The sequence below is a fragment of the Hyperoodon ampullatus genome (assembly GCF_949752795.1).
Source record: "Hyperoodon ampullatus genome assembly, chromosome: X".
Taxonomy (NCBI): Eukaryota; Metazoa; Chordata; class Mammalia; order Artiodactyla; family Ziphiidae; genus Hyperoodon; species Hyperoodon ampullatus.
The window spans coordinates 41,389,298-41,461,386 of NC_136913.1; the positions used below are offsets into that span (position 1 = coordinate 41,389,298).

General features: G+C 44.0%; 1 protein-coding gene across 1 annotated transcript; it reads right to left on the reverse strand.

The window, feature by feature from the left end:
- Nucleotides 1–1,510: 1,510 nt before the first annotated feature.
- On the reverse strand, nucleotides 1,511–49,286 carry DIPK2B (divergent protein kinase domain 2B; the record flags this gene model as incomplete). The annotated part of the gene is made up of 5 exons (XM_079728311.1): nucleotides 1,511–1,851; nucleotides 3,067–3,355; nucleotides 6,818–6,991; nucleotides 40,575–40,839; nucleotides 49,051–49,286. The coding sequence occupies 5 exons, from the start codon at nucleotides 49,284–49,286 to the stop codon at nucleotides 1,511–1,513; spliced, it is 1,305 nt and encodes a 434-aa protein (XP_079584437.1).
- Between the last annotated feature and the right edge of the window lie 22,803 nt (nucleotides 49,287–72,089).

Below are 72,089 nucleotides of genomic sequence, written 5' to 3' on the forward strand. Positions count from 1 at the left end.
GGCAAGAGGAGCCTGGACTGGTAGCAGGAGTTCTGGAACCAACCCAGCAAGTCACTCTTCCTCCCTGGGCCTCAGTTTCCCCATCTGCAGCGTGAAGCCTCTTAAGCCAGGCACTCTGACCTTAAAGGTGGTGATTCAGAGGTAGAAAAGAGGAAGCCGACTGAGAGGTCCCTGGGGGGTGGAGGGCTGGCAGGGAGGCTGGGCAAAGGTCCAAGGAAGCCCCACTAATGTTTGAGGGGCCCGGGCAGGAGTATACACGGAGACCCACATACCACGTGGCTAAACATTTTAAAGATATAAAGCAAACCGCTGAATAACATCTATTCCGTTGGCTGACCTTGAAAAACTATTTTTAGAACGACCTGTAAGGCCAAGTTTGAATGAAAATTCTCAGACTACTTAGAGTCCTGCCCTGGAGGCCACGGTGTGGAGAGAGCTGGCCCTGGTCCCCGGCTGTGGCTACAATGAGAATCTTCTAACTCACAGACCTTGTGCTCCAGGGAGCGGAACTGGCTAAGTGCCCTGCGCTGTGCTTTGAAATCCATCTCTGCGGTTGGGCTGAGGCCACGCTTCCCACGGGCTGTTCCCTGCCACAGGAATATAAGGGCTCTCCATTCTTGCGAAGCTCCTCTGACGGCTGGCTTTGCCTCGAGGACACCCTGACGGTCTCGCTGAAGCTTCTTTCGGTTGCGCAGATGGCAGTCCGGGATGCCCCAACCTGATCTTCTTGCCCTCACTTGGGGGAGGGAGGGGTCAACCTACAGCCTGGCCTGATGGCTCTCCTCTTTTCCTCCCCCCGAGGCATCTTCCTTAATATTGATCCAATTCTTGCCCATTTAATCCTGTCTTGACACCTGGTTCTCCCAGGACCTGGACAAACACATTGGCCCCCAGCCCAGCCCTCTTCTCTTCTTACCCCTGGCTCCTTCCCACACCATGAAGTGCCTTCTGTCCATGTGTCCCCTTGTCCTGCAGTCTCCTCACCCTGTGGCCGTGCGGGGAGCATAGCAGGAGGGCTAGGGCAGGGATACAGTCTTCCCTCTGTGCCAGCCTTTTGACCTCCCCGGCTCTGTCACATTTGCCCTGGCCGTGCATGCTTCTGGAACATTCTTTGTAACCAGCTGGGCTGGGGGGAGGGAGCACGTGTCCCTGGCCCTTCATATCTCTGTGTTTTTGCACTAACTCAAGAGTCTGGTGGAGAAGAGAGAAAAACGAGTCTCAAAGAGGTCGAGTGAGTGTCCACACCTGGTTCTTCCAATGCCCACCCTTAGGCTCTTCCACGATGACCCAGCCAGCGGGGGCAATCATGCCACCCGATGGCATGACTGCCCTCTGATGGTTGGCATGTTCCTTTCTCCCTGGGAAACAAAGGTTCCTTTCTCCCTGGGAAACAAAGGTACCTTTCTCCCAGTGTCTAAAAGGGAGCAGCTGCTTTCAACCGTGCAGCAAGCGAGCGGGCAGCGGAAGTTCCAAGGATGTGGTCCCCGGAGGCCAGCAAGGCTCCAGCCCCTCAGAACTTATCATTATACTTGCAGTCTGGGTAGCGGTAGGCAAATCTGGGGTCACAGGTTCTCAGGGGCCTCAAGATGTCCTTCAGCCGGCTGGCGGCTTGGAGGACCTCGGGGTCTGGCCGGGTTCCCTCCCCACAGCGAGCGAGCTCAGCGTCTATCTCCTCCTGCACCGGGGACGGGAACTTGGCCTGGAGAAGTGGGGGCAGCACCTGGCCACACACCAGCACCAGGCTCTGCTTCTCAGGGATGGTGTCGCAGGAGGGCAGCTCGGTCTGGCAGCCAGAGACCAGGCAGCTGAAGATGTCTTTATTCTCTCCTGCCCTGGAGGCCGCTTGGCTGCCTAAAAGAGACAAGGAAGACATCACACACCCTACAACCAGTTCTCCTTGCGGGGAGGCGTCACTAAGGAGAATTGCTGGGCAAAGTGGTTCAGACTCCTAGCATCTCCTGTCACCAGGATATTTAGGGCTCAGGGACACGATGGCACCCATTGAGACCCTGGGGGGAACTCTCTCGGCTACAATAAGGTGAGGCCTGGGACTTCTCTGGTGGTCCAGTGGTTAAGACTCTGCACTTCTACTGCAGGGGGCATGGATTTGATCCCTCATGGGGGAACTAAGAGCGTACATGCCACGTGGCGTGCTCAAAAAATTAAAAAAAAAAAAAAGATGAGGCCTGGGGATGGAAAATGCACTTCTTCCTACCAGAACTTGGGCTTCTAATTGTAAGGCTCTCATGCATATCGTGATTCTCCCATTATTATGACTGAATTAGGGAACTCAGGAAATTCCTAGGGCCAGTTTCATGTGCCCTCTTTAAATACAAAGTCGGGAGAAAGAACAGGTAATCCAGAATATGTCTTCAACGGGTTGTAGTGGGACTGATATTCAGAGGTTCACATATCCCGAATATTCTGGAATCAGCCCCACTTCTTCTCATTTGATTCTTCTTAATAAAGGCAAATCAGGAAATGAGTAAGCGTGGTTTAATTGGTCTATCTTTGTAGGCCTTCTCATATAAACAAAATCATCAAAAACACTATTCACTCATATACCTCATTCGGTGCCATGCTTTTCAATTTGAAAACTTTATAAAAAGCAAAGGTGTCGAAATGGATTGTGAAATGTACCACTGAATCAGCCAGATAGTTCAGATAAAGCATCTGATGAGAAAGGCTCTGAGGGGGAGATGGATCCAGGGGCTTGCATGTGTGTGAGCAGGGGCAGGGCAGGTCCCCGCGCCACACAGACCCAATGGGACAACGGCAGTGCCCTCAGAGGGTGAAGCTGGGGCCATAGCACAGTGCAAATTTCCTCCACCTGCACTGACAAGGTCAAGTCCGGTTCCCCTTTGGAGCTGGAGCAGAGACTTAAAATGGGGATAGGGACTCTCTCCCGTCCCAAACTTGGGCTGCTCTCACAGTGACACAAGGAGACTGGCGAGGCCCGGTAGTGTGAGCCACACCCCATCCCCGGGCCCCGTCGTTACCCCTCCCTAGCGCCTGTCACCCTGGCTTCCCCTCTGACAGCTGCTCAGCCAGGCCCATGCTGGGTACCTTCCTGCCTGTCGATGACGCCCAGTGCGCTGGCATCCCGGATGAACAGATGCCCGTTGTTGAAGATGCCAAACATGTCCACATCCACGTGGGTGAAGTAGAAGAAGTAGTTCAAATCGTTGCTCCTCAGAGACTCCAGGACACCCAGGAGCTGGTAGGCCAGGTCGGCTGACTGGTCTGCGGGTGCACCATAGAATTCCTGCAGCGGGCTGGTGCTGGTGCTGACCAGAAATCTGCCACAGGAGCCCAGGTACTTGGGCAGTGGCCATCCCTCAGCGCCCGGGAAGATCTGCCAAGCGAGAGGAGGAGGCATTAGAGGATTAGAGAGAAAAACCTCCTGAGACAGTTCCCTCCCTCTCTCTCTCTCCCCCTCCCTCCCTCCCTCCCTCCCTCTTTCTCTCTCATTCTCTCTCTCTCTCTCCCCAAGAGCAGACAGAAAGATCAGCCTTACTCAGGTACCCAACGTCTCAAGACACGTCAGCAAAGCATCCTTTAACCTTGTTTATACCTCTTGGAACATGGCAATACCTTGCTCCCCCCGTCCCTCCCCTCCCCACTTTTTTATTCCATTGTTGATGGAGGGATTCAGAAAAGGGAGATCTTCTTTCCATATTGTAGATTGCATTTCAACAAAGTTGCCCCAAGCGAGGTAAGAGAATGCCGATGTCCTTGCTACAATTTTAGAGGGTATTCAGGCTTCAGGGGAATGTGTTTATTTGAAGAGTTGTATAGTTGAAAAAATATGACTAGCATTTCAGATTTCACAGATATCACGGCTTAGGAAGAGGCTATGGGGGAAAAAAAAGAGGGTCAACTTAAGGCTGATTTAAAGAAAATATTAAAAAAAAATAACAGTGCAGGCAGTAGGTTCTGGGATAGGGCAAAAATTATGAAGGTGACCCTTGGGTGACTCAAGTTTTGGGAACTGCTGCACTAGCCCTGGGTGTGGCCCTGGGCGAATCTGCCTGGTTGGGGTAATTACACACTCACAGAGACTCCCCAACTGACTGGAACGTTCTAACAGCCTAACACTGGTCTAGGGAAGCACACAGCTCTTCCCAGTTTCCTCTGTCTCCTTGTAAGAGCTCCAGGAGTTTTGGATTAACATAGATACACTACTATATATAAAATAGATAACCAACAAGGACCTACTGTATAGCACAGGGAACTCTACTCAATATTTTGTAATAACCTATAAGGGAAAAGGATCTGAAAAGAATATATATATATATATATATATATATATATATATATATATATATAAAACTGAATCACTTTGCTGTATACTTGAAACTAACACAATGTTGTAAATTAACTATATCTCAATTAAAAAAAAAAGAGTGGAGGGAATATCCTAGTTTTTTTTTTTGACTATTTATTGAGGCAGCTATATCCAGAATGGTGTTTCTTTATGGGAGAAATGACAGAAACTATAAATATTAACACTTTTTTTCCCCTCATTTTCCTTCTTAAAAAAACAAAGTCATCCCCCTTTCTGATGATTTTCTGTGGCCTTCTGCCATTTTAACCCACTCGCCATGTTGTGAAGAACCTTTTCTTGTTCCCACCCCCCCGCCCCGCCCACTGGGGCCTCTCCACTGTGTGCCATGGAGAAAGGCCCCCGGCCCCCTGGCGATATCTAAATGTGCGGCCACGAGTCATCCCTGGGTTGGGGGCAGATCGACGCCATGCTCTTCCTGGGCGAAGCTCAAGGTGGATGGAGACTCCCAGCCCAGACCTCTCAGGAGCCAGGGCTGGAAGTAGCCAGGTCACCTGCCTTGGCCACTAAGTGTAGGACAATCGGAGAAGAAGGCCTCTGAGCGTGCAGGACAACCAGCAATTCCTTCTTCTCCTCTAGGATTTCAAATGCCAACGTTAGTAGCAGCTTTTAGCAGGAAGAGTGTGGACCCTGAAGTCAGACAGCTCTGGGTTTGGGTTCCATTGCTGACACTGACTAAGGGACTGTGGCCAAGTCACTTCACAGCTCTGAGCTCCACTTACCTCATCTGGAAGAGGGGACAATAATAATATTCCTGTGGGGTTGTCGAGTTGTGAGCATTAAATGAGATAATGATGTAAAACATTTAACACAGTGCCTGGCACATAGCTAGTGCTCAAGAAATGAGTTGTTATTATGTACTTAGCCATCATGCCTTTGGCCAATAATATATAGTTAATATATTATATATAAAAATAATATGGGGCTTCCCTGGTGGTGCAGTGGTTGAGAGTCCGCCTGCCGATGCAGGGGACATGGGTTCGTGCCCCGGTCCGGGAGGATCCCACATGCCACGGAGCGGCTGGGCCCGTGAGCCATGGCCGCTGAGCCTGCGCGTCCGGAGCCTGTGCTCCGCAACGCGAGAGGCCACAACAGTGAGAGGCCCGCATACCCCCCCAAAAAAGTAATTATATATTATATAATATCCCATAAATAATTTCAATAATATAAATAATTAGAATTAAATATATTATAAATAATTAGAACAAAATAATACAGTATAAATAATATTAAAATAATAATTATATTATAAATAATTATATTATAAATAAACATCATATAATAACTAATATAATTATCAATTAGAATTATTAAGATTAACACAATACTATAAATAATTAAAATATAATCTCGATATAATTATTATAGCTATTAAAGTAGATACAATATTATAAATAATTATAATATAATATAATTAATAACAATACGAATTATTATTAACTGTTGTGGGGCTTCCTCCTCCTCCACCCCCTCCTCTTCCTGCACCTTCTCCTCCGCCTCTTTCTCCTCCCTCTCTTCCTCTCCCGCCCCCTCTTATTTCTCTTCCTCCTTCTTCTCCTCCTCTCTCTTCCACCCTCCTTTTTCTGTTCCTCCCCCTCACTTCCTAGCTTCCTTTGTGCCCATTAAGTAAGCGTCCTGACTCTTGGGATTCAGGAGAAATGGGTGCGATGGGGCTCCGCAAGTTAGCTGACTTGTTAAGGGGCTGTCTCTACCACTGGACTGGAAGCTGCATGAAGACAGGGGCCAGCGCGCCTGCCTCGTGGACCAGTGTTCCAGAGCATCCTTACCTATTTGACCATTCCCTTTTTGATGGACATTTAGGTTACTTCCATTTTTTTCTCCTTTCCAAGCACAGCGGCAGAGCACCTCTCCGGGTGGGTCATTCTTTGGTTATCTCCCCACCTCCTGAGCTTGCTCAACTCATATCGTACTGACCTTTTTTTTTTTTTTTTGCGGTACGCGGGCCTCTCACTGTTGTGGCCTCTCCCGTTGCAGAGCACAGGCTCCGGACACGCAGGCTCAGCGGCCATGGCGCACGGGCCCAGCCGCTCCGTGGCATGTGGGATCCTCCCAGACCGGGGCACGAACACACGTCCCCTGCGTCGGCAGGCGGACTCTCAACCACTACGCCACCAGGGAAGCCCCGGAAGCCCCTCGTACTGATCTTTGAGACACCTGGTCAAAGTCACCCTCCTCCACAAAGCCCTTCCGGGCTGCCTCTGGCCGTGAAAGTGGCCATTCCCCGCCGCCCCTCCTCCCCAGCTCCCACACCTCTTTCCTCTGCAGCAACCACAGCACTTCCCCACTGCAGAAGCCAACACATATTTACTAAATGCCACAAAGGTACTAACGTGGGCTGGTGGCCCCAAGGTATGCAGTGATGGCAGAGACAGCTCAACCCAGGGCCTCCTCCCTCGGAGCCGGAAGTGAACCCGCTCCCTGGACGGGCTTTCCGGGGGGGTCCCTGCATACCTGTAGGAGGATGGGATGGGCGTTGACAGCTAGCGTGTAGAGGAGACGCAGCTTGTCGCGGTCCGTGAAGTGGTCCATGAAGATGCTGCCAGCGTCAGCCACCTCCGCATAGCGCCGGACCACGCGATCCAGGAGTCGCTGTGACGGGCAGCGCAAGAGGGGGCTGGGCAGGCCCTGCAGCAGGTGGGAGAGATTCCGGGAGGAGGAAAGTGTGCTGAGTGCTCGTGGGCGCCTGCAGCACCGGCACGGGCAGGCCCTGCTATTGGGGGAGATCGTGGGGTTGCGGGGGACCAAGTAGGCCCTGAGGGGGTCGGGGGGGTTATGGAGCAAGTACCCCTGGGGGGCGTGGTGGGAGGGGCCTGAGCAGGCTATGTGAGGGGGGTCGGGAGTCGAGAAGGGACCCAGCAGTCCTGGGGTCAGTGTAGGCGGGCACTGGGCAGGCAGTGCATCCCTAGCAAGCAGCTGGAGCCTTGGAGACCCTGTGTGTCTCCACCCGCATTTTGCAGCTGAGGAACTGGAAGTCTGCAGAGTGTAGGTAAGTGTTGGAAGGGCTGGATTCAGGATTTGAACCAGATATGAACTGCATGTTTGCCCTCCCCCCACCCCACCACATTCATATGTTGAAACCCTACTCTCCAATGTTATAGTATTAGGAGGTGGGGCCTTTGGGAGGTCACTTGGTCATGAGAGATTAAGTGAGTTCCCCAAGTCACACATACCTAGTGTTTGTACTAAAACAGTACACCAGGTGAGAAGTAGGTAGGTGGAGCCAGGCAGGATCTGCATCCTTATCTTTACTGGGGTTGTAACCCTGTAGCTGGGTGAGCTCAGAGCACTCATTCATTCATTCACCCACCAACGTTTGCAGGGAGTCTACCAAGGACCAGACTGTATTTGAGGCACTGCAGATGCAAAGGGGACCACAATCGACACTGCCCTCCTAGGCCTGTCAGGCAGGGGGGACCATCAAATGCCCAGCAGTTACGACATGGTGCAGAGGGAGCTATGACTGGTGTGAGATCAGGGAGATATGGGAGCCCACAGGAGCAGGCACCTCCAAAATCTTTTGCCTTCATGGGCCCCTTCCTCCATAAAAAATATTAAAAATGATATTTTACAACTGCATTGGTACAAAGACAAATACCTTAATATTATATATTCAAACATGTTCTTGGATGTAAAAGATCGATTTTTTCTTCTGATTTTAAAAGAAATCAAAACATATTTGTGGGCCCCTCAAAGGCTTCTTGGAAGACAGTGCAGTCTAAGCGGAGGCCTGAAGCAAGGGTAAAGTTAGCGTGCAAAGAGGGTGGGAGGGTATCTGTGCAGAGGGAACAAGCTGTACAAAAACCTTAGTGACGCATATGACTGCCCAGAATAAAGATTCCATTCTCAGCTCCCTTTGCAGCTAGGTGTGGTAATGTGACTAAGTGCTGGTCAATGAGATATAAGTACAAATTTCTGAGAAAGGTCCTTAAAGGGAGCGGGTGTATCCTTCTTTACTCCTTCTTCCTTCCTGACTGGAATGTGGAAGTGATGGCTGGTGCTTGGGCAGCCATCTTGGACCAGGGCATGCTAAGTGTTGTGGAGCAGAAAAATGAAAGTGGCCTGGATCCCTGACAATCACAGAGCTACTATATCAGCCCTGGACAGCTATGTATCAGGTTTTTTTATGTAAAAGAAAAGTATATTTTGATCTTGTTTAAGCCACTGTTACTTGGATTTTTGGCACATGCAGCTGAACCTAACCCTAAATATCACAGAAGAAAAGAATGGAGGCAGGAAGATCAGTTAAGAAGATGCAATGGTCCAGGTGTGAGATGAGAGAATGAAAAGATTTCAGGGTAGTAGAATCTATAAGTCTTGGTGATCGGCTGAATGGGGGAGGGGGGCCAAGGAGAAAGGAGGTGTCAGAGCTAATACCCAACATGAGGGTGGACACCAGAGGTATCATTTGTGGAGGTGATTTTAAAACATGTTCACAAACTCTTTGACACTCCTCCCATTGAGGGTGGAGTCTAATTCCCCTCCCCTAGAGTATGGACTGGCTTTGGTGACTCTAGTGACTGGAATGCTTATGGGAGTGATGCTGTATGACTTCTGAGACTTGGCCATGAAAGGAGATACAGCTTCTACTTGGCTCTCTCTTGTACCCAGCCACCATGCTGTAAAGAAACCCAGGCTACACGGAGAGAAAGCAAGAGCCTTAGCTCTCACCCAGCTGAGTGCCTAGTTGACAGTCAACCTCCAACTTGCCAGACACATGACTCAGCCATTTTGGGAATGCGTCCTCCACTGCTGTATTGAACCACCCCAGCTGATGCCAGGTGGAGCCTCGTGAGCCTTCCTACCAAGCCCTGCCCAAATTGAATATTTGTGAGCAAAACTGATGATTCCTGTTGTTTTAAGCCCCTGGTTTTGAAGTGGTTTGTTACTCAGCAATAAATAACTGGTGTATTTGCTGAGAAGGTTCTGGGCCATCTCTAGAACTATAGCCGGAAGAGGCTCTAAACCCATCTTGTACCCCAATCTCCCTTTATGGTGGAGGCAACTGCTTCCCAAGGTCCCACTCACAGAGTGGGGCTGCATCTACTCCTGTTTGGTTTGTGCTGGCCAAGTGCAAGCCCACAGTGATATTGGCCAATGGCAAACAGAATTAGGAAACCAAACATTTCCAATAAAATAATGATTCATTATTTTATTGGAAATACACACTTTCTGGGGATTGCCCATTGCTTTGGAGTTTCCAAATCACTACTCCCTTCTGTATACATAGGCAACAGGGCTAACTCACCATCTTCCAATGAAAGGCAAAAGGAAAACCAAACACTGGCCTTCTGTTGCCCCACCCCCTCTCATGCCCGGTTTCCTCATCCTTGCATTTCCTGTCTGGTGCCATCCCTAGGGAACCAGCCAGTGGGTCAAGGTGTTCACGGTGTGGTGCAAGTGACCGGGCTTTTGCTCTGCTGCACTGTCCCCTCACAGGGGTCTTCAGTGCACGGTGGTAGTGAGAGCGATTGTCACGTTTCTCCACCTCAATCTCTAATAGGTTATAAAACAGTCCATGAAATTTAATGGGTACATCATTGTGATGGTCAGTTTTATGTGTCAACTTGGCTAGGCTATGGTGCCCAGTTGTTCAATCAAACACTAATCTACGTGTTGCTGTGAAGGTATTTTGTAGAGATGGTTAACGTCTACAGTCAGTTGACTTAGTAAAGGAGATTATCTTTGATAATGTGGATGGGCCCGATCCAAGAAGTTGAAAGGCCTTAAGAGCAAAACTAAGGTTTCCCTGAGGAGGAAGAAATTCCACCTGTGGACTATAATATCAGGTCCTGCACAAGGTTCTCCAGCCTGCTGGCCTGTCCTATGGATTTTGGACTTGTCAGTCCCCCAATCTCATAAGCCAATTCCTTGAAATAAATCTGTTATCTATATCTATATCTATCTATATATATCTCTCTCTCTATATATACATATATATACACACACATATATATATACACACATATATGTATCATATAATATTATATGTTATATATAATTATATTATATTGCATATTATTATTTTATATAAAATTTATTGTATTAACATTTATACTACATGTATTAACATTGGTTAATAAATTATTAATACTGTATATTTTGTGTAATATATTATCATAATACAATATGTACATTGCATATATATAATACATACACGCACATACACTGGTGCCAAGGGAAAAGCACTTGTTCTGTGCGGAAACAATAGCAACTGAGATGGAAATCTAGATTTGCTTTCACTTTTGAAGCTTCTAGTGAAATCTGAGTACACGAGAAGTACCTTCCCCAATGAGCTGTTTGACCTTTGGTTGGCTTTTATTCACATCCTGTCATGTGTTTGCTCAAAAAAATCACCAGCCATCAGCGGTGTCCCCATTTAAAGGGCTCTTACTGGAACAGAAGCGTGAAAGTTAAATTGTCTAGACAAATGATTCTGTGACTCTGATGGAGAGAGTTGTGCTTGTTGTTCCTCCCTAGAAGCCAGAGAGAGATAAGAGGGTTCAAGAGAGCAGGAGGGGGCCTTCCTCAGAGCAGACCACAACTTAGAAGTCATGTGCATCTTCTACCCAGAATTGGCCTAGTCCTTTTCAAGTTCCATGCCATGGGTGAGGTCTACCCAGCTTGAGGGTCCCGTTGGAAGTGGAAGATGGCAGCAGGGGGACAACATCTCGGCTGGGGTTTGACCGCCTGCCATCACAGAACGTGGGGCACACGCAGCCCATTCCCAGTGGTCCTGTGTGTCAGTGAATTCCGGAGGGTGACAAGGGAGCTGCATGTGGAGGGCTGACGCAGAAGCCTCTGTGGTGATCACTATTTGAAACCATGGTTGGCAGGACACAGTTGGGGAAAGGAAGTAACATTTTCTGGAAGTTCTAAGTATCAGGCCATATGTCAGGCCTTTCACAGACATTATCCCGGCATACACAGGGACTTTTAGCTTTTAGTTTTCTCTTGCCTTGTGACTCTCCTGGAAATTTAAAGTGATTGATTTTAAAAAAGCTTAAACAGTTTGTGGAAAATGCAGTGACATTAAATTTCGCAGCTCGTGCTGGCCAATGCAAATGGTAGACTGCATTATCAAGGGATCTAGTAAAATGCTCCCATTTTCCAGATGAGAATACTAAGGTAGGGACCAGGAAAGGGAGGTGACTTGTTAAAGATCGTGCTGCTTATTGGTGCACATTATCCTCAAGTTCATTTCCCATATTAATAATCCCACTTGGTTCTGGATGACTTTTAGCTGTTTCTGCAAAGCAAATGCTACTCGAAAGGCAAACATTTATGAAGCAACCTAAATGTCCATCAACAGATGAATGGATAAAGAAGTGGTGTGTATATATATACACACACACACACACACACACACACACACACACACACTGGATTACTACTCAGCCATAAAAAAGAAAGAAATTTTGCCATTTGCAGCAACATGGATGAATCTGGAGGGCATTATGCTAAGTGAAATAAGTCAAACAGAGAAAGACAAATATTATATGATTTATCACTTATATGTGGAATTTAAAAAACACAACCAACTAGTGAATATAACAAAAAAGAAGGAGACCCACAGATATAGAGAACAAACTAGCAGTTACCAGTCGGGAGAGGGAAGGAGGGAGGGGCAATATAGGGGTAGGGGATTAAGAGGTACAAACTATTAGGTATAAAATAAGCTACAAGTGTACATTGCACACCACGGAGAATATAGCCTATATTATTTAAGAAAAGCAAAGCAAAGATTTACCACCACTGAATACACTTTTTCTGATGAAAAAAAATGTGTAGAAGAAAGGACACTAACTGCTCTTAGAAAGAGAAATCTAAGACAAGAAGTCGGCTTTCCTTTAAGATTGGAAGTCAGCAAGCTGAGGTCACAGTGCTAACTGAAGGCACGGTTTGATTCAGGAATCTGAGCTTCTTTCCAAGGACATATCCAACTAATGAAGAGCTTCATCCTGAAATGAGAATTAATTTTCACTTCTCAGATAGAATCTGTTCTTTTGTTCTAAGGCTTTAAAGAACATACAAATTAGGCAACTAAAATTTATGTTTGCAAATTATGGCACACCTCTAAAGATAGCAGATGTGCTAACTCCAGTCACTTTATTCCCCTCCTCACCCTTTCCAAGGGCTACCACCATCTTCCCCATCAATGGATCAGGACACAGGCGGTGCCCACACGGACTGTAGAGAATGGTGAGCCCGTATACTTTTTTCCATGCACCAAGAGGATAGACGTTTCCAAAGTTGGCCATCGTGGGCGTGTTCATTGGGAGATATTCAAATACTATGGAACTGTACAGTGTGAAAGTAAACAAAAAAGTTCATGTTGCTGCCCACAGAGGCCACCCTTGTTCTATGCGGGGATGTACGAATACACACATGTAGTGATGCCAGAAGAAAAAAAAAGATTGGAAGTTAGCTTTTCCACTAAGAAGGTTGCCCTGGCCAGCTCAATTTGGAAAGCTGAGGGACATCTTGAACACATGAGTTTTTACTTTTAGTGAATTTACTTTTATCAAGCTCTCCTAGCACCCAGGGAGAAGAGAAAGTTCTAGTGCTAATAAACCTGTGAGTTGTCTTTCTGGTTGCACCCCTCAACACTTTTCACATGACTTAGCTGTTAAATATGCTTGTGAAGCAGGGTTTAGGTTAATTATGTGCCCTAGTTAATCAATGGGTCCTAATTAGAACAATGACGATTCAATAACTGTATGAGTTGTGGATAATTAACCCAAAAGTTCCCAAATATTTCTTCAAGCTGCATTGTATTCAAAACCATGAAAATTCCTGTTTGGTTTATGTTATTAAGAGAAACAGCTCACGGTTCTTTTCCAACTTCAGTAGATGGATTTTTCCCCCTCTTTTTATTAAAGTTTTTTCTGATTTTTTTCTTTTTATTAATCTGAAACCCAGACTCAATGTGGTTTGTTAACTTTTCATTCTACAAATGCTGGCCACCACAGTGATTATTTTGGAGAAACCCTCTGGATGATTTTCAAAGTTCAGACATCCAAAAATGTCCTCATAAATCTCAGTCTTTTATGTTACTTTATGATGCAGCTCATCTCAGCTGCTGTTACGAGGTACCACAAGATATTGTAGCCTTATGACAGGCCCCTTGCCCCACTGGGAAGTTTCTCTCTGGTACCGTTCGCCTCGGCTGAGCAATTTAGGTGCCCTGCAACTTAGTCGCTGATGGAAAGTTAGTCACAAAGGGTAGAAGCAGGAACAGGAAGTCAGCCAAGAGTGGGTCCAGAATTTGGAGTTTGCCTTGGATCATCTCAGAGTGGATAACATACCCTGCAGCGTTGACTAGATGTTAAAACAACATAGCACAGGGAGATCAGCTCAGTGCTTTGTGACCACCTAGAGGGGTGGGATAGGGAGGGTGGGAGGGAGACGCAAGAGGGAAGAGATATGGGAACAGATGTATATGTATAACTGATTCACTTTGTTATAAAGCAGAAACTAACACACCATTGTAAAGCAATTATACTCCAATAAAGATGTAAAAAAAAAAACCAACATTAAATCAAAAACTAAACAGACTTGGTTGGGCGGGGTGAGGGATATAAAATGTTTCCCTCACACCGGAAGGCCTGTCTTTGACAGAGCTCCCATTTCCACATGAAACAGAGCCTCTAGCTCTGTGACATCCTTTCTTTGGGTGGGGTTTCTCTTTGTTTAGATTCTTAATACTCCACAGAGTTTCTGGGTTGAGCCCTGATAGAATGTTTGAGAAGTTCTGTTTAAATCGATGGGGAGGTCTCCCAGGAGAGGAGTAATGAAGATCCCCCCTGAACGGGCGGAGTTTTGTGGTTTCTCCTTTCTCCTGCCTCTACCAGTGCCTCCTGGTAGATCTTCTTCACGCCTAACCTCTCCAGGCTACTGCCTGCCTCCATTCCATCTTGGAATCCAGTGGCTTGGGGTGGGGTCTTTGCCTGGATAGGTGGGCAGCCTTCACCCCCCACTGCAAAGGTGAAAAATTGGATTCAGTACCAACTTCGAGAGGCAGTATGACAAAGTAGTTACAAGCCTGTCCTTTAGAGGCAAGCTACCTGGGTTCAAATCCCAGCTCTGTCACTTAACAACAGCCTGACCAGGGGCAAGCTCTTCAATTGATCTGTGCCTTAGTTTCCTCGTGTGTAACTGAGGGATAATAACTAAGGGGACTCTGACATTTTCTAAACCTGGATAGTTTTGAGAGTGAAAGGGATGATATTAATAATTAAATCGGGACAGCTGGCATATGCTGGAACTGTCTCAAGCAAACCTGAATGTATGGTTACCCTAATAATTGTGGTACCCACCTCATCAGGGTGTTGGGAGGGTCAAATCTGCGGGAAAAGTGTCTGGTACATTGTTGGGGAGGCTAGTAAAGTAGTCTTATTCAGGTTTCAGAGGTGGCGCTAGGCCTCCCTCTGACGGGACAATGGCGCTAAAGCTGGCTGCATGCCAAACTGCTGAGCTACACCCAGGCCAGCAGGGGTGGCGCCGGCACACACTGTAAACCATTAGATAAGACAGGGAGTAAGTCATGGGACTTCTTGCACCTTGAGGGCCTGGCCAGCCCCCAGGGATCAAGAACATTCCAAGACTTACGAGTTAAGACCAAGGCATTTATGACAACAACCAGAGCTACAAACTTGCACGTAGGCTGATTGTTATCAGCCTGCGGCCTGGTGCTAAAAGCTGGGTTCCTTCAGTGACAAACGGAAGTCTCACCCGTGGGGTGGACGCACCACTGGGGACCTTCCCAACTGTGACTCCAGATTGCTGTTCAAGGCACTTCCCAGCGCTTCTTGGATCTGGATGTAGGTGCTTCCCCAATTCGGTGATGTATAAACCTCTGTCTTTACTATTCTTTCTTAGTTAGTTATACTATTCTTTTCTTAATTAGCATACTGTAATCTTTGTTAATTCAATAAACTCTCTCTAAATTCTTGTTTAACTGAGTGTAGAGTGATTATTTTGCCAGCGAATCCTACGAACCTTGAAACCTAAAGTAAGGCTTTCGGCAAAATATACATGGGAAGGGCTCTATGAGTATTTGCTATTATTTGACCCAAAGATAGCACCTTTCCCATTTTCCCAGTTCTGTAAGTGACCTTACCATTCTCCCAGTCTTCCAGGTTAGAATACCTGGAGCTATTCTCAACTTCCTTATCTTAATGGCTGATCTCTCTCGTCTTTGATTCCCTATGTCAAGTTGTGCTGTCATCATTGTGATCTCTAGTATTGTGTTGTATCCATTTGTGTCATCAGTCACCTCTCCCCCAGCTTGTGCTCCCCCTGGGCTTAGCTGGCCTGGAGGTGTGCCTTTAGGCAAGTCCCTTTCCCTTTCTGAGGCCGTTTCCTCATCTCTCACGTGGGCATTATGGTAGATGGTTGGTTTACACCAGGTTCGTCACTCGGTTGCCTGGCTCTAGCTGGCTCTCTGGACATTGTAGGTACCTGATACTACTTTCCTGGATGCATGATAAACATCTCACTGTGCTTTACACACTGTGGAGTGCTTTGTGAACACAGGTAGTGTTGTCAGTTCCAAGGGTCAATGGGGGTCAATGGTAAAATGCCCCCTCCCCAAATTTCACAATAAAATGGATCTCTGAGTAGGAAACAAGGTTGCCTTTGGAGGGTCAAACAAATGTACTCCACATCGTGACTATGTTGACCCAGGACTGTCTTTAAATTTGGAAAAAACAGTTGGGAACCCCAGGAAACCCTAGTCAGGGAGCTCAGTAACTTCAGAGAGAAGGGTTGGGGAATGAGTGTTATCATCTTGTCCCCTATTTGGAGTGGCCAAGTAGACATAGGGGTTGGTAAGATTGAGCACCCAGACAGGAAAATCCGAGGGTCAGGAGTTGGCTTTGGGGTCTGGGGAAAAGGGCACCCAGCCCGTGGTCTCCAGCAGCCTGTGGGCAGGTGGCCAGGCCACTGAGGATCACTTGGTTGACTTCCCTTTCGGATCAGTGCTCAACCAACAGGCTTCTGACTACGACTTGTCTTCCACTGAGGAACTCTCCTTAGTGTTGGAGCCAGGATTTGAACCCAGGCCTGAGTCCCAGGCCAGACTGTACTGCTTTCTTGCATTGAAACTCAGCCTCTCCTCCCTACTTTCTTCACCAGTAGCTGTGTTTTGGGGGCCCTGTCCTACTTTTGCTGCACAGCCTCGCTGACCTCACTCCCTTACCCATCCACCCCACATACCACTTTTATTTTTTATTTTTTTAAAATTTATTTACTTATTTATTTTTGGCTGTTTTGGGTCTTTATTTCTGTGCGAGGGCTTTCTCTAGTTGTGGCGAGCGGGGGCCACTCTTCATCGCGGTGTGAGGGCCTCTCACTATCGCGGCCTCTCTTGTTGCAGAGCATAGGCTCCAGACGCGCAGGCTCAGTAGTTGTGGCTCACAGGCCTAGTGCTCCGCGGCATGTGGGATCTTCCCAGACCAGGGCTCGAACCTGTGTCCCCTGCATTGGCAGGCAGACTCTCAACCACTGCGCCACCAGGGAAGCCCCCACATACCACTTTTAGGTCTCATTTGTGGAAAGATCCACAGTCTTCAAATCACTTTTCTTTAGAAATGTAAATTCTCAGACTCTGCCTCAGACCTGCAGTCAGAAGCTCTGGGGCTGCGACTCAGCAATGCCAGTGTTAACCAGCCCTCCAGGGGATTCTGATGCCCGCTTGTGAGAACCACTGTCTTATAGAATAAAATGTAGCCCCCCACCCCCCTTCCCCAGTCCTACCATTGCAACATCTACCCACTGCTCTTGACCCATACTGTAATCAGGGGGCATGACACTTGCCGCTTCCCACAATTACATCTTATTCTCATTTTCATGGCTTTGCCCAGCACACTCTTCTTTTATTCCCTGGAAGATATGCCCTGGTCAGGGCTACCTCCCCTTGTCTACCTGTGCCCCTTACTGTCAAACCTTTAGCAGCCAGAGGCTCACTTGGTGGTGATCCTGGACCCTTCTTCCATGGGGTAGTCAACATCTTGGGTGACCCTGCTGGTGGAAGTGACGACTAACTTTCTCCTCCTATTGGAGTCTATCTCTTTCTTCCTACCTCGTCCGTCATCCATCCTCCTCCATTCAGGGGCCCCAGAGGCTTTGCCATTGAAGCATTTGTGGGCTGCTCCAAGATTTTCACTGTGGCAGATGAAATAATCATTGTGGCAGGCAATTCAGCTGATAGTTGGGACAGGCAGGCAGCTGACACAGAATAAAACACGTTATTTCATGGTCTGTCATTTTGATTCAGGTATGCCAAGGTTGGTCATAATTCTCCACTGGGCCATTTCATTTTATAGGCTGCTGGGTTTTTTTCTTTCTCTCTTTCTTTCTTTTTAAATCAAAAGACAGGAAGCCAAGTGCTTGTGACAACTCATTTGTGCATGCAAAGTTGAAGAAACTCCCAATGAAACTCAGTAGCTTCTGCAAAGGTCCTGTGGTCCAGGAGGCTCAGAACGAATTCTGGTTATCAGGAAAACCTTCAAACCAGCCTCGAGTTTGCCTGGGGGGAGGGACTACCAGGTTTCTTTTTATCCCCACCCCCTCTGTTGAGGTTGTACCACCTGTATCAGTCAGGGTTCAATCAGAGAAGCAGAATCACTAGATTTTTTTAAAAAACAGGATTTGAACTTATACAATTATACAAGCAGGTTAAGTAGTCTCTGTAAGGCTGTTGATCTCCCATATGATGCTGGAGCTTGAAGTCCATAGGCAGGCAGTTGAGAAGGGAAGACAGGTGCAAAATGGGGGAAGATCAAGGACAACATGGACCCCACAAGCACAAGATGGAGCTCATGACAATGGACTGAAACCCATGTCAGTTCTTATTGCCTCTGAGCTTGACGGTGTGGAGACCTGCAGAAGTTGGGGCCCTTTGGCATGAAGCTAACCCTAGGCTGGGAGTCGGAGAAGCTGAAGCAGGAGCCAAGGGGAAGGCAGAGCAAACATGCAGTACCGTGTGTGAGCCACAAAATGGCCACTGTTGCCCTTCCGCCCTCCCAAACTCCCAACAGAATCTCTCTAACCGGAAACATAAGGGAAGGGAAGTCTGGGAAATGTAGTTCAGCCTGGTCATGTTGACACATTCCAAACCTACGACATCACCTTTGGCTCCTTTGCTTCTCTCTTGGTGACTTTTCTGCGACCTGACTGAAGTATCTCACCGGACCCCAACCACCCTAAGTATTATTTGGGGAGTGGTGGTTTGTCGTTCTGAGGAAAGGCTGGATAGAGGCGCAGGCTCGCATAGACCACTCTGGGCCAGGGCTGTGGGTGAGGAGCTCTCTGTCAGATGGGAGCCAGTGATGGACTGTCTGGTTAGGTCCTGGCTGGCTGAGCCTCCTTTCTGTCGCCAACCCCAACCCCTATTTCCCCCACCTTTAGTGCCCTCACTCCCCTGCACCCTGGGTATCTTCACAGGGTACCATCTACCAGGTCCTTTCTGCAATGGAGGGTAGGGTTAGGAGAGAGAGAAAAGCAGCCACTTCCTAGAGAATGGGTATGAGAAAGTAGAACAAGAGGCCCTGGAGAGAGAGGCTACAAAGCCCAGAATGGCCAGAGCTGAGTGTTTATCCTGACAAGGAAGTGCTAGCCATCCAGACTAAGGTCGGTCACTGGACTCAATAGTTCTTTGGACTGCATTGCAGGGAGAACCAAAAGGAATTTGGGGAGTCTTCCCCCAGCTCAAATATACTGTCGTAACCACTCATGTGGGTTAGGAAACTTGTCAAAATTCCCCCGAGGCTGTTGCAAATCATTTATTAAACAAAAATTTATCAAGTCCCTACTTTATATAAGGCATTGTGCTAAGCACGGGAGTCACACATTTAAATAAGAGAGGGTCCTGACCTCCAAAGAACTGGTACTCTGGTGGGGCGGAGTGACATGTATACTACAAAGTTCAGCACAGGGCAGGATGAGACAAATGCTACAAGAGGTGTAAGCAAAGTGCTGTGAGAATACAGAAGAGAGGGCAGTAGGGGAATCCAGGAAGGCTTCACAGACGAGGTGGCATGAACATGGTCTTGAAGAATGAGTAGGATTTTGTCAGGTGGACCTCTAACGTCAATGCATTTCAAGCTGAAGGATCAGAATTGAGCAAAAGCAAGGAACAGACTTAAAGGCCATATCTGGCCAATGGAATCATCAGGAAAGAAAGTTGGGACCAAACTGTGAGGCTCTTGAAAACCATATTTAGGAATTTAGGTTTTATTCTACAGGTATCATACATAATCTTAGAGGCAAAGCTTATTGGTCATGAAGATGCCATGAACACCCTCAAAAACTGCTTGTGGGAGTTGAATTCAGTTTGGTAATTTAAAAAGATTAAATTAAAAAGATTTAAAAATGTTCGTAACCTTAGACCCAGTAATTCCACCACAGAAAGTAAGGAAGCAGCAAAGCATAGTACTTAAGGGTATGACTTCTGGAATCAGGAGATAGACCTTTGTTCAAATCCCAGTTCCAAAATTTTCTAGCCAGGTGATCTTGGGCCAGGTATATAAATCTCTCTAAGCCTCAGATTCCCCATCTGTACAATGGGAACAAGGATATCTCATAGGTTGTGAAGATTAACTGTGACAAATGTGTATGAAATGCACCTGGCCCATAGAAAGTAGTCAGTATGTGGTAGTTTTGAAAAGGAAATTTGCCTCAAGACCATAGCACAGGGAGATCAGCTCGGTGCTTTGTGACCACCTAGAGGGGTGGGGTAGGGAGGGTGGGAAGGAGGGAGAAGCAAGAGGGAAGAGATATGGGAGCATATGTATATGTATAACTGATTCACTTTGTTATAAAGCAGAAACTAACACACCATTGTAAAGCAATTATACTCCAATAAAGATGTTAAAAATAAAGAATATAATATAAAGTTCAGGCAAAGATGTTGCAGAAAGATGGTCATCAAAGTATTATTTATAATAATGACATCAAATGATATAAACACTAGTGAATAACATTATGGTATACCCATGTGATGAAATGGGGCTTATAAAGAATTTTCATGATATGGGGAATACTATGCGATACAACATTAAGCCATAGAGAAATATGCAACATGAAACATATAACTTATTTTTTCTTAAGTTAAATCTGACTAGAAAAAAGACTACAAGTAAAAACACCAGTGTGTTAACAGTGATTGCCTCTGGGTGGTGGCTTAGAAGCAATTTTTCCCCCTACTTCCTTATGAGTTTTTAAAAAATATACTTTATAAAGTTTTATAATAAGTATATGCTATTTAATAAGAAAAAGAAGGGAATTCCCTGGTAGTCCAGTGGTTAGGACTTGGCGCTTTCACTGCCAGGTCCCGGGTTCAATCCCTGGTTGGGGAACTAAGATCCCGCAAGCCGTGAGGCATGCCCCCCCACCCCCCCAAAAAAGTTAAACATTGAACTGGGAAGGGAAAGATCTGTTTTTTGAGAGTGTCACAGGTGGCCAGGTTGAGGATGTGTCTGAGAAAGGAAAGGTGAGGGGCAAGGAGACAATTGATGGGAAGAGTTGAGGGTGCTGTGTAGGAGAAGGACTTTGTTGGAGGTGTTCTCTGTGCACAGCCAGGAGGTCTGTGTCAAGGGAAGGAGGTCTGTCATGGGGGAACTCTTGCAGGAAAACGTGCTCAGGCAATATGATGGCCTCCTGAGCTGTGAGGCCTTGAGGTATTAAGGTGAAACAGTCAGCTAAAAGGGGAAGCCCTAGATTGTTCACCATTGGGTAATGGGCAGGAATTCAGGAGGACAGAGAGATCAGATGGACCCAAGAATGATGAATATCAAGAATGAGGTAAGCCCCATGACTGTAGCCATCTGATCCTATAAAAATCAGATAGCATCACATATAGGGTTCTTTAGACCCAGAACTGTGAGGAAAGGACTACAGTTTTAGGGTGAAAAGAAGGTGCCAATCTCAAGACGCTAGAAGGCAGTTAGATTGGTTGGTTAATTAAAGTCATTTGCAGGGAATTCTTGCGGTCCAGTGGTTAGGACTCGGTGCTTTCACTGCTGGAGCCCGGGTTCAATCCCTAGTCGGGGAAGTAATATCCCACAAGCCATGTGGAGTGGCCAAAAAAAAAAAAAAAAAGAAAAAAAGAAGAAAAAAGTCATTTATATTCTAGAGACGCCCCCCGCCCAACAATGGCATATATGCTGTCCACTGTCTTGTCCCCAGAACTGGAAAGTGCCACAGGTAAATAACCACCTACTGAATCTGAATACATGATGTTGTACAGAAAGTCTCCACCACAGCCAATGCCATTTGGGAGGCCCTAGATGCCGGGTTAGCCTGAATCACTGACCTTCCCAGAAGCCTCTTGGTAGGAGGCAGTGCTTACCTAGAGAAAGTGGAGGAAGGGCAATTGGTTCTTGCTTTTCGCCTTTCCTTTTGGTGTCTTATCTTCCCTTTGAGGTGCTGTGCTCAGAAGTGCTTGGGCCAGCTTACCAGGCAAGCCCTTGGGGGAATCACCCCTCCTCCTCCTGAGCAAGAGGCCCCCATCTATTTCTTCCTCCCCTGCCCTGGGTCAAAATGCCTCAGCCGTCTCTCTTCCAAGATAACTATGGAGAGATCAAGCCCTGGAGAAGCTAATGGATAACTGTGTCACCATCCCTCTCACCCAAATTAGGTAGACATTTCTGGTATCAAGAGTCATATTCCAAGGACTAGAAACCATGGGACTTTCAAACTTGTTAACACCTGAGTCATGCCAGTAAAGATGCTCTCTTGGGGAAAGACGGGACTTTCAGAGACTCTGAAATCTGACAGCCTCTAGAGATGACCGGGGAGTTAGCACAGGTGTGGATCAAGAGTCACCCTGAAGCCATGAATAGTGAGTGGTGAGTGATGTCTTATTCATTCACTCATTTGATCACTCCTTCATTTCCCAAAGATTTACGAAGTGTCTACGCCATGTCAGACATGTGTGCGGGAAGACATTGATGAATTAGATGCAGTGCCTCCCCTCAAGTAGTTCCCTGTCTGGTTGGAGAGTCAAAAACAGAAAGAGAGAGAGGAAGGAAGGAAGGAAGGAAAGAAAGAAGGAAGGAAGGAGGAAGGGAGGGAGGAGGGCAGGAAGGAGAGAAGGAAAGAAAGAAAAAGAAAGAAAGGAAGGAAGGAAAGAAAGAAAGAAAACAATGCCATGTACTCTATAGAAAGTGCTTTTCTGGTCTGCTGTAAGTGTGTTATTAAGTCAGATTCTCCTCTGGTTCTCATTGCAGGATTGAGTCCTTTCATATGTACTGGGCTGAAAGCCACAGGTATTCCCCACACTTTCTTCAGCCTTGAAATAGTATCCAAAATGCCAAAGCCTTTTAGAATAAGGTGAGAGCTTCAAAAGCAAGAAAGATGGCTTTCATAGCTATATTTAGGATTTGCACATAGGAATGCAATAGCACCAGTTTTTTTCTCTCCTGGATAGTGGATCATTTTGAGATTTCTAGTGCTGGCCATAACAGAGTAACTGGTATCAGGCTTACCCTTCTGATGCAAATAGCTGTAAACCCACACAAAACATATAAAACAACTGTTTGTGGGCGTTGGACCACCACCCACATAGGGCAACAATCCTTGAGAGAAAGGATGCATGAGCTGAGCCCCATATTCACACTGTCTTTTCCCCCAAGGACATTTTCCAAGCTGCAGTGCAGGGTCTTGCTGGGTAGAGGAAACAGCAATTAGGATTTGGGGCTGCCTCAGTAGCTGGGATATGGGGGGCAGGGTCCTATAAAGGAAAAGCTACAGAGAAGGAGCGCCCAAAATATATGTGAAAGTTTCCCTCAGATCTTTGGCCAACTCCTAAGCTGCATAAGAGCAGGGTGGGACTCTAGAGCCCTAGTAGAGAACCACGTTAGAAGGCTATATCACTGAGCAGAGATTTCAGAGGCCACATAGCACTGGAGAGATGGGGATCTGGGCTAGACACCTTAGTGAGCACCCTGGGCTTTTGATTGGACCTCAGAAAGTCCACATTCCAGTGGTAAGGCTCAGGTCCTACCAGCAAGGACCATGTCCTGGGAATAAGGGCAAAACTGAAAGAGACCTGCACTAACAAAGACTTAATCCCAGCCTCAACAGGATTAAGGCAGTGGTTCTAGACTGGGGGCAATTTTGCTCCACAGAGGACATTTTGGACAACATCTGGAAACAGTTTGGGTTGTCACAGTTGGGGGTTGTGATGCTACTGGCATCTAGTGGGTGAGGGCTGGGGGATGCTGCTAAGCATCTTAACAAATGCACGGGACATCCCCCATCCCAATCCCCAGCCCCAGATGTCAATAGTCACGAGACTGAGAAACCCTGGATTTAGGTGAGCAATTTCGTTGGCTGCTGGAGCAAAGCTCAACCATCTTTAGGAGAAGATAATGTAATTTCGAACCTCTACCATGTGTTATCCTTAAAATCCAGCATACAGTTAAAAATTACCAAAAAATGTGCAGAAGCAAGAAAAACTAATTGATAATCAAGAAAAAAGAGAACAACCCACAAAAGCAGAAGTAGAATCAGAGATAATCTGGATTTCAGAATTAGCAAGTACAGAATTCAAAGTAACTGTGATTAAGATTTCAAGAGAATAGAAGAAAAGACAGGCAAAATTAATGAAAGGGAGAGAATTTCAACAGAGAATTGGAATCCACAAAAAAAATTAAGTTGACATTTAGAAATACAAAATGCAATATCTGAAATTAAGAAGTTACTACTGGATTTAACACCAAACTGAGCACAGCAGAACATAAGATTAGTGAGCTATGTATGAGAGAGAATACATGAAAGCTTCTAGAAGTAAACAGGGGGATACCTTTGTGACCATGGGATAATTGAGATATTTGAAAGAAAATAATTGATAAACTGGACTTCATTGAAATTAAGAATGTCAGTTTATCAAAAGATACCATTAAGACAGTGAAAGGGCAAGCCTTGGGCTGGGAGAAGATATTTGTAATACATATATCCAACAAAGAACTCATATCCAGAATATAAATGTAACTTTTACAAATCAGTGAGACAGACAACCCAATAAAAAATGGACAAACAGATTATGCCAGCACTTTACAAGAGATGAAATCAAAACAGCCAATAAATATATGAAAAGGGCCCTTATATTGTAAGTTATGAGAAAAATACAAATTCAAACCACACAATGAGATATTGCTAGACACCCACCAAGATGACTAGAATGAAAGACTAACAATATCAAGTGTTGATGAAAATGTGGAACAACAGAACTCTCTCTTCCGTTGCTTATAGGAGGAAATCAGTACAACTACTTTGGAAAACTGTTTGGCAGTATTGACTAAATCTGTCCATAGGTACAGTTATGACCCAGAAACTTCACTTCTGTATGCTTACATTCACCAACTGACATAAATACGAATGTTTGTTCATCAATGGTAGGATGAATAAATTGTGACATCATCATACACATCAGTGGAATATTCTACTGCAATGAAAAAAGAAACTACTGATCATGAAACAACATGGTTAAGTAGCATAACATGTTGAGGATATACTGTGTGATTCCATTTAAATGCAGTTCAAAACCAAATAAAAGTAATTTATGGTGATTTAGGTCAAAATAGTGGTTACCATTGGGAGGGGGTGAGGAGATCAACTGTTCCAGTTTGCCTGGGACTGAGGGGTTTCCCAGGATGTGGGACTTTCAGTGCTAAAACAGGGTAGTCTCAAGAAATTCAGATGGTTGGTCACCCTAGAGGCAGTCTTTTTAGGGAGGGCACATGAAAGAGCCTTCTGAGGGGCTGGAAATGTTCAGTATCTTGATGTGGATGGTGGTTACGTGAATGAATACATGTATAAAAAATTATCTAGCTCTGCATGTTAGATTTGTGCATTTAAGTATGTAACTTATACTTTGAAAAACTTTGAAAAGAACTCTATTTTACAAAGAATAGAGTGAAAAGAAACTAAAGACGTTTTGAGTAGGGCCATGGGGAGAATGTTGGTGGGTAACAAAATGAAGGCCGAATTTTCATTCTTTTTTTTTTTTAAATATTGACGTATGTCGTGAATTTTTAAATTTATTTATTTATTTATTTATGGCCGTGTTGGGTCTTCGTCTCTGCCCAAGGGCTTTCTCTAGTTGCGGCGAGCAGGTGCCACTCTTCATCGCGGTGCGCGGGCGTCTCACTGTCGTGGCCTCTCTTGTGGAGCACAGGCTCCAGACGCACAGGCTCAGTAGTTGTGGCTCACGGGCCCAGTTGCTACGTGGCATGTGGGATCTTCCCAGACCAGGGCTTGAACCCATGTCCCCTGCATTGGCAGGCAGACTCTCAACCACTGCGCCACCAGGGAAGCCCCCAATTTTCATTCTTAATGTTTGCTTGTCTTCTTTGACAGGTATTGGGAGTTTGATCTGAATAGGGTGGAGCAAAACGGTGGTGAACAGGTATGGGAAGCCAGAATGCTTCTATTGTTTGGAATGAGTTGTCCCATCTGGAAGATTCACAGAGACCTTGCAGATAATATCACTGAATCTTGGGCAGTGAAAGCAGAGAACAGAAAAGGCATGAAAATCCATTTCTGATATTCAAAGGAGCAAGAGGGTAGATTTTACAAATTACTGGATCATAGGAAATATTCTAAGACAGGGTATTAATAGGATGATTTGTGCACCTCTAGAAGAGGAAGTGATGATCTTAGGTAGTTACTGAGGATTCATTTAACTGAATCATTCTAGACTTTTTTTTCTTTGACATGGTTATTTGATTTTTAACCATAGAAATGCAATAGACTTAGAATATATAGGGCTTCCCTGGTGGCGCAGTGGTTGAGAGTCTGCCTGCCGATGCAGGGGACGCGGGTTCATGCCCCGGTCCGGGAGGATCCCACATGCCGCGGAGCGGCTGGGCCCGTAAGCCATGGCCGCTGAGCCTGCGCGTCCGGAGCCTGTGCTCCACAACGGGAGAGGCCACAACAGTGAGAGGCCCGCGTACGGAAAAAAAAAAAAAAAAAAAAAATATATATATATATATATATATATATATATATATAGACTTTAGTGAGGAATTCAATGGTAAGTCTTATGATAACTCTTTTTTTGGGTCTGGATTGGGTTTTCCTTGCTGTGCGCGGGCTTTCCTCTAGTTTCAGTGAACGGGGGCTACTCTTCGTTGCGGTGCGCGTGGGCTTCTCATTGCGGTGGCTTCTCTTGTAGCGGAGCATGGGTTCTAAGTGCACGGGTTTCAGTAGTAGTGGCTCGTGGGCTCTGTAGTCGTGGCTCGCAGGCTCTAGAGCGCAGGCTCAGTAGTTGTGGTGCACGGCCTTAGTTGCTCCGTGGCATGTGTGATCTTCCTGGCCCAGGGATCGAACCGTGTCCCCTACATTGGCAGGCGGATTCTTAACCACTGGGAAGTGGTTATCAGGGAAGTCCCTCATGATAACTCTTAAAGGAGACGGTGAATTAAGATTTTGATGGCATAGAAAATTAAGATGATTAGTAATTTGTTAACTGAGTTTACCTAACAGTGAATGGATTCATCCACATAGAGTAAGAAGGCTTTCTCTTTGGCCCTGTTCTATTTAATATTTTTATTAATGACTAGGACCTAGATAAAAGTCGTGTTCATCAAAATTGAACATGATATGTAGTTGGGTTGGTAGTGACTATAAGTAACACAATCAAGGTGACAGGCTGGAGTAATGGATTTAATCTGAGAAGATCATATTTAATGGGATAAATAAAAGGTTCTGTTCTTAAAAACTAAAATCTAGCTGCAGAAGGGGTTTTGGCTGACACAACATTTCACATGTACCAGTAGGAGGGGAATGACCAAGATAGCAAAGAGAATTGGAGATGTTTAGATTGCGAAACCAGGATTTAGGAGGTGAATGTATGGGAGGGGGAAATGTTACATTTAACACCAAGGAGTAGAAATAACTTAATAGTTGAAATGAGTGAAAGCTACAAGAAGACAGATTTGAGATGCACTTCCTACTGATCCATTTGGTTCAAAGAAGGAACAGGTTGTTTTTGAAGGTAGTGAGTTTCCTGTCACTGTATGGTAGGACAAAGAATGGAAATAGCGTGAGAATTTGAATTGGTGGGCTTTCGAGTTTCTGTGAACTCCAAGAATATATGACATATGTGTGGTTCAGTGGGTAGTAATCTATTTTGATCTTTAACAAATTGACCTATTGCTCTGTGGTCTGCTGTCTCATGTTAGGACCAAATTGACATGCAGCTCCCCATTTTTATGTCTTTTTGTCTTATTCCTCCCCATTAATGACCAAATTTGTATTGATAGCTGCCTGACACAACACTGGAATGGCTTCCAGTTATCCTCTGAGCAGTGATTTGGCAAAGCAAATCATAGACTGGGGATATGTAGAGTTTTTAATCATTGTTATTTTCTTGATATGATTACTATTTCAGTTTTTTGCTCTGTGGTTCAGAAGATAAAGTTTTTAAATGCCAGGTTTGGTAGGTTTTGGGGCTTCATTGTTTCATTATTGTTTATGTCTGATTTTATTGCCTTTTAATCACAGAAAAAAATCTTCGGTATTTCTACTTTTTAAAATGTATTGAGGGGCTTCCCTGGTGGCGCAGTGGTTGAGAATCTGCCTTCCAATGCAGGTGACACGGGTTTGAGCCCTGGTCTGGGAAGATCCCACATGCCGCGGAGCAACTAGGCCCGTGAGCCACAACTACTGAGCCTGAGCGTCTGGAGCCTGTGCTCCGCAACAAGAGAGGCCGCGACAGTGAGAGGCCCGCGCACCGCGATGAAGAGTGGCCCCCCGCTTGCCGCAACTAGAGAAAGCCCTCGCACAGAAACGAAGACCCAACACAGCCAAAAATAAATAAATAAATAAAATTTATTGAATGTTTTTGTGGCCTAATAAACAGTTTTTAGAATGTGACCAATATATCAATTATTTCTATCGTTAATTTTTTCAAGTGAATATCTTTATAGATATATATACCATATAGCTTAACCTCTGCTTACTGCATATTACGTGGACACACGTAGAGGCATAGCCAAACCCCAGGACCCTGAGCCAAGTCACGCTATAGCAAGAGCATTTGACCCAGAGTACATCACGATAGGGATAGCGAGATAGCAAGGAAAGAAATCATAGAACAAAGGATGGCTTGATTTATTTAAGAAGGCGCTTGGTTGACTAACATCTAAATTCAGGGAAAGTGGAGAGCCCTGTGGAGACTAAGTCTGCTCTGGATGGTCCATCTTGGTGACTGCCCAGGCTTCAGTAATGCTTTGGCTGGGAGCTGCCTCTGTTCTGCATTTGAGACTCATTGGGAAGGAACCACTGGCAACTCATCTCCTGTATACCTTCCCTGAGTCTTCTCTTGCCTCCTTTTACTTTTCCAACTTGTCTGTGTCAAGGCTGGGGAAACCTTTCATTGTCTCTCCTTTTCACTCATGAGATCCATCAAGAATAATTTAGGAGACATTTTCGAGGACAGGCTGGGTGATCTATGAGTCATTTTTCTATGAGCCTAGGATACAGTGGAGACCTGGAGATTAATAATTTAGTCACTGTCCTTTCCAAAGAATCCCTTTGCCACAAATGCTGAGGTGATGAAGTCTCAGTGGTTTTAACTCTAAACATATCCTGTGATTCAAAGTCTTATTTGTTTCAACTCTCAACAATTATATGATGGAAAGGGGAAAGTGGACTGTGGGTTGGTGGGTTGCCTCCAGAAACTCGCATGGGCAACAAAAGAGAAGCACTGTTACTACATCCCCACGGTCGCAGAGAGCCAAGTCTCGTGATCTCATAGTCACAAAGGGGCCCTGCTTTCTGAAGACTGTTCAGCCAGAGAGTGTGCACTGATGTCCTGAGAATATTGCTCTGTGTGACGGCACTTTTAGTTGCTTAAATTTCGTCTTCCATTTCAGCTTTGATTTCCATGTCAGTTAGATAAGTATGAAAATGGTACGTCTACCCATCAGCTGTTTTCCTTTCGGCATCAATATAGCCATGTCATTTTTGTAAAAAAATGAATGCAACTTTTTGGAAGGGTCTTTGACCTGGTAGTTTGTGAAGGATTAAAATATTTATAGTCTGAAAACTAGCTGTGACTTCAATATAAAATTTCCATCTTCATTCAAACACTTTATCATAACCTGTCTTGTATCAGAACTAATCAAATCTGGTCTGTCTCCCCCATTGGGGTGTCATCTCTCAGAGTGCAGGGACCTTGTCTTGACAGCCTTATACCCTCCTAGGTCATAGCATATGTCCTGCAAATACCCCTTAAATATTTTTGAGTTAAATTCAAACCAAAGGGGAATTTTATTATTCGTTTAGCAGTTACCTCTAAAACTATATTCTGATTAAATGGTTAGCATGCATTTTGGTTACTTTGCTTATTTCCCTTATTGTATTTATGTGAATGAGACCAAGGAAGTAAAATTGCCAGGCATCCTGGTTTAAACAAAGCTCCCTGAACACTCTATACCACCATCTAGTGGGAGGAAAATCTCCATGGTCATCAAGCTGGTTCCCACTTAAGGAAGAAACAGGATCTGTGTATAGAACAATGTCAATAGCAGCTGGCAGTTGAGGGGATGGGAAGGGGACACGATGGAGGAGATGTGTTTTCCTCTGATTAGCCACGTGCTTCTGAGGGTGGTTGCCTCTTTGCGCCTGGTGTAATAGCAGAGGAAGCCTTCTTTGTGGTTTTGCGAACAAGCACGTCATGACAAACCCTGGGTGCTATTCTTGGCTGTGATTCTATTTGTGGGCTAGTAATTTAGGCTGTGAGATATTCCCATCAGAACAATACAGCTTTTAGAGGAGAAAAGTCAAGGTTTTATTAGCGTAAGTGTTACACACACACACACACACACACACACATGCACACACACTGCATTGTTTCACCCTCTTGCTGATTTCTGGTCCTGTCCCACTTCCCTGGCAGCCCTTTGCTACAGTGTATTGCCTGTGGCTCAAGAGATTGTCCTTAATACAAAGCTGCACTTGGCCCTGCAGGAGGGGAAGCCATGGGCTGGCTGGCTCAGCTTCTGATGGTGATCACTGGGGCTTCTCATCCAAGTTGACTTTCTTTATTCATGAGCAGGACCGACAGTCAATGTATACAAGTTTTTGTTTGAGCACTTGTTTTCATCTCTCTTGATTGGATGGGTGACTTTCTTTTCTCCCCACCTTTGGTGATGCTGGGTCCATTTGAAAGCACTTGATAGGTGAGTTTTGCTAAGAAGAAAAGAGCAGGAGTTTGGGTACTGCCTGGATAAGGTCTGGGAGGGAAAGGATACAGAGCACCTTGTGCTTGCTGTGGGATCCTAAGGGCAAAGGGTCTCTGGAAAGGACAGGAGAGTGAAGAGACGGTGCCATAATTGGATGGCAATGACCTTGAGCTTGGTGGATGAAAGAAGCATGGGTTTGTCCAGAGTTTATAAAGTGGCTGCTGATATTTTTCTGGTTTTTATAAGGAAAGGAAAACTCTTTGGTGGGGATGAAAAGATGGGCTAAGAGAGCCACCCCCTCAAAAAAAAGAAAAGAAAGAAAATGGTTATGACTTTGGCTGTGTCTAAACAAGGTGCTGTTAATGGATGCCTTTTTAGCAGAAAAAAGGAAAAGGAGTACCTTCAAGAGGGCAGACGAGTAAGACGTGGAGATCACCTTGCTCCCCACAAATACATCAGAAACACATCTACACATGGAACAACTCCTACAGAACACCTACTGAACGCTGGTAGAAGACCTCAGACCCCCCAAAAGGCAAGAAACTCCCCACGTACCTGGGTAGGGCAAAAGAAAAAAGAATAAACAGAGACAAAAGGATAGGGACGGGACCTGCACCAGTGGGAGGGAGCTGTGAAGGAGGAAAGGTTTCCACACACTAGGAAGCCCCTTCGCGGGCGGAGACTGCGGGTGGCGGAGGGGGAAAGCTTCAGAGTCGCGGAGGAGAGCGCAGCAACAGGGGTGTGGAGGGCAAAGCGGAGAGATGCCCGCACAGAGGATCGGTGCCGACCAGCACTCACCAGCCCCAGAGACTTGTCTGCTCACCCGCCGGGGCGGGCTGGGCTGGGAGCTGAGGCTCGGGCTTCGGGTTTTGGTCGGAGCGCAGGGAGAGGACTGGGGTTGGCTGCGTGAACACAGCCTGAAGGGGCTAGTGCGCCATGGCTAGCCGGGAGGGAGTCCGGGAAAAAGTCTGGAGCTGCCGAAGAGGCAAGAGAACATTGTTTCGGGGTGCGCGAGGAGAGGGGATTCAGAGCACCGCCTAAACCAGCTCCAGTAATGGGCATGAGTCGCGGCTATCAGCTTGGATACCAGAGACGGGCATGAAACGCTAACGCTGCTGCTGCAGCCACCAAGAATCCTGAGTGCAAGCACAGGTCACACCCCCACCCCCACCCCTGGGAGCCTGTGCAGCCCGCCATTGCCAGGGTCCCATGATCCAGGGACAAATTCCCCGGGAGAGAACACGGTGTGCCTCAGGCTGTTGCAACATCATGCTGGCCTCTGCCACAGCAGGCTCACCCTGCATTCCAATTATAACTACAATACCCCTCCCTCCCCCCGCCTGAATGAGTAAGAGCCCCCTAATCAGCTGCTGCTTTAACCCCGTCCTGTCTGGGCGGGAACAGATGCCTGAGGGCGACCTACACGCAGAGGTGGGGCCAGAACCAAAGCTGAACCCCAGGACCTGGGAAAACAAAGAAGAGAAAGGGAAACTTCTCCATACAGCCTCAGGAGCAGCAGATTAAATTCCCACAATCAACCTGATGTACCCTGCATCTGTGGAGTACCTGAATAGACAACGAATCGTCCCAAAATTGAGGCTGTGGACTTTGGGAGCAACTGTAGACTTGGGGTTTGCTGTCCGTGACTGATTTGTTTCTGATTTTTATATTTATCTTAGTTTAGTGTTTAGCGCTTGTTATCATTGGTGGATTTGTTTCTCTCTTCTTTTTTATTTAAATATTTTTTAATAAAATTTTTTTTTAAATTTATTATTATTATATTTTTCTTTCTTTTTTTCTTGCTTTTCTTCTGAGCCATGTGGCTGACAAGGTCTTGGTACTCCGGCCTTGTGTCAGGCCTGAGCCTCTGAGGTGGGAGAGCCGAGTTCAGTACATTGGACCACCAGAGACCTCCAAGCCCCATATAATATCAATCGTCAAGAGCTCTCCCAGAGATCTCGATCTCAACGCTAAGACCCAGATCCACCCAACAGCCAGCAAGCTCCAGTGCTGGATGCCCCATGCCAAACAACTGGCAAGACAGGAACACAACCCCACGCATTAGCAGAGAGGCTGCATAAAATCATACTAAGTTCACAGACACCCCAAAACACACCACTGAACATGACCCTGCCCACCAGAAAGACAAGTTCCAGTGCCACCCACCAGAACACAGGCACCAGTCCCCTCCACCAGGAAGCCTACACAAGCCACCAAATAAACCTCACCCACTGGGGGCAGACACCAAAAACAAAGGGAACTACAAAACTGCAGCCTGCGAAAAGCAGACCCCAAACACAGTAAGTTAAGCAAAATGAGAACACAGAGATATACACAGCAGATGAAGCAGCAGGTAAAAACCCACCAGACCAAACAAATGAAGAGGAAATAGGCAGCCTACCTGAAAAAGAATTCAGAGTAATGATAGTAAAGATGATCCAAAATCTTGGAAATAGAATGGAGAAAATACAAGAAACATTTAACAAGGAACTAGAAGAACTAAAGAGCAAACAAACAGTGATGAACAACACAATAAATGAAATTAAAAATTCTCTAGAAGGGATCAATAGCAGAATAACTGAAGCAGAAGAACGGATAAGTGACCTGGAAGATAAAATAGTGGAAATAACTACTGCAGAGCAGAATAAAGAAAAAAGAATTAAAAGAATTGAGGACAGTCTCAGAGATGTCTGGGACAGTATTAAATGCACCAACATTTGAATTATAGGGGTCCCAGAAGAAGAAGAGAGAAAGAAACGGTCTGAGAAAATATTTGAAGAGATTATAGTCGAAAATTTCACTAACATGAGAAAGGAAATAGTCAATCAAGTCCAGGAAGCCCAGAGAGTCCCATACAGGATAAATCCAAGGAGAAACATGCCAAGACACATATTAATCAAACTATCAAATATTAAATACAAAGAAAAAATATTAAAAGCAGCAAGGGGAAAACAACAAATAACATACAAGGGAATATCCATAAGGTTAACAGCTGATCTTTCAGCAGAAACTCTGCAAGCCAGAAGGGACTGGCAGGACATATTTAAAGTGATGAAAGGGAAAAAACTACAACCAAGATTACTCTACCCAGCAAGGATCTCATTCAGATTCGACAAAGAAATTAAAACGTTTACAGACAAGCAAAAGTTAAGAGATTTCAGTACCACCAAACCAGCTTTACAACAAATGCTAAAGGAACTTCTCTAGTCAGGAAACACAAGAGAAAGAAAAGACGTAGAAAAACAAACCCAAAACAATTAGGAAAATGGTAATAGGAACATACATATCGATAATTAGCTTAAATGTAAATGGATTAAATGCTCCAACCAAAAGACATAGACTGGGTGAACGGATACGAAAAGAAGACCTGTATATATGCTGTCTACAAGAGACCCACTTCAGACCTAGGGACACATACAGACTGAAAGTGAGGGGATGGAAAAAGATACTCCATGCAAAATGGAAATCAAAGAAAGCTGGAGTAACAATTCTCATATCACACAGAATAGACGTAAAAATAGAGACTATTACAAGAGACAAAGAAGGACACTACATAATGATCAAGGGATCAATCCAAAAAGAAGATATAACAATTGTAAATATTTATGCACCGAACATAGGAGCACCTCAACACATAAGGCAATTGCTAACAGCCATAAAAGGAGAAATCGACAGTAACACAGTCATAATAGGAGACATTAACACCCCACTTTTACCAATGGACAGATCATCCAAAATGAAAATAAATAAGGAAACACAAGCTGTAAATGATACATTAAACAAGATGGACTTAATTGATATTTATAGGACATTCCATCCAAAAACAACAGAATACTCTTTCTTCTCAAGTGCTCATGGAACATTCTCCAGAATAGATCATATCTTGGGTAACAAATCAAGCCTTGGGAAACTTAAGGAAATTGAAATCGTATCAAGAATTTATTCTGACCAGAACGCTATGAGACTAGATATCAAATACAGGAAAAAACCTGTAAGAAATACAAACACATGGAGGCTAAACATACATTACTTAATAACCAAGAGATCACTGAAGAAATCAAAGAGGAAATCAAAAAATACCTAGAAACAAATGACAATGAAAACACGACGACCCAAAACCTATGGGAAGCTACAAAAGCAGTTCTAAGAGGGAAGTTTATAGCAATACAATCCTACCTCAAGAAACAAGAAACATCTCAAATAAAAAACCTAACCTTACACCTAAAGCAATTAGAGAAAGAACAAAAAACCTCAAGGTTAGCAGAAGGAAAGAAATCATAAAGATCAGATCAGAAATAAATGAAAAAGAAATGAAGGAAACAATAGCAAAGATCAACAAAACTAAAAGCTGGTTCTTTGAGAAGATAAACAAAATTGATTAAACCATTAGCCAGACTCAGCAAGAAAAAAAAGGGAGAAGCCTCAAATCAATAGAATTAGAAATGAAAAAGGAGAAGTAACAACGACACTGCAGAAATACAAAGGATCATGAGAGATTACTACAAGCAACTCTATGCCAATAAAATGGACAACCTGGAAGAAATGGACAAATTCTTAGAAAAGCACAACCTTCTGAGACTGGACCAGGAAGAAATAGAAAATATAAACAGAGCAATCCCAAGCACTGAAATTGAAACTGTGATTAAAAATCTTCCAACAAACCAAAGCCCAGGACCAGATGGCTCCACAGGTGACTACTACAAAACGTTTAGAGAAGAGCTAACACCTATCCTTCTCAAACTCTTCCAGAATATAGCAGAGGGAGGAATACTCCCAAACTCATTCTATGAGGCCACCATCACCCTGATACCAAAACCAGACACAGATGTCACAAAAAAAGAAAACTACAGGTCAATATCACTGATGAACATAGGTGCAAAAGTCCTCAAAAAATACTAGCAAACAGAATCCAACAGCACATTAAAAGGATCATACACCATGATCAAGTGGGGTTTATCCCAGGAATGCAAGGATTCTCCAATATATGCAAATCAATCAATGTGATACACCATATTAACAAACTGAAGGAGAAAAACCATATGATAATCTCAATAGATGCAGAAAAAGCTTTTGACAAAATTCAACACCCATGTATGATAAAAACCCTCCAGAAAGTAAGCATAGAGGGAACTTACCTCAACATAATAAAGGCCATATATGAGAAACCCACAGCCAACCTCATTCTCAGTGGTGAAAAAACTGAAATCATTTCCACTAAGATCAGGAACAAGACAAGGTTGCCCACTTTCACCACTATTATTCAACATAGATTTGGAAATTTTAGCCACAGCAGTCAGAGAAGAAAAAGAAATTAAAAAGAATCTAAAACAGCAAAGAAGAAGTAAAACTGTCACCGTTTGCATATGACGTGATACTATACAGAGAGAATACTGAAGATGCTACCAGGAAACTATTAGGGTTAATCAGTGAATTTGGTAAAATAGCAGGATACAAAATTAATGCACAGAAATCTCTTGCATTCCTATTCACTAATGATGAAAAATCTAAAAGAGAAATTAGGGAAACACTCCCATTTACCATTGCAACAAAAAGAATAAAATACCTAGGAATAAACCTACGTAAGGAGACAAAAGACCTGTATGCAGAAAACTATAAGGCACTTATGAAAGAAATTAAAGATGATACAAAGATTTGGAGAGATATACCATGTTCCTAGATTGGAAGAATCAACATTGTGAAAATGACTATACTACCCAAAGAAGTCTACAGACTCAATGCAATCCCTATCAAGCTACCAATGGCATTTTTCACAGAACTAGAACAAAAAATTTCACAATTTGTATGGAAACACAAAAGACTCTGAATAACCAAAGCAATCTTGAGAAAGAAAAACAGAGCTGGGGAATCAGGCTCCCTGACTTCAGCATATACTACAAAGCTACAGTCATCAAGACAGTATGATACTGGCACAAAAATAGAAATATAGATCAACAGAACAGGATAGAAAACCCAGAGATAAACCCACGCACATATGGTCACGTTATCGTGGATAAAGGAGGCAAGAATATACAATGGAGAAAAGACAGCCTCTTCAATAAGTGGTGCTGGGAAAACTGGACAGCTACATGTAAAAGAATGAAATTAGAACACTCCCTAACACCATACACAAAAATAAACTCAAAATGGATTAGAGACCTGAGTGTAAGGCCAGACACTATAACACTCTTAGAAGGAACATAGGCAGAACACTCTATGACATACATCACAGCAAGACCCTTTCTGACCCACCTCCTAGAGAAATGGAAATAAAAACAAAAATAAGCAAATGGGACCTAATGAACCTTAAAAGTTTTTGCACAGCAAGGGAAACCATAAACAGGACGAAAAGACAACCCTCAGAATGGGAGAAAATATTTGCAAATGAAGCAACTGACAAAGGATTAATCTCCAAAATATACAAGTAGGTCATGCAGCTCAATATCAAAGAAACAAACAACCCAATTGAAAAATGGGCAGAAACCTAAATAAACATTTCTCCAAAGAAAATATACAGATTGCCAACAAACACATGAAGGGATGCTCAACATCACTAATCATTAGATAAATGCAAATCAAAACCACAATGTGGTATCACCTCACACCAGTCAGAATGGTCATCATCAAAAAATCTACAAACAATAAATGCTGGAGAGGGTGTGGAGAAAGGGGAACCCTCTTGCACTGTTGGTGGGAATATAAATTGGTACAGCCACTATGGAGAACAGTATGGAGGTTCCTTAAAAATCTAAAAATAGACCTACCATATGACCCAGCAATCCCACTACTGGGCATATATCCTGAGAAAACCATAATTCAAAAAGAGTCATGTACCACAATGTTCATTGCAGCACTATTTATAATAGCCAGGACATGGAAGCAACCTAAGTGTCCATCGACAAATGAATGGATAAAGAAGATGTGGCACATATATACAATGGAATATTACTCAGCCATAAAAAGAAATGAAATTGAGTTATTTGTAGTGAGGTGGATGAACGTAGAGACTGTCATACAGAGTGAAGTAAGTCAGAAAGAGAAAAACACATACCATATGCTAACACATATATATGGAATCTAAACAAAAAAAGGTTTTGAAGAAATTAGGGGCAGGACAGGAATAAAGAGGCAGAGATAGAGAATGGACTTGAGGATACGGGGAGGGTGAAGGGTAAGCTGGGACGAAGTGAGAGAGTAGCATGGACATATATACACTACCGAATGTAAAATAGATAGCTAGTGGGAAGCAACTGCATAGCACAGGGAGATCAGCTCGGTGCTTTGTGACCACCTAGAAGGGTGGGATAGGATGGGTGGGAGGGAAACGCAAGTGGGAGGGGATATGGGGATATATGCATACATATAGCAGATTCACTTTGTTATACAGCAGAAACTAACACAACATTGTAAAGCAATTATACTCCAATAAAGATGTTAAAAAAAGAAAAGGAAAGAAGGAAAGCTTGTTTAGCTGTATGTTAATGCACGATGACAAAATTGGTAGAGCAAGTTTTAGCACAAGAAATTTAAGAAAGGGACCCACTTATTACAACAACACTGCCATACATTTCTATGGTGATGGACTTTTTCTAAAACATCTTCATATCTATAAGCTCACTAGGATGAATGAATCCGGTAAAGCAGGCACTATATGCTGCCTTTTGAGAAACAGGGCATCAAGGCACCCAGCACAGTGTCTGGTGATAGTAGGCATTCAATTAGGATTTCTTAACTAAGTGAAGTAGAGTCATGTGAAATCAAAGAATGTCAGAACTGGGAGGGCCTTTGAGATGATCCAGACGCCTCCCCCCAGCACAGTTTTGGAGGAGGAATGTCAGGGTAGAGTGGGGAAGTCCTAGACTTAAATGCAAGGTCAACTGGTCAGTGAGTGAGGGATCCAAGTCAATAGTCTGTCCTTTGTCCCCATACAGGCTGTTATCATAACATCCACTACAACACTTTATGGTGGTTTGTGTTCTTGTCTGTCCTCACCATTGGGCCACATGATCCTGGGGGATAGAGCTTGTGTCTGATTCACCTTTGTCACATGGATGAACAGGAACCAGAAGCTCTCTGTTCTTCCTGCGTCTCTGAGCTCCTTTGTGTTCTGTCACAGCTGTTAGTGGCAGAGTCAGGACTCAACCACAGTTTCCGGACCCCAGGGATCCTTTGCCCCTACCACAATGTCTATACTCATCAAGGTAGGTGGCATTAGATGTACTGGGTGGGTTGCTTTGGACTTCCTAGGCCTCCTGGGATAATCCCCACTGTATTATGGAAGTGTCTAGAAAATGAAGGAAAGAGGGTGTCTTCCTTAGTTCAAAGCCCAAGGCCAGTTTAGCCACTTTCTGTGGAATCTCAAGTGTATCTTGTGCACCAGGATGTTCTGTCCTTTGGTACATTTGTTAGGTCCCAGGTGGAGGTAGTCCGGTGCCTTGGGGGAACCGTGCCTGTCAGCGTGGGACCAGACAGCAATGGGGGCAGGAAGAAGTGATGGGATTTTCAAGGGGTTCTGAAACAAACCCTTGCATATCTTGTTTTGCTCTTCCTGGGGCCTTCTATTTGCTCCTGAGCACGTATTTGAGGCAAAGCAGAGGAGGTCTCATATTGGTCCTTCCCATGCCTCAGTATTAGCTGTGGTCAGCCTGAGAATGGCAGGAGGTGGGTACCCAGGCCAGTGCATGGAGGCTCTGTCTGCAGGCACAGAAGGAGAGGCACAGGGGCATTACACCTAGGGTGTGTACCATGGTGTGGGCTTTGATATCTGTCCTCTGTCTTCTGGTTCTGCCCAGTGTTGAGCAGCTCCCATAAGGTTCTTCCCACCTGAGACTCCACTTCCAGTTTCCCACACCAACTCCAAGACCCTTAGGTTGGGTCCTGCCACCACCTCCCCAACCTGGCAATAGTTTGACTTCCTCTGGCTTATTTTCTCCCCACTCCATGCCAGTGAGATTCATAAAGTGCAGAGTACAAAAGGACCACATTGGAAAGCTCAATACCAGATGATGGCCATGTCACCAGCAGCTCGATTCCTCTTGATTTCAAGGCAGTTTCCACACGACTTTAGAATAAAGCCACATGGTCTTGCCACGTGGTCGAGATATGCAGGGCCCAGTGATTCTGCTTTGTTCTGGGTTGCTCATCTCAAAGAGACCAAAGGGAGGGTCTGTTAGTGCTCAGAAGTTACCCAGGCAGCCTTATGTGCCCATATGAAGGGGCTAATGGCCTGGGGAGTTCAAGAAACAGACTTGGCGTGCCCCTGAGGGATGCCAAATCCTCCAGCCTCATCATGACAGGGAGACAGGTGAGCCTCTCCTCTCCCATCTTTGCTGAAGGTGAGCGGCTCCTCAGTCCTTTGAGGTGGCATCTTCTGCCCCAAGGGGCCAGCTGGATGTGTGTGGAGTTACATGACTGTGCTGGTCCGGATGAAAAACACGATACCAGTGGCGATAGTGCAGGAGGGGACCAATGCAGGATAAGATGGCGCTGGCAACGTGCTGAAGTTCTGAAGGCAGCCTACTCGTGGGAGTGGGTGGGGGCTCTCAGATGGGAGGAGGGAGCTGTGTTATCAGAGTCTGCTTTTGCAGTGACTCAGGTTTGGTTCTTCTTTATGGTGGGAGATCAAAGAGGAAGCTGATTTTCAAAGTGGGGTCTCTGGATCATGAAACGGGATGCATATGGGAGCTTCTAAGAACGGTCACCGTTTAGGGGTTGGCAAACATTGTGGTGGTGGGGGGAAGGCTGGTGAGGGTCCTCCGTCCTTCAGACCAGAGGTGGGAGCTAGGAACTGTTTCCCAAAGAGTCGCTGAGGGTCATATCAGAGAGAATGGAGAATGACAATGGGAAGGGTCCCTATAACTAAACCTGTTTAGTTCCTGTCTTGTCACAAGCCATGCTGTTTCATGACATTGTTTTGTCCCACTTTAGACAGACTACAATTCCTTTTGCCCAGACTGAGATGTGAGCTGGGAATGGATTCTGCACCCTCTCCCCACCCCCACAGCCAGTACTCTCACCTGCACCAGGTCCGGTGTGAGGCGCTTGGCCTGCAGCCATTTCTGGAACCTCCCTGTTTTCCGCAGGACGCGCTCAATGCTGCAGGTCTTTGGGGCGGCTGCGGAGGCACAGATTCTCCTGTCTGAGATCTCGTTTTGGTGTTTGCTGACCAGCCTTGAGATCTCCACGGGGCGCCAGGTTTTGAAATCATCCGAGTAATTTACAGGGTAAGAAGGCAAGTCGTCGGGAAACAGTCCAGGGTGTGAGGCCAGCCAGTTGTCAAACCTGGAAGAATAGCCCTTTGGGGATCAGCCTGGGAGCTGGAGAGAGGGAGCAGGGACTAAGCAGGGACCAGCCACACTGCCAGAGCCAGCAGAGCCCGGGGACAGGGAGATGGGGGAGAACATCTGTTCTGATCCATTTCTTCTCCTTAGCCTGGGAAGCTCCAACCTCCTCCTGCGAGAGGACTATTTGTGTTTCCTCAAGCTTAGGGAAGTGTATATGTGATGTCAGAAAAGGCGAGGGACCTGCATTCCAAAACCAAACTTTTATCTTCTTCATCCAAATGGTGCAGAAGGACTAGCCATGGCTTTCTGAACTTCTACCCCATGTGAAGGCAGCAGCTTTACACATGCTGGTACCTTTGACTCTCCTAATAACCCATCCCCACTTTACAGATGTGGAAACTGAGGCTTGTGGAGCTTAAGTGCCTTGCAAGATCAGATAATATGTTGCTAAGCAGAGATGCAAACTCAGGGCTGTCTGTCAGAAAAACCCATGATCTTTCTGCTTCGCTACACTGGTTCTAGCAATGGCCCACTCTGTGAACAACAGCTGGGTCTTGAAACCACAGTTCTTGAAGAGGCTTCTGGTCCTGCACTGGGGAGGGCACTGCCTCTTCATATCCAACCCCAAAAAGCCCCATCAATTTTGCTTTCAGTCCACAGATAAGTTATCAGTACCAACCAAGTGTCAGGGAACAGTGGCTGCTAAAGGGTCACCAAATTCAAAGCTATGTGGGATCCAGGAGGTGTGTGATTCCACACAATGGAATCCTCCCCAGGGGAGAGGCACTGGCCTATTAGCATCTGCTGATTTTCTAGGCACCACCTTGACCCTTTTCTCCAGTCCTTCCTCCAGCTGTGTGCTGACAGTTCCATCAGGGAAGAATGTTCTATCTCCTTCTGATTAATGTATGAAAAAGTACTAAGAAAATGTGTCTCTTCATTATTATTAATAATTGAGGGTTATACTGCAAATGAAAATTAGGCTTATATGTTATATATTTAATTTCTTTTTTTTTGTTGTTTCTTGCAGTAACCGGGCCTCTCACTGCTGTGGCCTCTACCGTTGCGGAGCACAGGCTCCGGACGCGCAGGCTCAGCGGCCATGGCTCACGGGCCCAGCTGCTCCGCGGCATGTGGGATCCTCCCGGACCGGGGCATGAACCCGTGTCCCCTGCATCTGCAGGCGGACTCTCAACCACTGCGCCACCAGGGAAGCCCTTTAATTTATTTTTTAAAAAATTTATTTCATTGTAGTATAGTTGATTTACAATGTTGTGTTAATTTCTGCTGTACAGCAAAGTGATTCAGTTATACGTATATATACATTCTTTTCCATATTCTTTTCTATTATTGTTCATCACAGGATATTGAATATAGTTCCCTGTGCTATACAGTAGGACCTTGTTGTTTTTAATTTAATTTCAATAAGAATCTTTAAATTCTTATCATTGGGCATTACTGGGCAACCTCATGATAATGAGTTTTGGAGGAACTAGCTCCAAACCCTACATTGTATTGTTTTCTCACTTATATGATACAGTTACCCTCTTAGGGTAACTAAGACTCTTAGACTGAAAGCTTTTCAAAGAAGTTGCTCCAAGAAACTGTCAGTAAGTACCTTCTGCAATGCAGGACCATTCAAACTGCAGTGGAAGTAGCCACAAAGAATTCCATTCAAGGACATTGCCACAGATCTGTTTAAAAAGACCAGACACTGAAAACTTGCAAGGAATCAACTCTATTGGCATTTTTAGGACAACCATGGGAAATGATCCTCCCCACTGGGAGAATATGAAAGGGCCTAGGCCCCCGAGGCAGGCCTGTTTCCTGTAGCTACTCTTGTTCATGGGGGTTCAAACCACCCCTCCCCAAGGGCCTGTGACTAAGGATTTACAACTAGGTGGCTCTCTTAGATAACAATAACAGCGATACACATCTATGAATCACTTTAGCGGTCACTTTGCTGAACACTTTATGTGCATTAAGTCAGTTAAACCTTTCAACAAACCTATGAGGTCAGCACTACTATTACCATGCAGATGAGGAAACTGAGGCACAGAGAAGTTCAGTGATTTGCTCCAAGTCACACAGCCAGGAACTGGAGGAAGTAGCCTTCAGGGCTCCAGAGCTTGTACTCTAAACCACTATGCTGCTACTTAGTCCTCTATCATCTATTTTATGAATTTGTGCTTGGTAACAGACGGGTAACATTATTAGGAGTTATAGCTAGCAAGGTCCTTAAAGATGATTTTGTCCCTGTCCCCCTTTCATTATATATATTTAATTCTTTTCCAGATTCTTTTTCCTTATAGGTTATTAGTTCCCTGCACTATACAGTAGGTCTTTGTTGGTTATCTAATTTTTTTTAACATCTTTATTGGAGTATAATTGCTTTACAATGGTGTGTTAGTTTCTGCTTTATAACAAAGTGAATCAGTTATACATATACATATGTTCCCATATCTCTTCCCTCTTGTGTCTCCCTCCCTCCCACCCTCCCTATCCCACCCCTCCAGGCGGTCACAAAGCACCCAGCTGATCTCCCTGTGCTATGCGGTTGCTTCCCACTAGCTATCTATTTTACATTTCGTAGTGTATATATCCATGCCACTCTCTCACTTTGTCCATTATATTTTGAGGATGAGAAAATTGAAGATGACTTGTCTGAAGAATCATAGAAAATCAGTGGCAGGGGAGGACAGATCTCAGGGGGCTTTGTCTCCCAGTTTGTGGGGATGGCATGGAGACGGATGCCCTACCCTGTGGGATAACCTCATTGTCCTCTTTTTCTGTCCCCACCTTCTGAGGAGGCTCTACTGAGAGGACAGCACTGACTTGGCAGGTGACTGTAATGGATCCCGGTGCATGTCCAGCCATGGCTTGAGGTGTCCCATGAGGACCAATTGAGGACAAAGAAACAGGTTTACAGGCCACACTTCTCCCCCTTTCCAAATGGTATTAACTTTAGGATGCTGAACGGGAAAAAAACGAATATGCTTATAACTTTGATTACCTACTTTATTGAACTGAAGAATGTCAGTGAGAAAATGGGCCCTGCTGCTTATTCACTAAAATGTTAATATCCTAGAATTTGGAAACCCACAAAATAGAGGCAGAGTTCTAACCTTCCTTCTGAACTGACATCATGGGCATGTTTGTAGTGAGCCTGGCCGAGTTCCTCACTGGGTTAAAAGATGGACAAGCAAGGTCATAGTTTCCCAGAGCTGGAAGAAAGAATAAATGTCATGTGGTCCCATTCCTTGCAAGCCCCTCAACATGGAGAGCAGGCTGGGGGTGTAGGGGAGAGTGACAACATTGGAATGAGAATGTATGTTTCTTGTGCTTGCACCCAGTCAAACATTAAGTTTGTAGCCACGCCTTCCTAAATATTTCGTGGCTCTCTTCCCTCTTCTCCACCCCTCAGGACACTTAAAACATCCAGCATCTTTCCAAAGCTCTCAGGATACAGTTCATACTTCACAAGGCTCTTCCTAAGCCCATCTCCTGCTGCTCCCCTCACAAGCTTGCGTTGGTCTCACCAAACCACTGACCATCCTTGGCTAAGCCGTATTGTTTTGGGCCTCTGAGCCTCCACTCACCTTGTTATATGCTGATCCCTTTATCTGAGACACTTTCTCTTTCCTCTCTGGATAATCCCTACCCAACCCATTAAAACCCAGACAGGTATCATCTCTTCTGATTCACACTCCCTCATCCCCTGAGTCTGAGATAGGTTCCCTCCCACATGCTCCCATGACATCCTGTGTAGGACATTTTGTATAGTCCTCATACTCTGCTTTAATCATTGGTTCATGTCTCTGTCTTCCTTCAGGGCCAGGACTGGGCCTCCTTCAACTTTGTAACTAAGTGCCTAGCAGAGTGTTTGGTTCCATGTTAGTACCCAATGATTTTAGTTGGATGGATGGATGGTTGGATGGATATTTGAATGAACAGATGGTTAAGTGAGTAGAGGAATACATGGAGGGCTGGATGAATGGGATGCACAGAGTGAAGGTTGGGTGGAAGAATGCCTGGAGAGATGCTTGGATGAATGGGTGAATGGATGGATGGATGGGTGCATGTATGGATGATTGAATGTGTAGACGGATATTTTTGCCATAAGCTCTGGGGCCCTGAAGCTCCCAAGACCTCTGAATTCATTTGAGGAAGTGAGTTAAAGCAGTAATTACTATCACCTTCTGAGGTGAAGGAGAAAGACAAGGGCAAGGGAGAAGGGAAGGTAAAATAAAACTTAATGATTTACTTATTTTGCTGTGAGTCCTCCACCACTCAGAGTATTTAAACATTCTTTAAGACTTTGGGAATGGGGATTGAGGATGTAAGGCCATGTGGGTACAGTAAGGAAGGCAAGGTAAGACGTCCATCCTCATAAGAGCTGAGGAATCCTTAGGAGTGATTCTGATCAGAAATACTGCCATTAAGTACCCCATACCCCACACTTTCACCTTACCTGTTACTTGCACATATGCAAATACTGATCAATCAGATCCTGGTGGAACTTGCCAGTTGGGGTGGTCACTTATGATTTTATATATAGGGATATATTCAGTAGGAAGAATATGTAAATCAGGTTGACTCATTTTTCTAGCTTCCCTTAACTTTTTCATTCATGATTTGAAAGTCAACCTGTAATGCATAGAAAACTGGTACTGAAAACATTCTAATGGTCAAAGATCATTGGTTGTGTATGGGAAGCATCAGATTCATGATTACCTTTCTTGTCAAAGAAAAGATAGGTAAAGAAGGAAAGGTGACATCCTTCCACCAATCATGTGTCTTCAGCCTACCCAGCCAGCCCGGGGAGCTCAGCCTCTGTTTGTTGCTGAACAGCAAGCATTGTCCAGTCCTTATTGAGGACCAGGACTGGAGTACTAATGCTTGCCTGGCTATAGCATTTCAGCCTAACATCTGAAAGTTTTGGATGGGCTTTCTCCTAAGGTAGCATTATGATCAGTTTTAAAAGTGGAGAAATGCTTGGAGATGAACAAAAACAAGATGAGCAAACACACCATTGGAAAGAGAGGCAAAGGATGTGAACTTGTAGACAATTTAGCAAAGAAGAAATACAAATGGGCAAGAAGCCTGCAAAAAGGGCTCAATTGAGAAGAAATCCATAATAAAAATAATAGTAATAGTAAACATTTCTGAGTGTGCAAAAAGTAAACTCTATAGGTAGAAGTCTCCATTTGGAGATATATATATATATATATATATATATACCTCAAAATCCTAAAAATTCACTGTATTTTTTGACCCAGAAATTTCACCTTTAGGAATTTGTTACAGGAGTTAATCTCTGATGTGCATAAAAGTCTAGCCACAGGGATGTTCAACATAGCACTCTTTATAATAATGAAAAGTGAAAAAAAACCCTTGTTATCCCGCAATAGTTGATTAGTTAAATAAATTATGGTTGATTGATGCAATCAAATACCACGAAACCACTAAAAATCAAATTGTGGAGTAGAATAGTTAATGTGGAAAGGTGTTCCGATACATGGTTAAATAAAAGTTTCCAAAAGAGTATGCATAGTATGATCACATTTTTGTTGAAAAAATTTTAATCCATACTTAGAAAAAAGGTGGTAAGGATCATATACCAAAATGTTAACTAAACGCTGATCTCTTGGTGAGGAATTGTCTGTGATTTTTATTTTGTGCTTTCTTTAATCAATATTTCCTGAAAATTCTAAAATAAAGAGATATCACTTTTAAAATAAGGAAAATACTATTTACAATGTAGAGAAAAGGACTATAAACAAGTCCACGTTCCCAGAGCCACTTACTACCTCTCTGCTTCCTTGCGCTGAGGATGTGATTTCTCAACGTGAAGCATTCCAAACCTCAACCTGCCCCGCCTGGTGTTTTCCTGCTTGGATCAGCACACTTCCCTTTCAGGCGGGCGCACGTGGAAAATGAATTCTGAGGGAGCTGAAGTAATATCCTGAACTCAACTGGAACACAAACCTGTTTGGGGAAAGGCTTCCTGAATATGGTCATTACCTGACTGATGAGAAAAACCTCATTTCTTTCCACTTGAAAAGTCGACTGTAATATTCATACACTCTTGTTTACTTATCTGGAGGAGGATATGAATCTGGAGTTCTTCCTCAGTTGAATCCCTTAATTTCCCTCCCTCCTATCTTAAAATATGTCCATATTCTCACTGCCTTCTTTCTCCAAGGAATCAGTCCCACTTCCCCTGTGTTTTTGGTCCTCTCCATCCCATTTCTTAGGTGGGAAATCTTGAGTTCATTTCCAACATCTTCATTTCCTGTCACATCGAGTTGATCAACAAAATGATTCTCTAGCTGAACTGACTTGCGTCCTTCCTGCCCTGCTTTGTTCCCAATGATCTTTCTCTTGGACTAGGAGAACTGGTCTAACAGCCCCTGCCAGCATCACCAGGCTGTTCTGCACACTGCTTTCCAGAAGATCTTTCCAAAATGCAGGCCTCATCTTGTCCCCACCCCACTTAACAGCCTCACCGTTGCCTGCAGTAGAGCTTCCTCAATTGAAGGTCTTTCAACTTTTTAACATTCAAAATGCCTTAAAAAATGGTCTAATAGGACATGTACACACTACTATATATAAAATAGATAACTAATAAGGACCTACTGTATAGCACAGGGAACTCAATACTCTGTAATGGCCTATATGGGAAAAGAATCTAAAAAAGAGTAGATATATGTATATGTATAACTGATTCAATTTGCTGTACACCTGAAACCAACACAACATTGTGAATCAACTATACTCCAATAAAAATTTTTTAAAAATGGTCTAATAGGAAAAGTTCACATCCACTCCCTATAATATCTACCATCTCACAAAAGAAGTTCAACATTTTTGTTGGTATTTTCTATTTGTTATTTCTGTTTAGTAACTTAGTTGAATACTCAAATATGTCTTTGGTTAATACAGATTGGAAATAAAATTATTGCAAATGAATGCCTTCTGCTTGGTCATCAAATCTTACAAGCCAGAGGCAGGACCTTGGGGGAAGGCACAAGAGAAGAGGCCTATTACAAAGGGTCTATTGAAAAGGCTGGAGACCACCGGCTCACAGGTTAAGTCCCAATTCCTTGGTATGGCATTCAAGGCCCCTGGCCCCATCTGACCCTTCCAACCTCCTCCTGCTGCCATGCCTCCACTTGTGCCCCATGCTCCAGCCACTAAGACTTCTCACCTCTTCCCACACCTCTGGGCCTTTGCTCAAGCTGATCCTTCTAACTTAAGCCCCTCTCCTCCCACTAAATTTCAGCTCATCCTTCAAGGTCTTGCTCAGAACACCTTCCCCTGGAGAAGCCTTTCTCCAGTCCCCATTTGGAATTAATATCCTCTCCCTGGAGCTCCCCGAGGTCCTTTACACTTCACTTCTGGCCTGCATCGGATCAGGCCTTATTATTGTTACTTGTAACACTGTTCCCCTGTCCTGATATCCCGGAGGGCAATGACCAGAGTTATAGCAATGCCATTACAGCACGTGCTGGGTCTTGGTCATAGTAAAGGCCAAGTAAAGGCCAACACATTGACCGTGTGTTGACAGGCCTGAATTCCAGAGTGTGGTCCTATTCTTTGGTGAGAGCCAGGTGCATTGAGATTTACTAAACTTAGGTTTTCCTCTGATCAAGGCAACATCTCACAGCAGAAAACTTGTTCAGAAACTTGGGAGCAAACTGCCTCGGTTTGAATTCCAGATCTGCCACTTATTAGGTGGTGACCTTGGGCAAGTCACTGAACCTTGCTAGGTCTCAGTTCACTATCTGAGTCATGAGTGCAAAACACTAACTGCCAGGATTGTTGTGAGGAGAAAATAAAAACAGCTTTAAATTGTCTGTCACATAGTAAGCTTTCTATAAATTTTATTTCCTTCCCACTATGAGAAATGAACTTGGTAAACTCAATAGTCCCAGGCTACTCCATTCATAGAAAACTTTAAAGCTTTAAGCTCCCACTTCCAAAGGAAACTTTGGATTTAGCATTTAGAGCTGGAATTTGGCTTCACACCTTACCCCCTTCCCATCCCAACTTTAACTCATTCCCACTATGATTAAATGGCTTTGCTTCAGCTCCCACCCATAAATTCATAAATTACACCCTGACTTGATTTCAAGAAACTCCTGGACATCATCACATGAAGGGAACAGAATTTTGCCCCTCAGAGTTATCTGATTGAGATTCTGACCTTATTTCTTCTTTAAAGAACTTCTTGCAAATAGATGTCCCGATGCAGGCATTACATTTATCAAGACCGAGGAAAGTCCTTCCAAAATTGTAGCTGGTTCTGACTCGGGGCACCAGAGAAGGAGAGGGAGAAGCCGGCGAGGAGACAGAGTAGCTCAGGCCTGAGACCCACAGCAGCAGGGCTGCCCAGCCCGGGTGGAGGACTGCAGCCTCAGGCCCCAGCCGCGGCTCCATCATGGGCTCGGGACTCCAGCTGCAGCCCTCGGCTGCCCACTTAGGGCTGTGCAGAGGCAGGTCTTGGCAAAAGAGAGAGGGCTGGCTTCAGGGCGCTGACCCCATTCCAGCTTCCCAGGTTTCTGTTTGAGGATGCTAAGGAGCTTGGGGCTAACGAGGCCGGGGAGGAGGTGAGGAAATCCATGGAGGATGCTGATAACACCGTTTCCAGAGTTACTCTTCCTCTGCCCCGGGGCGGCTGCTGCAGCCTGGGGAGGGGCTGACTAGCAGATTTCGGGAAGGACAATGGCCAGGGCCTCCCTGTGCAGTCCTTTTGACAAACACAGGATATCCTGGCTGGGCAGGAAAGGTCCATGCAGGATGTATGTCCGACCTGGTTTCCACCTGGGAGCGTCAAAGGATCTTGAAGGTCTCCGCCTTCCACTGTTTTAATTCTGGGTGTATCTGTCCCCATGGATCACACACACACACACAGACACACGCACACCAGCCCCTCCCCGGCCTCCTGCGGTGGATCATTTGGCCCGTCCCTTACCCAGCCATATTTGGCTGTGAAATAACTAGAAGTCATTTTGCCCGCCATTAAGGGGCACATTTGGTACTGATTTGAAAGGTGAAGGCTTTTTACTGCTTAGGGAACAGACAAGCGCAATCTGAGAAGAAAGGAGGGGAAAGGACCCGGTGGCCTCTGGCATGATGACGGGAGCACCAGAAAGATCCTTCTGCCTTCACCCAGCTGTGTCTGTCCCTCTCCCCCTTGCCTGAAAGTCCCTCTTCCTTTACTACTCAACCTCCCTTCTCAGTGGCCGGCCTGACTTGGTGGGATACGACTGCCCCTGGATGGCCTTCCTCATGACACCAAGAAAAGGTCCATAGCATGGAGCAGATGGCAGTACTAATTTAGGAATATGTAGAGAGGACCAAATCAGGGAAGGCAGGCTTGGGTTGGGAGGAGGAAAAAAAGCTGGGCATGGCCTCAGGGGAATTGGGGAGTTTTGCTAAAGATTGATGGGAAGAGCAGGGTAAGGGCAGTTCTCTGACGGTTAAGCATGTGCTTCTTAGCTAACTGTATACCCTCCTCAGTCAAATGTCATGCTTTTTTTTTTTTATCGTGGAATTGTGAGAATTCTTTATATATTCTAGATACTAGTTCTGTGTTGGTTATGTGGCTTGCAAATATTTTCTCCCAGGTGGTAACTTGTCTTTCGTCTTCTTAACAGGGTCTTTTGCATTGATAAAAAGTACAGAAATACTGAAAAAAGGTACAGGGCTAAGTACAGACCCCTGGGGAAAGTGCTGCAAATGGTGTTCCGGATTCAATGTGATTTAACAAAATATATATTGTACTTACTGTCACCTCAAGGTTTTATTTTAGGTCCTGCGGGTGATCTCAGCAGCAGGGGAGAGCTAAGAGCCCAGGCAAGTTGCTCATGGATAGTACAGCAGCACGTTGTAGGAAGGGCACTGACTAAAGTTACTTACTGTTCCAGTTTGCCCAGGGCTGTTCGTGTTAGTCCTGGGATCTCAGGTAACCTCTTAATCTTGGGAAAACTCGAATGATTGGTCACCCATATGAGGACCTGATAGACCTCCCATAAGAGTTGTATGAGATGAGATCTCAGGTGTGCCATTTGGCTATTAGGTCGAAGGACAACATTAAAGGTTGGAGGGCTTGAGAGACACCTTGGAGGCAGACCTGTAGATCGCACACACACACACACACACACACACACACACACACAGGTTTTTTGAAAACTTCGTTAACTTTATCTCATGTCATTAAATATTCTTCCATGAGATCATTTATAAGTACTGCATTCCATTATATAGATGTAGTACAATTTATTTAACAAATCCCTTATTTTTGACACTTTGGTGGCTGATGGGTAGGATTTTGACAGCTGAAACTCCTGAAAATGATGAAAAACAGATTTTTTTCCTCACTTCCAAAATGCCATGAATTGTAAGATCCACCATCAATTTAAATAACAGCATTTTAGAGGGAAAATATAAGAAACATTATATCAAGTATCCATTAAAAAGTGCTCTAAATTATCCCTATAACTTTAAATATATGCTACTTCCCATTTTTGAATCATGACCAAATTTTGGATGTGTTTTTCACATTCAGAGTCTGAACGTATACTGAGTTGCTCATTTCAGGGGACTTGCTGCTTTTCGTACTGTTCTCATGATTCTTAGTCTCTTTGGTACCTTTAATTTAGTGATATGGCAAGTAGAGCAGGTAAGATTTTCAGTCTATACGTTCAGATGTGAAGACATACAACTTTACATTTTATAATTCAACCTAATTTTTATTTTGAGCCTTCCATTCTGGATTGGTGGGAAGTCTTAGCATGGTTATTTCTTGAGTTCTTCCCTTCTCTTCTGGAATTTCATTGTGGTTTGGTGAAATTTACTCAACATTCAGCCACTGGGTGGAGATGTTTGGTACCACTGCCCACCATGGGACCTGTTATGATTAATCCAAGTTGCTTCCTAATCCCTTCAAACTCTACTTGGGGCTCCTGCTTCAGCCTGCAAGACTGCCCACCACGCCTTTAGATGAACCTTGAGTGTCACTTCCTTTCTGGGGTTTTGCCACTCTCTTACTCTTGTGTTCCTAGTCCACCAAGAGGCCATATTTACTTTCTAACTTGCCACATTCTCCCCCTGAAGAAATGAGAAAGGGACTAACTGTCTGCTTGAATTGGTAGGGGATGGGAGGGGCAGAAAGAGGAAAATACAAGGGTAAAAAAAACACACAGGTTACTGCCTTCAAATGCTTTTCTGCCACACAAAGTATATCAGGTTTTGCTTGCATGACTTATTTGGTTGGAACCATAGTTTCACTTTTTCCCATAATTGAGTTATTTGTCACTAGAAGTTAAAGAGCTTCCTTAAAAGTCAACCAGCCCCTGTGACAGATTTTTCAGAACCTAGTAACAATTCTTCATGATGTATACTCCACCAGGGCAGAGATTTTTTTAATCTCTTTTGCCTCAAGCCTCCAGAGCAGTTTATAGCATATGCTGCCTCATTTTAAGTAAAAATTAGGGATCCAAGTTAATATACAGCTGCAATGACAATTAGATGAACTAATCCCTTCTACACATTGCAAAATTCTCAGTCACAGGCAGCAAGGAGCCTTTTATAACTTCTTCTTTAATTCTGAGGCTGACAGTTTTCTTGTGACTTTGAGTATAAGGGGCTTCCTAATTTCAGAAACACTGAAGATTAAAAAAATGTGTGGCTCAGCTCTGAAGATATCTGCAAGGCAGCCGACTGCCAGGAGGAGAAACAATAAAAGAAGTATTTTGATTTGTTTGATCCCAGGGGTGGGACACATGGGCAAATGGTGAGGCATAAATGAAGGACCCCACTGAAGCGGCCTTGGCTAGGAGGCCAATGGTTTGGAGTGGCAGGGAAGGTCAGTGTGAATGGTGTGAGATGGATTAATGTGTGAAGGACACTGGGCATGACATGGAGTCGGTTTGAAGAAATGGTGCCCAAGGCCAAGGACATAGCAGTAAGAATGAAAACAAAGGGATAAATGTGAGGGGTAATAAGAAGCATGGTCTCCATGACTTGGAAACTGAGTCAATGAAGAGAATAAGGGAGAAGCAAAAATCCACGGAAACCCAGAGTTTTCAAATCTGGATGTCTAGGGAAATATAATACCGTTGATAGGTGCTGAGAATGAGGAAGAGGAGCTGGCATTGGAGGAAGACAAAAATCCTGGTTTTGGATCTTTGAATTTAAAACATTAACTGCTAACATAGGTCTTATTAATTGATCTCCATGGATATGATTGCTTTAGAATATCAGAATGTGCCCAACTAAACTATTACCCAGTTCTCATATTTCCATCTTGATGATAAGGATGTAGCCTTAGATTTTGATAAATATCTTACTGAAATCTGGTACTATATCATCAGCGTTCTCCTGACGTGTGTATGCCAGACTAGTAATGTAAAAAACAGTAAGTGAGATGAGCTATCATGGGATTTTCTTGGTGAACCCCTACTGGCCCTTACTGATCTCCACTGCCCATTGTAAGTGTTCACAAACAGTAGTTCTGCTCAGTAGTCCAGTCTAGACTTTCTAGAGGTCACCTTAAAAAAACCCTAGTATATCTGAACATCTTCAGTCTTCTGGCATCTCCCTTATTCAATATTGTAGCAGCTGTGGAGGTGCGCTGCTCTCTCTCCTTTCATGAAAGAAAGTGTGGATCAACCGTGAAGAGTGCAGTTAGCTGATGCTCCCCAACTGTTAGCGCTTCAGGATCCAGCTCAGCTTTTGAGCTGAGGCCACACTCTTCCTGGGCAGCCCCTAGCCAGTGACTGAGCATAGTGGAAGTAGTAAGGTTTGGCCATCCCTACCCATCAGAATCCCTTTAATGAGGAATCTGTGGTCCAGAGCTCCCTGCTGGGTTGGCTGAGGCTTTGTCAGATCTGCATCGCGGTTTGAGGTGCTCCCTGCCCCAAACGGCTTCCTCTCCCCAGGCATCTGCAAATCTCTAAACCTCTTGCACTCCTAACTGCATCTCAAGGGTCTGATTCCTGGAGGGCCCAAATGACACAAAAATGATTCTTCTATGCTCTCCTGACATTAGTCCTAGGATCAAATGTCTAAGTTTTTTTTTGGAGGGGGGCTGAGAAATAATTTGTTTAACATGAAGTCATAAGGAAGAGATCTCATAATTCCCTCAGCTTTCTTGGGCTTTGATTCTTTCTCAAAAAATATTAACCCTACTCTTTAATATTTAAAAATTGTTCCCCTTGATATAAAATGTGGCAACCTGATAGGGTTCAGCTTTCTCTCTGTCTGCACCATTTTATTCAAGGGGGTAGATCTATTCTTTTGTGGTTCTTCTTTAGATGAACATGGTTAAAAAAATTTGCCCTTAGCATGTTTACCATTCCTAGTTCCTCACTTTAAAATTTTCCTCACCAGGACTTCAAAATCTCTAATAATACCCTACAATGTGGAGACTTCTGTAGTTTTATAAAGCACTTTCACATTTATTATTCCACTAGATTCTTATAAGAAACTTGTGAAGGAGGAGGATGCAAAGCTAATAATTATTATTATAGATGAGGAAACTGAGGTTTAGAGATGTTTAATGGACAACAAATGTCACACAGCTAGTACGTACCAGACCTGAGGCTTGAACTCAGCTCCTCTGAAGCATAACACAGGGCACCATCTACTCTACCACAATGCCTCTCAAGATGCGGTGTGAGTTTGTACTGGTGGTTTCAGGGAGTCCAATTTGCATCCCCAGATGTGCAGAAGTGTCTCTGGGTTCTCAGAAGGCTTTCCACATATTTTGGCAACATACCCAAGGAACATGGCATCCTTCTGAATCAGTCACATGGGACTAACCTGTGCCCTCTTTGCTCTGCTCATCAGGGACCAACGCATGAATTGCTGGTGCCTGTGAAGATCTGTATGTTGTCATGAAGTGTCAGCAACTTCAGATGTCCAGGACTCACCTAGGAGAGGTTGCCAGCCATTGGGCTTCTGGGTACTGTTTCTCTTCCTCCTTAACCCTGTGTTATTTTTCTCTATTCACCGTCACCCTTGTGATGCTGGGTTTGATTTTTCTCTGCTTTCTTTCTTTTTTTCTTTTTTAACATCTTTAGGAGTATAATTGCTTTACAACAGTGTGTCAGTTTCTGCTATATAACAAAGTGAATCAGCTATATATATACCTATATCCCCATATCTCCTCCCTCTTGCACCTCCCTCCCACCCTCCCTATTCCACCCCTCTAGGTGGTCACAAAGCACCGAGCTGATCTCCCTGTGCTATGTGGCTGCTTTACATTAGCTGTCTATTTTACATTTGGTAGTATATATATGTCCATGCCACTCTCTCACTTCATCTCAGCTTACACTTCCCCTGCCCCATGTCCTCAAGTCCATTCTCTACGTCTGCGTCTTTATTCCTGTCCTGCCCCTAGGTTCTTCAGAACCATTTTTTCTTTTTTTTTTTAGATTCCACATATAGCTGTTAGCATACGGTATTTGTTTTTCACTTTCTGACTTACTTCACGCTGTATGACAGACTCTAGGTCCATCCACCGCACTACAAACAACTCAATTTCGTTTCTTTTTATGGCTGAGTAATATTCCATTGCATATATGTGCCACATCTTCTTTATCCATTCATCTGCTGATGGACACCTAGGTTGCTTCCATGTCCTGGCTATTGTAAATAGAGCTGCAATGAACACTTTGGTACATGACTCTTTTTGAATTATGGTTTTCTCAGGATATATGCCCAGTAGTGGGATTGCTGGGTCGTATGGTAGCTCTATTTTTAGTTTTTTAAGGAACCTGCATACTGTGCTCCATAGTGGCTGAATCCATTTACATTCTCACCAGCAGTGCAAGAGGGTTCCCTTTTCTCCACACCCTCTCTAGCATTTATTGTTTGTAGATTTTTTGAATATGGCCATTCTGACTGGTGTGAGGTGATACCTCATTGTAGCTTTGATTTGCATTTCTCTAATGATTAGTGATGTTGAGCATCCTTTCATGTGTTTGTTGGCAATCTGTATATCTTCTTTGGAGAAGTGTCTATTTAGGTCTTCTGCTCATTTTTGGATTGGATTGTTTGTTTTTTTGTTATTGAGCTGCATGAGCTCAATGATGTTCCCTATATGCCTACTTTCTGGAGGTTTTTTTTTTTTTTTATCATAAATGGGTGTTGAATTTTGTCAAAAGCTTTCTCTGCATCTATTGAGATGATCATATGGTTTTTCTCTTTCAATTTGTTAATATGGTGTATCACATTGATTGATTTGCGTATATTGAAGAATCCTTGCATTCCTGGGATAAACCCCACTTGATCATGGTGTATGATCCTTTTAATAGGCTGTTGGATTCTGTTCACTAGTATTTTGTTGACGATTTTGCATCTATGTTCATCAGTGATATTGGCCTGTAGTTTTCTTTCTTTGTGACATCTTTGTCTGGTTTTGGTATCAGGGTGATGATGACTTCGTAGAATGAGTTTGGGAGTGTTCCTCCCTCTGCTATATTTTGCAAGAGTTTGAGAAGGATAGGCATTAGCTCTTCTCTAAATGTTTGATAGAATTCGCCTGTGAAGCCATCTGGTCCTGGGCTTTTGTTTGTTGGAAGATTTTTAATCACAGTTTCAATTTCAGTGCTTGGGATTGATCTGTTTATATTTTCTATTTCTTCCTGATTCAGTCTCCATAGGTTGTGCTTTTCTAAGAATTTGTCCATTTCTTCCAGGTTGTCCATTTTATTGGCATAGAGTTGCTTGTAGTAATCTCTCATGATCCTTTGTGTTTGTGCAGTGTCAGTTGTTACTTCTCCTTTTCCATTTCTAATTCTATTGATTTGAGTCTTCTCCCTTTTTTTCTTGCTGAGTCTGGCTAATGGTTTATCAATTTTGTTTATCTTCTCAAAGAACCAGCTTTTAGTTTTGTTGATCTTTGCTATTGTTTCCTTCATTTCTTTTTCATTTATTTCTGTTCTGATCTTTATGATTTCTTTCCTCTGCTAACTTTGGGAGATTCTTGTTCCTCTTTCTCTAATTGCTTTAGGTGTAAGGCTAGGTTGTTTATTTGAGATGTTTCTTGTTTCTTGAGGTAGGATTGTATTGCTATAAACTTCCCTCTTAGAACTGCTTTTGTAGCTTCCCATAGGTTTTGGGTCATGTGTTTTCACTGTCATTTGTTTCTAGGTAGTTTTTGATTTCCTCTTTGATTTTTTCAGTGATCTCTTGGTTATTAAGTAATGTATGTTTAGCCTCCATGTGTTTGTATTTTTTACAGATTTTTTCCTGTAATTGATATCTAGTCTCATAGCGTTCTGGTTGGAAAGGATACTTGATACAATTTCAATTTCCTTAAATTTCCCAAGGCTTGATTTGTGACCCAAGATATGATCTATCCTGAAGAATGGTCCATGAGCACTTGAGAAGAAAAAGTATTCTGTTGTTTTTGGATTGAATGTCCTATAAATATCAATTAAGTCCATCTTGTTTAATGTATCATTTAAAGCTTGTGTTTCCTTATTCATTTTCATTTTGGATGATCTGTCCATTGGTGCAACTGGGGTGTTATGTCCCCTACTATGATTTTGTTGCTGTCGATTTCTCCTTTTATGGCTGTTAGCATTTGCCTTTTTTATTGAGGCGCTCCTATGTTGCGTAAATATTTATAATTTTATAAATATTTTTATAATTTTTATATCTTCTTCTTGGATTGATCCCTTGATCATTATGTAGCGTCCTTCTTTGTCTCTTGTAATAGTCTTTATTTTAAAGTCTATTTTGTCTGATATGAGAATTGCTACTCCAGCTTTCTTTTGATTTCCATTTGCATGGAATATCTTTTTCCATCCCCTTATTTTCAGTCTGTATGTGTCCCTAGGTCTGAAGTGGATCTCTTGTAGACAGCATATATACGGCTCTTGTTTTTGCATCCATTCAACCAGTCTATGTCTTTTGAATGGAGCATTTAATCCATTTAAATATAAGTTAATTACCAATATGTATGTTCCTTTTACCATTTTCTTAATTGTTCTGGGCTTGTTTTTCTACGTCTTTTCTTTCTCTTGTGTTTCCTGACTAGAGAAGTTCCTTTAGCATTTGTTGTAAAGCTGGTTTGGTGGTGCTGAATTCTCTTAGCTTTTGCTTGTCTGTAAATGTTTTAATTTCTCTGTCAAATCTTAATGAGATCCTTGCTGGGTAGAGTAATCTTGGTTGTAGGTTTTTCCCTTTCATCACTTTAAATATGTTCTGCCACTCCCTTTTGGCTTGCAGAGTTTCTGCTGAAAGATCAGCTGTTAATCTTATGGAGATTCCCTTGTATGTTATTTGTTGTTTTTCCTTTGCTGCTTTTAATATTTTTTCTTTGTTTTTAATTTTTGATAGTTTAATTTATATGTGTCTTGGCATGTTTCTCCTTGGATTTATCCTGTATGGGACTCTCTGCGCTTCCTGGACTTGATTAACTATTTCCTTTCCCATATTAGGGAAATTTCCAACTATAATCTCTTCAAATATTTTCTCAGTCCCTTTCTTTTTCTCTTCTTCTTCTGGAACCCCTATAATTCGAATGTTGATGTGCTTAATGTTGTCCCAGAGGTCTCTGAGACTGTCCCCAATTGTTCTCATTCTTTTTTCTTTATTCTGCTCTGCAGTAGTTATTTTGTATATTTTTTCTAGGGCAATTATCTATTCTTCTGCCTCAGTTATTCTGCTATTGATTCCTTCTAGTGAATTTTTAATTTCATTTATTGTGTTGTTCATCATTGTTTGCTGTTTAGTTCCTGTAGTTCCTTGTTAAAGGTTTCTTGTATGTTCTCTATTCTATTCCAAGATTCCGGATCATCTTTACTAGCATTACTCTGAATTTTTTTCAGGTAGACTGCCTATTTCCTCATTTGTTTGGTATGGTGGGTTTTTACCTTGCTCCTTCATTTTCTGCGTGTTTCTCTGTCTTCTCATTTTGCTTAACTTACTGTGTTTGGGGTCTCCTTTTCACAGGCTGCAGGTTCATACTTCTTGTTGTTTTTGGTGTCTGTCACCAGTGGCTAAGGTTGTTTCAGTGGGTTGTGTAGGCTTCCTGGTGGAGGGGACTAGTGCCTGTGTTCTGGTGTATGAGGCTGGATCTTGGCTTTCTGGTGGGCAGATCCATGTCTGGTGGTGTGTTTTGGGGTGTCTGTGGCCTTATTATGATTTTAGGCAGTCTCTCTGCTAATGGGTGGGGTTGTGTTCCTGTCTTGCTAGTTGTTTGGCATAGGGTGTCCAGCGCTGTAGCTTGCTGGTCGTTGAGTGCAGCTGGGTCTTAGCGTTGAGATGGAGATCTCTGGGACAGCTTTTGCTCTTTGATATTACATGGAGCTGAGAGGTCTCTGGTGGACCAATGTCCTGATCTCAGCTCTCCCACCTCAGAGGCACAGGCTTCACACCTGGCCCGTGCACCAAGACCCTGTCAGCCACACGGCTCAGAAGAAAAGGGAGGAAAAAAGAAAGGAAGAAAGAAAAAATAATAAAATAAAGTTATTAAAATAAAAAATAATTATTAAAAATAAAAAAATTAAAAAGTAATAAGAAAAAGAAAGAAAAAAAGAAGAGAGCAACCAAACCAAAAGACAAATCCACCAATGATAACAAGTGCTAAAAACTATTCAAAAGAAAACTGGCAAAAAAAAAAAAAAAGAAGCATACACATACACAGTCACAAAAAGAGAAAAAGGAAAAAAGCATATATATCGTTGCTCCCAAAGTCCACCGCCTCAATTTTGGGATGATTTGTTGCCTATTCAGGTATTCCAGAGATGCAGGGTACATCAAGTTGATTGTGGAGATTTAGTCCGCTGCTCCTGAGGCTGCTGGGAGAGATTTCCCTTTCTCTTCTTTGTTCGCACAGTTCCCGGGGCTCAGCTTTGGATTTGGCCCCGCCTCTGCATGTAGGTCGCCGGAGGGCGTCTGTTCTTTGCTCAGACAGGACCGGGTTAACGGAGCAGCTGCTTCGGGGGCTCTGGCTCAGTCAGGTCGCGGGGAGGGAGGGGTACGGAGTGCAGGGCGAGCCTGCGGCGGCAGAGGCAAACGTGACGTTGCACCAGTCTGAGGCGCGCCGTGCATTCTCCCAGGGAAGTTGTTCCTGGATCACGGGACCCTGGCAGTGGCGGGCTGCACAGGCTCCCGGGAGGGGAGGTGTGGATAGTGACCTGTGCTCGCACGCAGGTTTCTTGGTGGCGGCAGCAGCAACCTTAGCGTCTCATGGCCGTCTCTGGGGTCCGCGCTAATAGCCGCGGCTCGTGCTCGTCTCTGGAGCTCTTTTAGGTGGTGCTTTGAATCCCGTCTCCTCGCGCACCAGGAAACAATGTTCTCTTGCCTTTTAGGCAGGTCCAGACATTTTCCCGGACTCCCTCCCAGCTAGCTGTGGCGCACTAGCCCCTTCAGGCTTTGCTCACGCAGCCAACCCCAGTCCACTCCCTGGGATCCGACCTCCGAAGCCCGAGCCTGAGCTCCTAGGCCCCTCCCATCCCGGCGGGTGAGCAGACAAGCCTCTCGGGCTGGTGAGTGCCAGTCAGCACCGATCCTCTGTGCGGGAATCTCTCCACTTTGCCCTCCACACCCCTGTTGCTGTGCTCTCCTCTGCGGCTCCGAAGCTTCCCCGCTCCGCCACCCGCAGTCTCCGCCCCTGAAGGGGCTTCTAGCGTGTGGAAACCTATCCTCCTGCACGGCTCCCTCACACTGGTGCAGGTCCCGTCCCTATTCTTTTGTCTCTGTTTTTTCTTTTTTCTTTTGCCCTGCCCAGGTACGTGGGGAGTTTCTTGCCTTTTGGGAGGTCTGAGGTCTTCTGCCAGCATTCAGTAGGTGTTCTGTAGGAGTTGTTCCACTTGTAGACGTATTTGTGGGGAGGAAGGTGATCTCCATGTCTTACTCTTCCACCGTCTTGAAGGTCCCTCATCTCTGCTTTCTTATTCTGGCTTCCCTTTTGGATATTTTTCTTCCATCTTGCAAAAAAAACCCCCAAACAAACAAACAAACAAAACCCAAAGAAAAACCCCTACTTCCTCTCCAGTAAATTAGCTCCTAGAAGATGGTCCTCAAACCCTGCCACCTCTCCTGAAATCAGGAGACTAGTTTTTTTTTGCATCTTCTGTTATCCCAATGGTCAGTGGCTCAGGCAGGAAGGCAAATGTAGATATGCCCATCAGGCTATCGGACGCCTTCTTACATTGCCCGTAACCCTTGAGTAGCAAAAGAAATGGTTATCTTTTATGGCTTCTGTGAAAGCTCTGCCCTGAACACCTCATGAAGCTGACCTTTTGAAACTTAGGCTGCTGCAGAGCTCTGGACACTTTCTGCCCCTCAGTGTGTCCTTTGATGCTGGACATTTGGTTCCTCCCCTGACAGAGAGGAAAGAGAAGGAACACTAGAAGGAGCCTAGGTTACTTTTTCAAATATTGTGCCCTTTTATTTTTTAAATAATAAAAGCAGTACATCTTCTTAATAGAAAACTTGGTAGATGAAAAAACATTAAAGTGAACATTAATGGCTCTGGGTATGAACTTTAATATATTTTTAATGCATTTACACCATACTTGCTTTTTTTTTTTTTTTTTTTTTTTTTTTTGCTGTACGCGGGCCTCTCACTGCTGTGACCTCTCCCGTTGCGGAGCACAGGCTCCGGACGCGCAGGCTTAGCGGCCATGGCTCATGGGCCTAGCTGCTTCGCGGCATGTGGGATCTTCCCGGACCGGGGCACGAACCTGTGCCCCCTGAACTGGCAGGCAGATTCTCAACCACTGTGCCACCAGGGAAGCCTCATACTTGCTTTTTAACTTAAAAATACACTGAAATAATTTTCTGTGTCATTATTTTTCCTAAAGCGGAATTTTTCATGGATGTATAATATGTGCCATAATTAATTGAACCAGTCCTTATTATTAAGACATCTGCTAAAAATTATGCAGGATTTAATTTCTCAAGTGGCAAAGTTTCAAAACAAACATTTTGGTTTTATTCTTGAAATCTTGGAAGGTATATCAGATAGGATATCTGTAACTGCAAATAACAGAATATTCCTACTGATATTTGTCTAAATACTACAAAATCTATTATCTCATGTATGAAGTCCAGAGATTTAGTGGGCTCCAGCAGCTCAAATACGTCATCATAGAGACAGGATCTTCAGTGGTTAGGACTCCGTGCTTTCACCGCCGAGGGCACGGGTTCAATCCCTGGTCAGGGAACTAAGATCCTACAAGCCACGCCATGCGGCCAACATAATAATAATAATAATAAATAATAATAATAAATAATAATAATAAAAGAGACAGGATCTTGCCATCTCTCCACTTTGCATGTTAAGTCAGTCAGTTTTCCCTCCAGTCTGGCTCCCCTGTTCATAAATTGGTGGCTGCACTTTGGGGCCTCACATTCAGACATGTCAACTCCTAGTAAAAGAATAGGAGACATCTCTTTTCTTGGAGCAAGAAACTGTTTCCCAGAAGTCTCTCTTCAGATCTCATTGGCTAGAATTGGATAAAATCCTACCCCATCACTGTGAAGAGGACTGAGATTACCATGTAGGAGTACATTTTCCTGCAGGGTGGACAGCTAAACCAAAACAAGGTGTGGTTAGGGGGGAAAAAAGTAGGGAAATGAATGCTGGCTAGTAGTGTCTTGGTTTGGGTTCTCCAGAAACGAACTCTGAAACAAGGATTTGAGGATTGAGAGGTGATTTCAGGAAATACTGGTAGGGGAGGAGGGAACTAAGAGAGGGAAATGAAAGAAGCTAAGAAAGAGTACATTGCCAAGCCAGCTACCACTGTGGACAATGGGGGTTCAGTCCTGCTGCGGAATTCTGGGAGATAGTGGAGAGCACACACATTGGAGTTATTCCAACTGAGGGGCAGGGAGCTGGGGTATTACAGACCAACTCTCATCCACCATTGGTTGAAGGCTGCTCTGGGGGATATTAACTCCATGGTAGTTCCAGCCTGCCCCACGTAGGCTGTCAATAGTCAGAGGAAGATCTCAGGCAAAGTGTTGCACTGTTTGAAGTTGGAAGCCATCAGTCAGGATGGGAATGAAGGAAGTACCAAGGGCAGGTGGGCTGAACATCCACAGTTTCCACCAAGGTGAGAAGCCAGCAGTGTGTCCTACCATAGGCACCTAGGGAATTGCTTCGGGAAACACTTTCATCCTCCAGTGTCGGGACTAGTTAATACAGCAGGAAGAATCACAGAACTTTAGAGCTGGAAGTAATCGTAACAATTATCTAGACTAGTTTAACCTCCTATGCCATTTTAACTGGGGCCAAAAGAGGTCAATTGATGAGCTTGGGGTCAACAAATGGCAGATCCTGGGGTAGGAATGCTGGCAGGACTAGTGTTTAGGGCAATGGCAGAGCAGGAGTATTAATTTTTTGGCAAGAATTTATTTCAAATATTGAAGTTGTTATTATGGAACCATTCAGAATTCTGTTATACTTCCTTATATTTATTTTACAATTTGAGTTTATTTTGAATTGTAGTATATAGGGGGTGGGCCATATAATATTTTTAGGGCTTCTTCTGAAGTTCCTGATCTAGACTTAAACCCAGGGATCTGGGTTCAGTCTAGTGAGCACCACCCTACATACACCAGGCTGCTCCTCCCAAGGGAAGGACTTTCACTGCTCTGCCCTGGGCTGATGTCAACATCGGGCTCAGATGGGCCTGGGGCCACCTTGATCTTCTGAGAGTATTGTCCTCCAGATTGACTCAGCACCAAGAATTGAGCTGTTCCATAAAAAAAGAACAAAATAATGCCATTTGCAGCAACATGGATGGACCAGAGATTATCATATTAAGTGAAGTAAGTCAGAAAGAGAAAGACAAATACCATATGATATGTGGAATCTAAAATATGACACAAGTGAACTTATCTACGAAACAGAAACAGAATCAGAGACATAGAGAATAGACTTGTGGTTGCCAAGGGGGAGGGGGGTGGGGGAGAGGTGGACTGAGAGTTTGGGGTTAGCAGATGCAAACTATTATATATAGAATGGATAAACAACAAGGTACTACGGTACAGCACAGGGAACTATATTCAATATCCTATGATAAAACATAATGAAAAAGAATATGAAAACGAATGTATATATAATCACTTTGCTGTATGGCAGAAATTAATACAACATTGTAACTCAACTATACTTCAATAAAATAAATTATAAAAAAAAAGAATGGAGCTGCTGAGTGGGAAGATACATGTGGATGAGCCTTGGTGTTTCTTGAATTGTGTTCCATGAGAAAACAAATCTGTAAGAAAGCTCATAGGTTTTACAAGAATAAAGGCTTCTCTGGTTGTATAAATGTGGTTTGGCTGCTGTTGTGTTTAACTGCAGGGCTTTTTAGAGCTCTTAAAATGTCAAAATGTTCTATGAAATTCCAAGAGAAGGGAATAGTACTCAATGTTTCCTACAAGTTTTTGAAGAAGGAACACTTTCTAGCAGAAACTTTCACAAACTAGTGTTCCTCACATCCCCTCAGAAATGCTAAGATGATCTCTATCTAACCAGTCTTCCTGTGAAAGTCTTAGGTTGCCTGATTCCTCTTATAGTATGGAAAGCTCTGGATGGGGAATTGAGGCCTGGGCTATGTTTTCTTTCCTAGTGGGACATGGTATTATTGATGTTGTCATAAAGTATATTTGTGCTTAGTTTTCCAGGAGTGGTTGAGGGTTTGTGTCAATCCAGCTGTAGTTGCTTACTCTGCCTGTCTTGCGATCAAAACCAGATGACTTGCACCAGACAAAATGTGAAATCAGATGAGCCACAGCAGTTATGTTCCAACCAGTGGAACAAACTTCAATGGCCCCTGAGGACCTGGGACTGGGGACAATCCTTCCGGTTTCTTTTTAATTGTGTTTCCTTACTGTCTTCTCTTGGAAAAGGCTGCTGTGGTCGCATGAGATCAATCAGTTAGTGTCTTCTATTTGCAAGATCTTTTGCTCAGCAAAGAGATGAGAGCCAGCAGGCAAACTCTTTGCACAGTTGCCAAGGATGGTTGAAATATGATCCTTAACAGCAGACCAGCAGGCTAGGATGGGCCCTCAGTGCTTTTCTTCAGAAGTCTTCTCATTCCCAAACCATTTTCAAACTGCAGTTTCCTTTCCTTTCTTGTGAAACAGTCAAAAGAGGCAGCTTTTTGTTGTGGAGGAGCAAATCTGAGTTCTGTGCCTTGACTGCTTGTTGGAAGACAAAGAGTTGGGGTGAATTGGGCTGCCCCAACCAGCTCCTCATAGGCCTGAACTAACAGACACACAAAATGTGTGGGGGTCCCCTGGCTAATGATCACAAGTACATGCTTCCAACATGGCTTATTATCATCTGTAGATTTGGCCAATACTATAGCTGGAAAAATCTTTGTACCCTGTGGCACTTCCGTTAGTCACGGGCATTAAACTTGGCAAAAAGATTCTACAACATGAGAGAAGGGAGATGTGGCATTTCACGTGGTAGCTTTGGTTCTTTTTTTTTTTTTTTTGATGTGCAACATAATGATTTGACTTACATACGTCATGAAATGGTTACCACAATAGGTTTAGTGAACATCCATCATCTCATATACATACAAGTTTAAAGAAATAGAGAAAAAAAACTTTTTTCCTTGTGATGAGAACTCTTAGGATTTCCTCTCTTAACAACTTTCCTATATAACATACCACACTGTTAATTACCTTTATGATGTTGTACATGACATCCCTAGTACTTATTTGTCTTATTACGGAAGTTTGTACCTTTTGACTACCTCCATCTAATTCCTTCTCCCCACTGCCTTCTGCCTCTAATAGCCACAAATCTCATTTCTTTTTCTATGAGTTTGTTTTTGAAGTATAATTGACCTACAACACTATGTTAGTTCCTGGTACACATATACTGATTCAATATTTCTACACATTTCAAAAATGATCACCATGATAAGTCTAGTTGTCATCTGTCACCACACAAAGATATTACATAATTATTGATTATATTTCCCACATTGTTCATTTCAATGAACATTTATTTTGTAACTGAAAGTTTGTACCTCTTAATCTCCCTCACTTATTTTACTCTTCTCCTCTGGCAAACACCTGTTTGTTTTCTATATCTATGATTCTGTTTCTATTTGGTTATGTTTGTTCATTTGTTTTGTTTTTAGATTCCACACATAAGTGAAATCAGACAGTATTTGTCTTTCTGTGTCTGACTTATTTCACTTAGCACGATGCCCTTGAGGGCCATCCATGTTGTCACAAATGACAAGATTCATTATTTTTTATGGCTGAGTAATATTCAGTTGTATATATACACAACTTCTTTATCTATTTGTCTATTGATGGATATTTAGGTTGCTTCCATATCTTGGCTATTGTAAATAATGCTGTAATGAACATAGGGGTGCATATATCTTTTCAAAATAATGTTTTCCCTTTCTTCAGAGAAATACCAAGAAGTGGAATTGTTGGATCATATGGTAGTTTTACTTTTAATTTTTTGAAAAATGTCCATACTGTTTTCCATAGTGGCTGCACCAATTTACATTCCCACCAACCGTGAACAAGGGTTTTTCTTTTCTCCACATCCTTGCCAACACTTGTTATTTCTTGTATTTTTGATAATAGCTGTTCTGACAGGTGTGAGGTGATATATCATTGTGGTTTTGATTTGCATTTTCCTGATAATTAGTGATGTTGAGTATCGTTCATGTGTCTGTTGGCCATCTCTATGTCTTCTTTGGAAAACTGTCTATTCAGGCCCTCTGTCCATTTTTAAAAATCAGGTTGCTTTTTTGATGTTGAGTTGTATGAGTTCATTGTATTTTTTGATAATAACCCTTATTGGATATGTCATTTGCAAATATCTTCTCCCATTCAGTAGGCAGTATTTTCATTTTGTTGATAGTTTCCTTCACTGTGTAAAGGCTTTTTAGTTTGATGTAGTTCCATTTGTTTATTTTTGCTTTTGTTTCTGTTGCCTGAGGAGACATATTAAAAAAAATATTGCTAAGACCAATGTCGAAAAACATATGTCTATGTTTCCTTCTAGAAGTTTTAGGGTTTCAGGTGTTACATTTAAGTATTTAATCCATTTTGAGTTTCTTTTTGTATATTGTGTGAAAAAGTAGTCCAGTTTGGTTCATGCAGCTGCTCTACCATTTACTGAAAAGACTGTCTTTCCCCCATTGTATATTTTTGCCTCTTTTGTTGTAGTTTAATTGCCTATGTAAGTTTGGGTTCAATTCTGGGCTCTCTATTCTGTTCCGTCGATCTATGTGGCTGTTTTTGTGCCAGTACTATACTGTTTTGATTACTGTAGCTTTGTAGTATAGTTTGAAACCAGGGAGCATGATACCTCCAACTTTATTTTTCCCCATGATTACTTTGGCTATTCAGGGTGTTTTGTGTTTCCATACAGATTTTAGAATTATTTGTTCTAGTCCTGTGAAAAATGCCAGTGGTATTTTGATAGGGATTGTATTGAACCTGTAGATTGCCTTGGGTAGTATGGTCATAGTAACAGTATTAATTCTTCCAATCCGTGAGCATTGTATATCTTCCCATCTGTTTGTGTCATCTTCAATTTCTTTCATCAGTGTCTTATAGTTTTCCAAGTACAGGTCTTTTACCTCCTTAGTTAGATTTATTCCCAGGTATTTTATTCTTTTTGATGATTGTGAATGGGATTGGTTTTTAACTTCTATTTCTGATAGTTTGTTGTTGGTGTATAGAAACACCATAGATTTCTACATATTAATTTTGTGTCTTGCAACGTTACTAAATTCATTGAGTTTTAGTAGTTTTTTGGTCGTGTCTTTAGGATTTTCTGTGTATAGTATCATGTCATCTGCAAATAGTGACACTTTACTTCTTCTTTTCCAATTCGAATGTCTTATTTCTTTTTCTCATCTGATTGCTGTGGCTAGGACTTCCAATACTATGCTGAATAAAAGTGGTGAGAGTGGGCATTCTTGTCTTGTTCCTTATCTTAGAGGAAATGCTTTCAGCTTCTCACCATTGAGTATGATGTCAGCTGTGAGCTTGTCATATATAGCCTTTATTACATTGAGGTATGTTTTCTCTATACCCACTTTGTTGAGAGTTTTGATCTTAAATGGATGTTGAATTCTGTCAAAAGCTCTTTTTACATCTATTGAGATGACCATATGATTTTTATTCTTCAGTGTGTTAATGTGTGTATCGCATTGATTGACTTGCAGATACTGAACCATCATTGCATCCCTGGAATAAATTTCACTTGATCATGGTGTATGACACTTTTAATGTATTGTTTAATTTGGTTTGCTAATATTTTGCTGAGGAATTTTGAAGCTATGTTCATCCGTGATGTTGGCTTGTAATTTTCTTTTTTTGTGATATCTTTGTCCAGCTTTAGTATCAGGGTGTTGCTGGCCTCCTAGAATGAGTTCAGAAGCGTTCCCTCCTGTGCAATTTTTTGGGAATGATTTGAGAAGGATAGGTGTTAACTTTTCTCTAAATGTTTGGCAGAAGTCACGTGTGGAGCCATCTGGTCCTGGACTTTTGTTTGTCAGGAGGTTTTTTTGTTTGTTTGTTTTTGCTGATATTTAGTGGTAATTTGTCTGTTCATATTTTCTACTTCTTCCTTCTTCAGTCTTAGGAGAGATTGTACATTTCTAGGAATTTGTCCCTCACAGCCAATCACTGCCCCCAGCCTCCATTGCCCTGTTGTGGACCCACACCACAGAGCTGGAGGGGCTGTGGCAGTCCACCACTGTTAGAGATAAGGACAATTCTGATGCACTGCCTGTGTAAGCACCAGCACTGGCCACCCCTGCCCCACTCAGACACTGTCCTGGGTTAGAGTCTCTTCAATGTCCCATAGCTGAGCTCTCTCCCTGGTTGTGGCAGCCCTCGCTTCAGTGCAGAGCTGGGAGGTGACGTAAGTGGGCTGGAGTGTTTGCTTGGTTCAGTCTGGGGCACGCCCCAGGGTAGTCACAGGAAACTGGGCAGTCACTGGAGCAGTCCTCAATCCGCCCTCTCCCCCTGCCTCATGAGCAAGCCAGCACTTGTGTGGTCCTCACAAGTGGAATCCAGGCTACCCACAGCCTTCCTGTTAGTCTCAGTGGCCCTCCAACTAGCCAAGGGGGCTTGTCTCCCCTGTGTTGGACCCCAGGACTGGGATGCCCAATATGTGACTCAAACCGCTCACTCTCCAGGGTGGGGAATCTCCACCTGTGTAATCCCCCTTTTCTTCTGAGTCTATTCCCAGGGACACAGGTCCTGACTCAATCGTTTTTATTCACTTCCTGCTCGATTACATGTGTTTTAAAGCCTTGGTTGTACAGGACTCTTTCTGCCAGTTTCCAGTTAGTTTCCAGTGAGAATTGTTCCACACGTTGATGAATTTTTGATGTGTTCATGGGGGGACGTGAGTTCCACCTCCTCCTACTCCACCATCTTGATCAATCCCCCAACAGTAAGTGTTATTTAGTGAAACATTTGATTCATTTATATGTATGGGTCATGATGTAAAATATTTCTTACTCAGAGTTATGGTTGAAAAAATTGAAAAACACAGTTCTAGGATATCTGTCCAAAAGCATGGGGGACACTTGTGAGGATGAAAGGAGATGATTCAGGCAAAGTGCCAAGAGCTCAACATATTCAGCTGTTGTCAGGATGGGTTACAGAATTTGTGGGGCCCAATGCAAAATGAAAATATGAGACATCTTGTTCAAAAAGCAGGAAAAATGTGCTATTAAAGGTACAAAATATAAAGCCTTTTCTTCTCTTCCATAGTCTCTCTTTCCACTTGTCATGTTCCTTTTATTTGCTATTTTTTTTAAAAGGGAAGTACTTTTTTTAAAAAATAAATTTTATTTATTTTTGGCTGCGTTGGGTCTTCATTGCTGTGCACGGGGCTTTCTCTAGTTTTGGAGATCGGAGGTTACTCTTGGTTGCGGTGCACTGGCCTCCCACTGCGGTGGCCTCCCTCGTTGCAGAGCACAGGCTCCAGGCGCGCGGTTATTTGCTATTTTTAAAAATTTACTCATTTACTTTCGCTGCACCGGGTCTTTTCATTGCGGCATGTAGGATCTTTAGTAGCGGCATGCATGCGGGATCTAGTTCCCCGACCAGGGGTTGAACCCTGGCCCCGTACGTTGGGAGCGTGGAGTCTTACCCACTGGACCACCAGGGAAGTCCCTATTTGCTATGTAAAGTCCTGTTCCCTTGGGCATGCATCTTGTGGGTTAAATGCAGACCTGAAGGGTCTGTGAACAGGGACCCTGGGGCTTTGCCCTGAGACTGGGTCCATGTGGCTCTCCAGCTTCTGGGTTCCCGCGCCCCTCCAGCTGCTAGACTGACAAGCAATACTGTGCGGCAGTGAAGTCTCTCTGGGCAGCTCCCCTTCCAAAGGGCTCACTACTACAGTCCACAGCAGATGAAAAGGAATGACTCCCAAAGGACTGCAACCTCTGTGCCTAGACCTGCTCAGTATCTGGATTGGTGGTGGGTGAGAGGCTTGGCCTCCCAACGCTCCCTGAGTCACCCACTAAACGTCCTGAGGAGCTGTTAGCCCTGGCAAGGACCCCAGCCACCTTGCCCCACCTTGAGACGCCACAGGGCACATGTGCAGGACCGCATGCCTGTGCCTAGGTCCTTGCTGGGGACAGGGTGCAGCAGTGATCCTGGGTGGCGGGGGGTGGGGGTGGGCAGTGGAAACCATCCCAGGGAGATGGGAGGCCCTAAGCCTCTGGAGCATGCTCCGTTGTCCCATCTGACTTCACTTAGGAAACACCAATGCAAAGGTAAAATTATTAAGAATGTCAAGATGGTGACCACAGAGTGTTAATCTCCAAGTGTGAGGCTGGATCGGGGGTCCCCAAGCTCATCCTCAGGTTCGATGATTCACAGGGATGGTGCACAGCACTCAGCATATGGTTGTACTCACAACTAAGATTTATCGCAGCGAAAGGACACAAAGCACAATCAGCCTAGGGAAAAGGTGCATGGGGAGAAGTCCAGGGGAGAGCAAGGGCAATTTTCCAAGAGTTTGCTCCCAGTGGAATCACAAACGACTTGTGACAACACATGTGAAATGTTGCCAACTATAGGTGGTCCTTATAGATACGGTGCCCAGGGTTTTTACTGGGGGCTGGTCACATAGGCACCCCTTGCTTCGCACATCCCTGAATTCCAGACTCCCAGAAGGCAAGCAGGTGTTCAGCATAAACCTTCATGTTTGCACAAACAGTCTAGGCACAGTGAGCCGCCCTTATCAGTTCTGGGAATGGTGAGAACCCTTCCCAAATCCAAGTTCCCAGACTCCAGCCAAGAGCCAGCCTTGCTAGCAGGCCTTTCCAAGGATAAGCAGTTGGCCTGCTGTGTTAACTCTTCTCAGCACAGGGCGCCTTCTGAATGTGGGCCCTGTGCAACCACAGAGAAGCTGGCCCTGGATGCGCTCCTTCTGCTGCTGTAAAGAAGCCTCGTCCCAGGAAAGGACACAGGAGATTGAGGAGTGCAGGCTGCTCTCTGAAGATGGTGGGCACAGAGCCACCATCTGAAGTCTTTGAAGACTTCAGGGTCAGTGGCTGTGAGGGCAGGGAGTTTTGGCTATTTGGCTCTGTGACTTCTAGTGCTGGGTGGAAAACAGAGGCTGAAAGTGCCCATTTTCATGTTCTGTCCCTTAACCACTGACAAAGAGTCTCTCCTTGACCAAACTTTAGTCTTCTGAACCCTCTCCTCAACTCAGCCTTGACTTTTGGGCTTCTGTGTTCATCTCTGCATTGTCTAATTTTAGCAAGAATCCTAAGTCAGTTTAGCCAGAATCCTCCATCCTTCATATCTGATTACCCTCCATGTCTGATAGGGTTCCTCATACCCCACCATCCCCCAGGTGATGTCTGATCACTCTGGCCTGACCTGTGAGGATTCTCAGTAATTTTCCATCCTCTGAATACCTCTCTTCCCCCACCCCCCGCCCTGCCACTAACCTGTCCTGCTCCTTGACTATAAATTCCCACCTTCTTTGCTGTATTCAGAGTTGAGCCCAATCTCTCTCCCCCACTGCAAAACTCCATAGCAGTGGGCTCTACACCTCTAGCAATGGTACTGCATAAAGTTTCCCTTACTGTTCTCTAACAAGTGTCATGAATAACTTTTTCTTAAGCCCGCTGCTTAACCTAACCCCTATGAACTCAGTGTCAGCATGGGAAGAGGCAAGAGGAAAATATGATTTAAAAAATCAAAAGTGATAGCAATTACTTGTATCAGGAGATTAAGCAAACACTA